This window comes from Simochromis diagramma, unplaced genomic scaffold (assembly GCF_900408965.1).
Source record: "Simochromis diagramma unplaced genomic scaffold, fSimDia1.1 OVJJ01000640.1, whole genome shotgun sequence".
In the NCBI taxonomy this organism is placed as follows: domain Eukaryota; kingdom Metazoa; phylum Chordata; class Actinopteri; order Cichliformes; family Cichlidae; genus Simochromis; species Simochromis diagramma.
The window spans coordinates 167,762-225,523 of NW_024387439.1; the positions used below are offsets into that span (position 1 = coordinate 167,762).

Here is a 57,762-nt window from a genome sequence, read left to right on the forward strand (position 1 = left end):
TGGTTATTTATCCCGAATATTGTCTCAGTATGTGTGATACAAAAGAGAAAGTGGAAACTATCAGGACAGAGCTTTGGTATGATTGTGTAACTGTGTAATCATGCTTATGTACATCTGGATAATCACACAAACTGTGTGGCGCTTCATTTTTTAATAAACTAAAAGACAGAAATCAGATTATAGGATCTATAGTGTTGTTTATTTATATTGTGGTGCTTATCATTTGTGACATGTATTACTGTGTGCATACTTTATTAGGAGATTAAATTAAAAAAAAATCTCTTCCTTGCTGGTTCCATCGAAGAAGAAATGCTCAACTATGTAGCACGTACGTAATCCAATTCCACAACACAGTGTGATGGGAGTCAGCTGTGTTTTGCTGCCCATTTTATTTCGAATCTGACGCGAACCGGCGAGCCAGTTCCTGAATCAGTCACGTGGTACGGACTGCCCGCGAGGCCTCGAGCGTCACTGCACACGTAATCAAAGCGAGCCTCGATACGTGCTTCCCAAAAACTCCCCTGACACGCTTCGACACACAGGACATCACTATCTTACAGGGCTTTGGCGCGTGATGTCACGGGGTGGGCGTGGAAAGTCTTTTGGGCTGATGCGCCATATTTCAGGGCTCAAGCGAAAGAGGAGCGAAAGCACACACACCAGCCATGGTTCGTAACTGCTGCGTGATCGGCTGTAATGTTCGATCACACGACCGGCAAGGGAAGAAGCTTGGGAATGGTTTATCTTTTCATTCTTTCCCCACCTGGAAGCAACATGAGGGAGCTCATATAGCGGACCTTACCAAAAGAAGGCGTCTAGCCTGGATAGCAGCCGTGGGACGACTTGATCTCCAGTTCTCTTCCATCTCTAAATATCTGTTGGTGTGCTCCCGACATTTTCACTCTGGTAAGTGAAAATGTAGTATGTTTACATCACTCTTTATAGCTTAATAATTTTATTGTTGATGCGCTCGGAGGTTATACAATCCGAACAAACATCGTATTGAGTGACTTTGCAGACACGTGCTATGTAAAGATCCGCTAATTCTGTCGCACCACTGTAGGGAAGCCTGCCTATGAAATGGATCAAACAAATCCAGACTGGGTACCAACGCTACACATGAACTCCGAAAAAAGACGACGAACGCAAGGACAACAACAAAGAGCACTAGTCGGAGGTAAACACCGCCCCAAACCCCAATCCCTAATTCAAAAAATTGCTCTTAGTGTCCGGCAATCGCCACATAAAGTTTTGAGGATTCAAACGGCCTTAATGTGAAAACCGCTGAAAGTTTCCCCTGTGTGCATGGAGGACAACAATGGGTTTAAAGTAATATCTTGCCCGATTGTCAATGTAGTCGTTTGCATCTACTTTACAATTATGGACACATAATATGACAACGAGATATTTGCAGTTCATTGATAAATGTATAACATTAATTGTGGTGGAGGGTGGAAAACAACACTAAGTGCTATACTCCTTTCTGGCATCGTTGTATTTTTACTCAGTTGTAAATAGAATTTGTATTCTGTTTTATCCTATTGTATATCTTATTCTATTTATTCTACTGTATATAGTATTTTTATTTTATTCTATTCTGTACAGGGACTGATAAAGGTTATCTTATCTTGGCTATTATACTCCACGCACTCCAGCTGACTTGACGTGGTTTGAATGACGACGTACTCACAGTTTAGCGGCTTGAAAACAGCCAGATTTGCACCCAGCCATCAGTAAACTGGATGCGATTTCTTATTTCGAAACTGGTCGTATTTGTAGTACTGTGCAGGGAACAGCGACCTCTGTTCAGGCTCCGGGAGATGACGTCACACAGGTTCGCCCCCTCCCCCTCCAGGCGTCGCTATTTTGGCAGCATCCGGCTGCCGTGGTGAACGCGGCTAACCATTGTTGATAACTGTTGCGCCCCAGGTTGTACAAATAGACGAGGAAAAAAAGAGAAGTACTTTCTTTTACCGGATTAGCTGAACTAAACTGAGTAGCACCATTGAAGGAGCCAGGAGTAAGCAAAACAAGACTGAAAGATGGGACCTTCCAGCCGGCGTATTCCGCTTGTTCCGATCATTTTGTATCGAGCAACTTTTATATAAGCTTTCTAACATAAGTGTTTTCATTATTTACTAGACTATCGTTGTGGTTTCTGATGATGGAAAACCACATAGCTGCATGCATAGTGGGCTTTATGTCGTGCTGTCTTAGTTAGCAAGCTCTAAAGTAGAAATAATGAAATGTTTATTTTGTAGGCAGAAAGGCAGAGGAGGCATCTGCAGAGAAGATAAGAAGAAAAACGAGACTGGATGTGTTCAACAGAAGACAGACAGCAAAGCTACAACGGATAGCACAAATCAAGCTATCTGCAGAAGGCATCCCTGCAAGGTGAATATATCAAAGTCTTTCTCTGGGTGTGACTTAATACAGAGGAGTGCTCTCAAGTAAGCATATTGAGGCTGGGTGAGGTGAGAATAACGCTACATGATAGTGAAACTGTTACTTTAACCCTGCTTTAGGTGGTGGGAAAACTTTTAAAAAAAAAAAGCTACAATAAACACAGAAATGATTTTAACTTTAAAACTGTTTTAAGTAGGTTCTTCTTGGAGCTGTTTAAACCCTTAGCACATAATGCACTCTTTATTAATCACATTTTCACCCACTGTGCATTTATACACCTGTCTGAATTGAATCATTAGTTATTATTAATCTTGCCACAGCGTGCCTTTTGTTCTGTCTTCCTCGCCTCCCCACCCTCTCGATTCTGATTGTTATAAGGGAGTTTTTCCTTCCCCACTGTCACCAAAAACATGGCCCATTTTCTACAAAAGTCAACAAAAAAGAATGAACATGATTTTGTTTTCTCTCTTATCAGGGACCCAGCAGCCAAGGATGCAGGACCAGCAACCCTTGATGGTCGAAGGTGGCTTATTAAAGGTGCTGTCCCGACACTTTTTCAGTGGAATAATTATAAAGTTGAACCAACGCGGAGTAGTGTTTGGGAGAGAACGGAGCGAGAACCCCCTGAACTAGTTCATCCTGGGGATCAAGGTCAGCACAGTGTTACAAGAGATCATGACTACTGCTCAGTCCCTGAGCCGTCAGCAGAAGACCCGTCCAAAGATGTGGAGAGTCTGAGGAAGGAAATACAGGCGTTACGTGTCCAGCGAGAGTTTGGGTTACAGCGGTTTGCTGGCTCTGACACTGACATCCAATTCTATACCAGGTACATCGAAGTTCAAGTGTTTCCAGTCTTCATGAAAACAACATAGATATTTACTTTTTATCTGCTGACTGTATGTTTCATGTGTGATGTTAATTAATGATTGACACGATGTTTGTCTCTCTTGTCAATAGATTTCCAAGCTATGATCATTTGGTGGCATTCTGGGTTTTGATTGAGCCTTGCATCTATAAAATGATTCAGGCTTCAAGAGCCAAGTCAGCTGCCAACACGGACGAAGAAGTGTTGACACCTGCACGCACACAAACGGTAGGCTATGGCTTTGTTGGTAGTTGGAACTAGAGGTGCGATGGCATTGTGTTTATGTGGCGTAATTTTTGGGCTACAAGCCACTACTTTTTGCACAAGCTTTGAACCCTGTGGCTTTCAGAGGATTTGTTTTGTTCCGCTGTTTGTACGGCACTACGTTGGCTGGCAGAAGGGCATGTGATCAGACACACAGTATCGGGGGACAAGAGTGGTATGTTGGTCACATGTCCGTCCGAAAGGCAACGTAGTCCCGTACGAAGTAGCGCGAAAAACAAACTTGATTAGCAAGAGGAGTATTACAGGAGCAAAGGAAGCTTTCATTCCCAAACCCTCAGTATGGCAAACACAAGAAATGCATATGATGCAGCTTTCAAATGAAAGGCAGTCTTTTTGTCTCTCAGCGAGGGGAAGTAGAGCTGCTGCATGTACCCTTGGCATAAACGAATCAATGGTGAGACGTTGGAGATGCCAGCGTGACGAACTGGCTCAGTCCAAAAAGACGACAAAAGCTTTCAGAGGAAATAAAAACAGATGGCCCAAATGTATTGAAGACTGGGTGAACACACAGAGTAAATGGGCGAGGTGTTTCAACTGTGCAGATCTGACTGAAAGCCAAAATAGTCGCCAACGAAAAAACGAAAAGGACTGTCCATCAGGGCGCGGATGACTGTGTGTCAGCAACTCCGCCCCCCGACTATGCAGAGAAAATAACAAACTTGCGCAAATTCACACAAAGAAAGTTAAACGAATATTCCATCGGACTGGACGAGATCATAAACATGGATGCAGTGCCGTTGACATTTGACCTGCCCCTTAGTAGGACTGTTAACAAGTCCCACTAAGACTTGTCCTACCACTCATATGAGGACGTTTGCAGTTTGTATATAAAGATAATAAAAACAACTTTATTTACTAGAAAAATAAAAGAATTCAACCCTGACAGTACAGTATGGTATGCATAACCATTCCAGCAACCATTTACTTTGACAACATCACATTTCATTCTGATCTATAAAGTATTTTATTCTATTGTACACAGTGTCTTATTCTTATCCTATCTCATTGTTTTTCTGAATTTTTGCCACTTTCTGCTGTAACTCAACAAATTTCCCACGTGTGGGACTAATAAGGGTCTATCTTGTCTTATCTTACAAAACATTTAGCCAAGAAAAGCATGATCTTACTAGTTCATAGATTAAGGATTAACCTTTTCCCTTTTGTTTTAACCTTTCAGAGGCAGCTGCTCCAGCCAATCGACGAGTTCTTTCTTTTCCTGGTTTTCCTGTCTGTTGGTCTGAAGGAGAGGGACCTGGCTCATCGATTCAACATACACCAGTCCACAGTGAGCAGCATCATTGCAACATGGACAAGTTTGCTTGCCACTGCACTGGGGTCTCAGTGCATCTGGCTTACACGTGCAGAAGTGCAAGCTTACCTCCCTAAGGAATTCAAAGATTTCTCAGACACCCAGGTGATCCTTGACTGTACAGAGCTGAGGTGTCAGACACCATCCTCACCACTTCTCCAGAGAGAAACGTACTCTTCATACAAATCCCACTGCACGATGAAAGCCCTGGTTGGCATAGCTCCACATGGTCCAGTCACATTCATCTCTGATCTGTACGCAGGTTCGGTTACTGACAAGGAACTATTCAAACAATCAGGCATTGCTGAGAAGTTGACTGAAGACATGGCAGTGATGGTGGATAAGGGCTTCCTGATCACAGATTGTTGTAAATGCAAAGTGTACCGCCCCCCTTTTGTATCTAAGCAGAAGAAGAAGAAGAACCAGGTTAAGGAGATGCAGGCCACAGTCAGACTCGGGCTGCATGTGGAGCGAGTCATTAGGAGGATCAAACAGAACAAACTTTTTGATGGCATCATCACCATGTCACCTGTTTACAATATCAACCAACTGTTTGCAGTAGCGTGTATGCTGTCAAATTACCAGAACACAGCATTAGTTAAAAAACGGGTTAAGTGAGACGAGATGGAGTTGTCCCAAGACACCAGTGCAAGTAACTTATGCTAGGCATGGAGCTTTAAATACTTACTATGTAAATAAGTTCTGCAAACATTCAATGTGTAAAATGTTTTTGATATTTTTGCTAAAATAAGAGTTTATTGGTTTCACACAACAGTAAAATGTTTTTTAAACATTCATTAAAAGTTTTGCCAATAAAATATCACTTTGTTCAGTCCAGCCTGAAGGATCCGTTTTTCTTTTTGCTGTTGCTTTCACTGTTCATTTTTCAAACACCGGTATTTTGACGCATATATATGTAGAAAAAGAAATAGTCAGCTTATGCACATCTGTATCCATGTATATTCTTTGCACTAGGTAGTCCTTCGATGCCCACACAACTTAGGCTCACAACAGTCATTGTTTGCTACATGGATCATTTTAGTTCAGCTGGGCGTCTTTCCTTTTGTTATATTTCTTTAAGAGTTCAAAATGTGTTCATTACATAAATAAAATTTATTTTTCTCTGTAGCACTTCATGGATTTCATAAGCAACACACCTTAGTATTCACACAAAGCATAAAGGTAAAAAGAAATACACAGTGTTATCTTCATTTCTTTGGCGTGGAAACTGGGTCCAAATGGCTCTTTGGATGTGAAAGGTTGCAGACCCCTGCTCTGGACCAAAACACAAAATTTTCTTAATATCCATGTACGAGGACATTAAACTGCTACTTTATCAAAATGTCAAACAAATCTCCCCGTATGTGGATAGAATAAAATAGAACAGAATAGAATTAAATAGAATTCAACTTTGTCATTGCACACGTCACAGGTACAAGGCAACGAAATGCAGTTTGCATCCATCCAGAAGTGCTTCAGCCATGATATAGATATTACAAATATATATTAGCAATAATATAGATTATACAGTAGTGCAGTTAAGATAAGTGAAACATGGATAATTAAGCGATCTCACTTTTCTCAAAAACAAAAACAAAGGTAGGAAAAAAAAAAAAAAGGAAATCAGGTAATTCTTTGTTTTTACATTCATCAGGTCCCAATCAGCCCAAATAGCAACGAGAAATTAAAAATGCATGCCATGAAAAAGTTCAGGTCTTGGCAGGTTAACTATGTGAGACAGCCTCACCTCAGACCTCAGAAAAATGCTTTTTCCCCCCCAGACTGTAGTGTCAGTGAAGTCAGGGACCTTTGTGGGGTGTTGGTGGCCTCTGTGCGTTTTTAGACGATTTCTGTCTCTGTGATCAGCAGCAGGAGATTCATAATTCAGCTGTAGAAAGATCTCAGACATTCGATTCTGCGGTTCACTGCGAGGACAATGTGAATCTCGACTGTGTTGTTCAAAAAAAAGCAACAACAACAGAACCAGTATTGCACCATTAGTACCCGTTTCCCTGCTCCAAACAGTTTGAAACCCTCCCAATGTCTTTAGACTTTAACAGGATCTCTGAGAAGCAGGAATCACATATTCAGCACCATTCCCTTTTCTTCTTTTACAGATCAAATCATTAGGTACAAGAACAAACACACCAAAACTGACAGACTCACTATCAGTCCCACAAACCCTCCATGTCCTCCTGGAGGACGTGCAGGTGAGAAGAAGGTGGTGAGTAAAGAACAGAATCCAGGATTTCAGTCGGTTTTTCATTCACAGAAATAAATCCCCTTTATAAAAACCCTGAAAACCAAATGTTGGGCTCTTTTCATGACAAACACGTCCTCAGATCTGTTTTTGACTGTGCTGAGGGACAACGATGGGAAATTGGCGCAAAGCAAGGAGACTGAGAGCTCATTTGGAAAAGCTCTGAGACATTTCAAACATGGTGCATTTCAACAGGAAGCTGGTATGAATCCTGATTTTGCTTATGTATTCTGTAGATCAAAAATCCAGAAACAGCAGCAACAAGAAGCACAGCGGGAACTATCAGACCAGCTATTAGTCCAACAGATCCACTCTTCTCTCCTCCATCCTCTGTGTCTCCTCCTGTTGGACCTGCAGGTGAGAAACAGGTGTGAGGTGTCAGCTGTCAGGTAGGTGATGAGTGAAGAACAGAACAGAATCCATTTCCTCTTCAAACTGCTGTCAGACATTATCTACTGCACTCTGATCACATCACTCAGACCAGCTGCTTTCTACAAAGTCTCATCAACAACATCTTTAGAAACAAACATCAACAACCAGGAAGCAGCTTCACCTCTGATCACACACACACTCAACTCTACTCACTCACCTGGAGGATCAACATGAAGGGAGATGATGGTGATCAGCCTCATCAATGAGCTCTCTTCCTGCGGTTTGTTTCTTTCTGGACGACACGACACTCATATGTTCCAGTGTCATTAATCGTCACATTCTCCAGAACCAAAGACACGTCTCCATCCTTCATCTGTCTGTCCTGCAGATCCACCCGGTTCTTAAAAGATGGATGCTGGTTGTCTGGATCAAACTGCTCATCGCGATAACAAAGGACATATTCCGTCTGCAGTTCAGGTCTGCTCCACTCCATAACTATGATGGTTTTGTTGTTGTTTGGAGCTCGACATGGCAGAGTGACGTTCTGTCCAGCTGTGATGTTTATCTGGACTGAATGAGAGGACACAGTTTGGGTTGTAGACATTAAAAAGCTAATTTACTCCTTTGTGCAATCTAATCATCAAGAGCTGCAAACAGACTGACATCTGGGGAAATGGATGAATTACATCACACACTGGATACTGAAATTTAGCACACAGTGATGTGTGTTATCAAAGGAGACTGTTTAAATATGTGGAGAATCCAGCAACATTAAAGTCTGTGGTCACTTCCTTGTGTAGTATGAACGGCCATGAGGTTTTTATCAGTAGGAAAAGGTCTAAAGCCTCTGTAAATACAGTTAAAATCTAAAATTTCTTCTTGTGCTTGTTTGTGATGAACAGCAGCTCAACCTAGTTAAGAATTATAAATGACTTAAAGTGCACATTCGGGCTCTGTGCTACATGCACACATTTCTGCATTTCTGCCATTCAAAGAAACTTTGTAAATAGTTTATTTTATGTAATATTCAATACTGAACTGGGTTTTAAGTCTTTTTCAAGGAAGAAATTTTTATTGAGTATTTTGATAAAAGCCTTATTTTTATGCATTTGCTACTACTATGAAGAACACATGAGAATTAAGGCATGGACACGTTTGAAAGATGCTGCTCATTGTACGTTTTTGCATGTTTCTTCGCATTTGTTGTGCCAAAGTAGTTACCTCCTGCAAAAATTGTTTCCCCATCCACAAGAGCGTACAGAGGAGGAGGAGACACTTGCCTGGCTACGTTTCTTTACTCTACTTGTTACTGATCTGAAGTCATTGAAACAAATCACAAAAGCTGAAAAAACGTATTTTAATGCTAATTTCATGACATTGTAATGTACCATGCGGAAGACTATTTACCTTAAACTGTGCACTACAATAATCTGATGGGAACAGTTTGTTCAGACAAAGACTTTGATACTATAATAGTGTCAAACCAGACGTGAGCATGTCATCACATCGCACCCCAGTGAATTAACCTGGGTTTATCCCTCTATAGATTTTATCAGGCTGTGTGGCTGCATCTGCCAAAATGTGTGCGTCCCCCTCCTATAATGCACATTAGCAAGCTTTCCTTTTGAAACTAAAAACTAAAGATAAATACACAGATCTTTTTCAGTAACAGGGGGTTTCAGAAATTTGCAAGTCAGTTCTGTTACTGTGGTTTTTGGTTATAATCTGATTTATTTAGCAAATAAACCTTTGAGGTAGCACCTCTAATGTGCATTATAAAAGGATAAACCCAGGTTAATTCACTGGGGTGTGATGTGATGACATGATCACGTGTGGTTTTACACTGTTATAGTATTCAAGTCTTTGTACAATGTACGTACAATGAGCAGTCTCTTTCCAAATAAGCATTTAAATGCATTCACAAAAAAAAGAAAAAAAAAGAGTGTGATGTTTTTCAGCTTTTGCGATTTATTGCTGCGACTTCAGATCAGGCTACAGAAACGGAGAAGAGGTAACCCTTCCTGCTTTCACATGATCACGTGCCTGTCTGATAGTCTGATAACCCCCTACGCCGGCCTGCATGCGTTCCCACACAACAGACAGGCCATTAATAACAGATATATTAACTTATGTTGCGGCCCGTACGATTGACACCCCAGCTAGAGGCTGCAAATCATCTACGACAGCAGACCTGCAACTGCAAGAGAACATGCCGGTCGAAGCCTGAGAATGGCTGGTGTGTCGATGCGAGGGGTGGGAGGGGTCAATTTGGAAAAGGGGCTTTTGGAGGAGTTTTTTTGAGAATTTGTACTAAGTGATAACCCCACTCTTTCTTCATGCGTTAAATGTGCAGTTCTTCCCACCCGTAACTGAATCAGAATAGGTGAAGCGATATTTAAGTGTACTTTTACAAATTTTGTATAACCGATCTACAGTGATATAGTAATGTCAGACTGCACCGAGGAGGAACGTCTTAACAAATAACCCCAACTTACCGTTAAACGCAGGGACCAAAAAAACCACAGTCGAGAGGAGTGCAACGTGAACCAATGGCATCGTGGCCATACTTCCTTTGCATTAGATCCGTCGAGGAAGCATAAAATTCCACTTGGGCACCGGTAAGGCAGAACAGCACGTCACAGGGCACAGTGACGTGCTATTCTGGGGTGGAGCCTCCAGTGCGGGGCTCCACCCCTTACGTCTTACGCCTCGAAATGACATTTGACGTCGCCATCTTTGTTCCAAAAAGGACTTGTGAGTGGTCAGGGTGAGCCTGAACCTCTCTCCATAGTCCGCGGTGGGACGCAGATGTTTCACCTGCTCGTCTTGTTCCATTGGAAAGCCTTTCGTATATTCCAAATATATCTAAGAATAATCTCCGAATCTGAAAATATAAAGAAAAGCCGAAGCAGCGCGGACTCGCAGCACTGACGGGGAAGTCCCGACTGCGGGAACAGCTGACTGTGGTGGGTGTTTTCTGCACTGGGAGGAGGAGCTAACGTGGATACTGGGCGATTGGAGAGCCACTTTTTGGTTGGTTTCTGAAGTCACGCGGAACCAATCAGACTGGAATTCAGTTATGGCTCATCTGATAGACATTCATGCTCCAGACTGTCTCCACCCACGGAAAACAAATGTAGAAATACAAACAGAAGCAAATGAGAATATGTAGCAGTCCCCCGGACCAAGGAAGAAATAGAGAGAGCCTCGACGGGTGCAGTAATTTTTACTTTGAGATTCATTCAGAATCTAACAGTGCGCCAGGTGCGCCAATGCACCGTGAAAACTAAACAGAAACACAAAATACATTTTCTTAGACGCTTATTACAAATATGAACTCAAATAAAGCAGAAAATACAACAAAATATCAATTAAGCAAACAAATACAACTTAAAACATGTACCTCGCTCCGCATTCCAAGGGCTGCAAATTGTTCGTTTCGCTAGAGTCCGGTATCACGCTGCTTCACGCTTCATTGAGAGCTGCCTACTGGGACATGTGCGCCACAAAACCGGTCTGAGCTGGAAGTGCAGCTTACCGCTAACTAAACAACAGAGCCCTCTACTGGACACTACGCGTAGCTGTTCAGGCTTAGATCAATAAACAAAACTGGACCTTTACACTCCCACCAAATCATGTATAACAAACAACATTCTTTACATGATTTCCAGCTGTAACATATGGACATTACTACAAGAACGAACACAATTTCAAATACATCATCAATAAACTTTCGCAAATACGCCTGATGTGACAGTATTGATTGAAACATCAATTAGTTATTTTCTAATAGAACTACAAGCTTTTGAATAGGTCGCTCAACTATGTGAGGTTTGTGTGCTGTTCCCTGCTTCTTTATTAAGCCTCGATCGCCAACTTGAAGCTTGACTCTGCGGACCAAACCGTCATCTTCTTCTGGTGCTTCAACCACTCGAGCCAGTTGCCACTGATTTCTGGGAAGCATGTCTTCTTTGATAATGACTATGTCATTGACTTTAAGATTTCGGCGTGGTACGTGCCATTTCTGTCTCGTAGATATGTTCAGAAGGTACTCTCTTTTCCATCTACTCCAAAACTGCTCAGTGAGATACTGGACTCTGCGCCAACGTTTCCTTGCATATAAGTCCTCTTTCACAAACTTTCCTGGTGGAGGCAGTGCAACCTTTGATTTCATCAATATGAGGTGATTTGGAGTTAGAGGTTCAGGAGATATAGGATCATTGATTCCATCGACGTTCAGTGGTCGACCATTAACTATAAACATCGCCTCATAGAATAGAGTTCTTAGAGAGCTGTCATCCAGCCTGCCTTGGCATTGAGCAATGGTGGCATTGAGAACATTGCGGATGGTTCGAATCTGTCGTTCCCACACACCTCCGGCATGGCTAGCAGATGGGGCATTGAAGACGAACTCACACTGTTTATTGGCAAGGAATGCTTCTAAGGCATCTGTGTCACATTGTTTAAGAGACTCTCTTAGCTCATTTTTGGCTCCAATAAAGTTTGTACCCTGGTCACTGTACAACTTACAAACAGCTCCTCTTAAGCTGATGAAACATCTCAGAGCGTTGATGAAAGAGTCAGTAGAAAGATCCTCAAGCATCTCAATGTGGACTGCACGTGAGGAAAGACAAGTGAAGAGGAGTCCGTATCTTTTATGCTCTTTGCGACCTTGTTTTGTGACAAATGGTCCAAAACAGTCCATTCCACAATACATGAAAGGATCTGAGATTTCAACTCGTTCCTTTGGAAGTTCAGACATGCGTTGTTCTTCTGGTGAATGTCTTAGTTTTCGACATTGAACACATTTGCTTATTAGTTTTGCAACTTCCTTGCTCCCACCAATCACCCAAAATCCGTTCGATCTGATTTCCATGAGAGTTTGGCTTCTACCTTGATGACAAATCTGTGCATGAAAATGAGCAATGATCAACTTTGTAATGTGATGGTCTTTTGGGAGGATGATGGGGTGCTTAAGTCCCTGACAGAGTGTTGACTTCTTCAGTCTTCCTCCAACACGGATAAGTCCTTGATCTAGTACTGGATCTACTCTAAAGAAGGGACTTGAACTCGGAAGGTTATCTCCCACCTTCAACACTTCCATCTCTTGAGAAAAGGCCTGCTGCTGAAGGAGCTTTATTATTGTGTCAGCAGCTGTTCTCCGTTCATCTACTGTTACAAAGTTTCCATACTGGGCTTTGCTGGATCTCAATCTTTTTATCCTTGCAACCACTTTAAGGAGCATTGACCAGCTTGAAAACCTTGACAAACGGCTGAGGATATTGTCTTGTTCATTTGTTTGAGTTGTGAGAGCTTTGACTGCTTTGACTTCTGGATCCCCTACTAACAACACAGCTGAGGGGCTGGGTGCATATGAAATGTCATGTTCCCACAGAAACTTTGGACCAGACAACCAACATGTTGACATGATTTCTGATGCACTGAGCCCTCTAGAGGCGTAATCTGCAGGATTCTGAGCTGTGTCAATGTAGTGCCACTGTTTGGGATCTGTAGTTTGCCTAATTAACTGAACACGGTTGGCAACGAAGACGTGGAACCGTCGTGCCTCGTTGTTAATATAGGCTAAGACTACTTGGGAGTCAGTCCAAAAGAACTCTTCATTAATGCACATCTGAAGCTCTGCTCTTAGCATGCTGCTCATTCTGGCTGATGTGACTGCGGCTGAGAGTTCTAATCGTGGGATACTTGTGACCTTGGTAGGTGCGACTCTTGCCTTAGCCATAACAAGACTACAGTGGACCTTCTCGTTGCTGAGGTACCTAATATAGGAGCATGCACCATATCCTAAATCACTAGCATCACAAAAGTGGTGCAGTTCCACCTTTACAATGTCTGTTAGTTCTGGTGGGTGGTAACATCTAGGCACTGCAACCGATTTTAGTCTTTCCAACCCATCTTTCCAGTCCTCCCACCGTGAACGTAAGTTGTCAGGAAGGGGGTCATCCCATTCAATGCCTCTGCGACACAGTTCCTGTAGGATACCTTTGCCTCTTAAGGTGAAGGGAGCTACGAACCCTAGTGGGTCGTACAGGGATGAGATCACTGACAGTATGCTCCGGCGAGTAGGAGGTTGGTCCTTAGTGTTTATTTTGAAACTGAAAGTGTCATTTTTGATTGACCACTGGATGCCGAGCACATGGCCTTCAGCTGTTGTGTCAGGTTTGAGATCAAGCGGTTCTGTGGTGTCTGCTCTGTCTGAGGGTTCCAGCTGGGAAAGCGCATCACTTTGGTTTGAGTTGAACTTGTGCAGATGTAGACCGCCAAGTCTACAAAGTGCTTGTGTTTCGGTGATGAGTTCTTGTGCCTCTTTAACTGATGGGACACTAGTTAGACCATCGTCTACATAAAAGTTCTGTTCAACAAACTCTGAGGCCTTAGGATAGTCTGCTCTGTACTGTTGTGCCAAATATTTCAGGCCGAAATTAGCACATCCAGGGGATGAACTGGCACCGAATAGATGTACAGCCATTCTGTACTCTCTGGGTTCTTTGTCTAATTGTCCATCCTGCCACCACAGAAATCTCAGATAGTTGCGCATGTCTGGACAAACAGAGAACTGGTGGAACATTCTCTCGATATCACAGATTATGGCTACATTTTCCTTTCTGAAACGACAGAGTACCCCCACCAATGAGTTGATCATATCTGGACCTGTGAGAAGAGTGTCGTTTAATGAGACACCGAGAAATTTTGCTGAACAGTCAAAGACGACTCTTAGCTTGGCTGGTTTTTTCGGGTGATATACCCCATGGTGTGGGATGTACCATGCAGTCTTGCCTTCAGACAAAGGAGGGGCTAATTCTGCATCACCACTGCTGATAATGTCTCTCATAAAGGAACAGTAACGTTCATGATACTGTTTATCAGCCTTTAGCCTTTTCTTCAGGTGTTGCAGTCGGACTGTGGCTAGCTTCTTATTGTTGGGAAGCGCTGGTGGATCATTGCCCTTGAAGGGAAGCGGCATCTCATAGTGCCCATCTGGTCTTTGTTTTATTGTATCACTGAGGATTTGTATGAAGCGAACATCATCCTGTGATACATACTTATCCTCATAATACCTCTCATTAAAGTCAGTCTCTAGGACTTTAAGTACATCTGTGGCTGATGGTATGGGCATTTCTTTGACTGTGATCCTGTGCACGTAACTCTGGTTACCTTCTCTGTCTAGGTGAGGATTACCAGAACCAATAATACTCCATCCTAGTAGGGTTCTTTGTGCGAAAGGTTCGTTTATTTTGCCTGTGACGATCTCTAGGGGGGCTAGTGCTGATGGGCAGTCATAACCAATCAATAGACCTACTTCACAGTTCTGCAATGGCTGTAACTTGTTAGCTAAGCCTTCAAGGTGTGGCCACTGAAGTGCAGTTTCCTTGGTAGGGATATGAGACTTGTCAACTGGGATAAAGTCACGAGAGTAGACTTGTTCTATTCGGACACGAGTCTCAGAATCAAACCCACGCACCTGTAAGTTGTTGGCAAGTTTACTTGCAACGACTGTGTCGACGGAAGTCATGGTGCTAAGCTTTAACTGCACTGGTTGGGCGTCTACATTTAGTTCTAAGGCCAAATCCTCTAAAATAAAGGATGAGTCACTCTGGGTGTCAAGCAGGGCATATGTAAGTATTTCTTTCTCAGGCTCAGATGCAACTGACACAAATACTGGTACTATGCTGGATGTGGAAGATGGTTTCCTTGTTAGTACATGAGTCATAACATTATGCACTTCCTTGTTTGCACCTTCATCTGGGGATTTAGAATCCTCAGTTTTCCTTTCTTTAGGTTCATTCACTCTTTCTGTGTGTAGACAGGTGGGGTGACGCCGACCACACTTACTACAGGAGTGACGTCCTCTGCATTCTTTGGTTACATGACCCCTTCTCAAACACCCAAAGCAGAGACGATTTTCTTGAATGAAAACTTTCTTGTCATCACTAGTTTTCGCTGCAAAAGCAGGACACTTAGCTATGCCGTGCGATTCTTCTTTGCAAAACAAACATGGGGGTTTAGGTCTAGAAGTAGATACTGGGATTAGTGGAGACTTTGGTTGGATGGTAGTACTGAGTGCCTTCGCTCTTTTAACGTGCCGCTCTTCTGATGCCCTTTCGTTTATTATGAATGGTGAGGCAACAGGATTGCAAACTACTTTAGCTTCATTTTGTATGAACTTTGTAAAGCGAGCGAAGTTGGGGTAGTCTTGGCTTTTGTCTAGCTCCTCCACCACAATGCGGCTCCATCTCTGCACTATCCACTCAGGCAGTTTTCTTAGAAGCTTGTGATTTTCCTCACAATCATTAAGGATCTCTAGGCCTTTGACTTGAGGGATAGCCTCTGCACAGCTTTGGAGAAAATCTGCAAACTCCCTCAGTGCTTTAGGATCATTTGCAGCTATTTTAGGCCATTTTGTGAGTTTAGCCCTAAAGGCTCTTTGGATAACAAATGGGCTGCCATACCTTTCCTCTAAAATGCTCCAAATGCCTGCGTATGCCTGCTCACCGTTGCGGAAGAAATATCCCTCTACTGCCTTTCGTGCTTCACCTGCAAGATAGCTCTTTAGATACAACATTTTCTCACACACAGGTAAAGGTTTGTCACCAATTAGTGCCATAAAGGATACCTTCCAATCCATAAACTTTAGGGGGTCGCCACTAAAGATGGTGGGCTCAGGTACAGGAAGCCTGTTTAGGGTAAGAGAGCTGGCGAGGGCTTGAACTAAGCTAAGTTCTTCACGTTCTGGAGTAGTATTGTGAGGTCTAAATGTTGGTGCTTGTGGATTTAAAGAGAGCCGTGGTGCGCTGTTGGGGAGATTTGCGGAATTTTCTAAGTTGTAGCAGGACACTTGATCATGGCTTTCAATGTCATTTTGAGCGCTAAGGGCTCTTACTCGTGCAGCTGCTACTTTCACTTCACTGTCTGCCTTTAACTGTTGAAGTTTAGTCTTTTCCTCCTCCAACTTTGCCTTTGTTTCCACTTCCTTTATTTTCCACTCATTTTCCATTTGGCTGATCTTGGTTTCCTGTGCCAATATTTCTTGTGTGGCCTTTGCTTGTTCCACTTTGGCTGCAAGTTCAGCTTCTGCTTCCACCTCACGACTGCCAGTAGAATCTGCCTTTGAGCGTGCAACTGAACCCTCTGGGAACGACGTTTCAGTTTTTGTATCACCAAACACAGAACCATAGTCCATTTTGTTTAACATCACTCGTACTCTTTCCTTTTCAAGGCGATCGTTAAAGAGCTGATCGATATTTTCCTGTCGTTTAGCAACAACTTCACAAATGTCAGTTGTAAGCACTGCACAAGCATCCATTCGCTTAACAATGTCGGGCGTCATGGATTGGCTGCGGCGAATGGGTTCATAATGCTGTTGTACTACAGCGTGCTTGTCTCTTATGTCATGACTGGCATTGTTTAGCTCTTCAGGTGAGCAGAAAGTTTTCAGCTTTGTTCTGATTTCTTTAGCTGCCTTCTTCCAAGTGTCATAAGCTTTGTTAAATGCCTTCTCATTTTTCTTTGCCTCATATTCCTGCATTTCTTTACCCTTTTCAGTTAAATGCCTTTCACGATTGCTGGATCTTACTCCTTGTTGCTCTGAGTCGTCGGCTTCTTCAGCAGCGTTCAACATTTTGTTACTGTAATGTGTATGTTGCTCTATGCGATAACGTCTGGACTTAAACTTACGTGAGTGTTACTTTTGGAAACAATGCTCACATCAGACGTTTACATCACATAAATAAACAGATTAGCACCCACATATTAGACAAAATGTAACTGTAAATACCGCTGATATACGTTACTTTCAAGAAGAATAAACCCATACAATTTAAAGATTGTAATTACTCAGTGCAATGCAGTATACCTTTAAGGCTGTAACAACAAAAATATTTAAGGCAAGTAACTCTGAATTAGTGTGCAGACATTTTAACTTTGTTATCAGCAAAGTCCTTAATGGGCATAATACCTGCACCTTCGTAAAGTGACCATCAGAGTTCAAAGGGGAGGTAGGCGACGAAGCAAAGATGATCTTGACTGGTGTAGAAATCTCTCACAGCTGACACACGGACCCACCTCGTGGCACGGGCTGCACTCATCTGGCATGGGAGCTAGCAAGTAGCCTTCACTCAGCGACCGAGTTTTCACTGTAGCAGTCCCCCGGACCAAGGAAGAAATAGAGAGAGCCTCGACGGGTGCAGTAATTTTTACTTTGAGATTCATTCAGAATCTAACAGTGCGCCAGGTGCGCCAATGCACCGTGAAAACTAAACAGAAACACAAAATACATTTTCTTAGACGCTTATTACAAATATGAACTCAAATAAAGCAGAAAATACAACAAAATATCAATTAAGCAAACAAATACAACTTAAAACATGTACCTCGCTCCGCATTCCAAGGGCTGCAAATTGTTCGTTTCGCTAGAGTCCGGTATCACGCTGCTTCACGCTTCATTGAGAGCTGCCTACTGGGACATGTGCGCCACAAAACCGGTCTGAGCTGGAAGTGCAGCTTACCGCTAACTAAACAACAGAGCCCTCTACTGGACACTACGCGTAGCTGTTCAGGCTTAGATCAATAAACAAAACTGGACCTTTACAGAATGTAAATAAAGAAATTTATGTTATTTTCTAGTTCATCCTAAAGACACACACACACACACACACAGGTTCTGATTGTTATATGTTATTCTCTTTAGTTGTAAAATGATCTGTGCCCTAGTCTCCAATGAGACAGTGCTGGTGAGAGTAGTTATTCCTCCGTTACACCACAAGAGGGAGTATCTCCTGAGATGAGGAGCTTTAGTGCGAGTAAACAAGCCACTCGCCATACTGCAGTGCGCCTAACAAAAGCTGTGTCAGACTGTGTGACGGTACTATGTCCATATATTTGCTGAATACACAGTAAAGGCGGACTCACAAAGCCACACTGGTTTCTATTTCTTTTAATCTAAATGTGCAACATAACCATGATCCCGAATTTGATATGTATTCAAAAAAATGAACGTTTCAAAAAAGGATCTGTCTGCTGCTGTAACCCAGATTGTGCTCTCTCTGCTGTGACCATATGCACATATGCAAATCTAACATAGGAGAATTAAACGCACAAAAATGGTGAATGGCCTTCATTTGTAGAGCGCTTTACTCAGTCCCAAGGACCCCAAAGCGCTTACACTACACCCAGTCATCCACATCCTGGTGATGGTAGCCACAGCTGCCCTGGTGCGCACTGACAGAGGCGAGGCTGCCGGACACTGACCACCACCAGTAGGCAAACGTGGGGTTAGTATCTTGGCCGAGGATATTTGGCATGCAGCCAGAAAGCAGCCTGGGATCAAACCACATCATTTTATTGTTATAGACTAAACAATGTAGAAGATGTATTGAAGCGATTTAAATAATTTCACAGCTTCAGTGATAAACCAAGACGACAGGTGGCAGCACATGTCCTTTCTTTAAACGTTATGATCACAGCCACTCTTATTCTAAACGTAAGCTGTCTGCCCTGCTCACACTTCAAAGCTCAGCGGGATCCATGCTACTCTAAACCAAAAACCTTTTTGCTGGAGTAGAGGGGACCTTATCTGGATATGTGTAGTGGTTATATTAGACAAAGGATGTCAAATATAGAGCTGTCAGGTATGGTAGGAGGAAAAGATGGAGCCCACAGAGAAGATTCATGGATGTAGTGAAGGTGGACATGCAGAGGGTTGGTGTGACAGACATGGATGCTAGAGACGGGTTTTAGTTTGTTATATGTTCAGCAATGGTACTCATTTCAGTGACCGTAGTATAATCTGCTACAGGATAGTCGTCAGTTCAGCTTATACAGGAAAATAATTTATAATCACTAATGTCTACTATTTACTACTAATTATATATAGTAGTGTCTGGATTAAAAAAGTGTATGTGTAAGAGACAGTTAGAAATACTTCATGTTAACATCAACCCATGGGCTATGTTGTATAAGACACTGGCTGACATTGCTAAGGATAGGTGTGAAACCTTCATCCAACTGTGGGAACCTTGCATGAATTTTGTTAGAAAGATGGAAATCTGAGTGCAGGAGGTTTGTGTTAACTGTGTGTGTGGTTGAATATGTTTAATAAAATAAGTGTAATAGAATTTAAAAAATCAAGCACTAGTTTATTTTCAGTGATGTGAACTTAGACAGGAATAATACACAATAATGGCGCATTTTTATTGCCTCAATCTTATAAGAATGTGTTTGTTTGTTCTCTGAAACAATTTAAAAACATTCAGCCTAACGTCATAGTTGTATAGTTGACCAGAGCTGACCTGGAAGATCTATGTCCTTGTTTCTGGAATGAGCGATTTGATCCAGACAACCAGTATTCAGTTAAAGGATTATTCTATTCTATTCTATTCATTTCATCTTTTAGGAATCGGAAGGATCTGCAGGACAGACAAATGAAGGATGGAGGTGTGTCTTTGATTCTGAGCTAGTGGTGCTCAATACAGTTCCAGTGTGGCTCCAACTGCTCAGTATGTCTCATTCTCTCTGAAACACCTCCCATAAACTTAAGACTCTGCATCCACCATCATTTCAGTATTATGCAAACCTCAGGTGAGTTTCCAAAAGTTGATTCTGTTCATCTGGAAACTGGAACTGAAAGGGAAGAAAAAGACAGGAAACAGTAAACATTGCATTTACAAAGCAAATAAATAACACGCCCTAACCCACAGCAGCAGAGTTAAGTATCTGGTTTACACCCATTCAAAAACTTGCCAAATCTTCTCTCGCAGCGCCAAACAGACTATTCTTCTTTTGAATCTAGTTTTAAGATTCTGGTACTCCACGTGCTGACAATCGGGTGTCTGATTGGCTCCTTATCAGCAGCACCTGTGAGCATGGACCCTCTTGCGGCGCTCAGTTAGCGTCTGCTCCTAGTGGGGGTGACAAGAGGAAGACAGTTCATATATAGCTAATGTATCTGTGAATAATAAGGAGATCTCACAGCTTTTTCCATAATGGTCTGGAAATGACTCCGTGTTGAAAGGACTCATCATGGGTGGTTGTTGCTGGTGTTCCACAATATTCCCACAGAGCTCCTGGAGAAATAGTTGATGGAACAAGATTATTTTATTTTATAAGCTTATTTATAGCTTTTAACTCTAAGACCTCAGAGGCAATCTTTAAAAAGACACCCAAACCAAAAATGACAAGCTGAATGAGGAATAACAGAGGTGGAATATAACTGGAATACAGCTAAAATGATAATGTGCAGTTGCACTTTTAAGAAAGCTCATTTTGAAATATATTGCTAGACACACACAAATGGATAGGATTCAGCCTGACACAAGGATAGGCCGAGGATCTGCTGTTAATGACTACCATAGCCCATTACTTCAGAAAACTGTAGTTACATCAGTCATAGAAAACATTGCCTAATTAGTAACAGGTGTCTTTACAGCACGATTTACTACAACAATACAATAATACCATAGTTTTACAATAATATCTAAGATGGTCGAGGTCATTGTGGAATGCGATTCAAATATAAAGCCCTAAACTCACAGCACACCTTTAAAGGCTGGTTTCATTTTTCATTTTAACTAGCGTGACTGTAGCTAGATTATGATAAGATACTGGAATCAGTCAGTCAGGTCTTGCTGCTTTTGTTCTGGTTTTTTAGTTTTTGTTTTTTTTTCTCCCTCTGATGGATAAATCCTTTTGATGCATTGTTAGAGTGAATTGTTAAATGTTGTCATTTCTATGCTTGCCAACTCTGATGAAAGAAATTCCACTGTCCTTCCCCCCAGATTCTCGAGGTTCTAGGTGGGGGGCTGTAGCCTTTTATTGCAGATACAAACTATCTGGAAGATCTGCTTCTTTTCATGTAAGCTTCCTGCGTTTACGACCCTTTGGTCAGCAGGAGGTCTCTCACACACTCACACACACACACACACACACACACACATTCTCACATAACACACACACACACAGTCTTACTTTTTTTTTTTTTTTAACTTTATTTAAAGTAAACAAGTTTACATATGAAATGCACATACACATACAATTACATATACAAAACCATGAGCACATACAAAAGGGATAAACAAGGAGGAAAATCTAGCATCTGAGTCCACACAACGTTCACAAGACTTACAGTTTTAATTCGTTCCAGGGGAAAACTTTCCCAAGTTTCAGGTCCATTGTTCGTCTTCTTCGCAGGTCTGTAATGATATGTTTACTCACCACATCACTACTTATCATCTTTTGTTCAAGTACTCCTTTGGCACGAGTTTTCCAAATATGTGTGTTTATTACACACATTACTAACCAAAAGAGTCTCCTTTTGTCGTCACACATTTCTTCTTTAAACAAACCATATTTAACTGCTTTAATATTAACATCCACATCATAGCCAATCTCTGTCATTTTCTGCCTGATCTCAGTTGTCCTATAACAATCTAATAGGAGATGTTCTAGGGTCTCATCTTCATCACAGCCTGTCATAGGACATTTCATGGTGGTAACAAAACAACTCCATTGTACCACTGCTCTCACAGGGAGGCGCCCGAGCGAGATGAGCCATACCACGTCTCTCATGCTTTCAGATAATAATTTGTCGTGTATATTTTTAACTATTGAAAGGTTTTCATCTTCATTTGCATACTTATATTGAATTACACCTTCATTTTTGGTTTCATTAATTTTTTTATAGATATTTTTCGTATTATCTTGGAGAATGTTTAAACTATATTGTTCCCATTGACTTGATAAGTCACCAAACATAAGTCTGTGGTATGGAACGCCCGCTCTGGCCCTGCCTCTTTTCTTTTGCCACAATTGCTCCTTCCCTCGAACCCACGGGGCACCCCGAGAAATTGCGCTTTGAGTAATTTTTATAAAAGGAATTCGCAAAACAATCTCTAAGTCTGGGGCTCCCAAACCCCCGTGCTTCTTACTCTTGTACATAAATTTTCTCTTAGTCACTTCTCGATTGGATCCCCAGATAAATTTAATGCACATCTTACTTATTTTCATTACAGTTGTTCTCGGAGGAGGAAAAATTGCGGCAAGAAAAAGAAGTTTCGAAATTATGTGTGTTTTTACAATATTAATACGTGTTTTATAATTTGTATCTTTATTTTCCCATTTCATAATTTCCATTTTAATTTCATTTTCTTTCTTATTCCAATTTAGTAAACTAGAGTCAGTATTATCAATCCATATACCCAAAATTTTAATCTCACTACATAGAGAGATCATCATTTTAGGTTGTCTGGTCGGATGTCCAAGCCACACCCCTTCAGTTTTGTCTTGGTTCAGCTTGGCACCTGATGCCTGTTCGTAATGGTGTAATATCTCCATAACTGAAGACAGTTCGTTTTGGTTTCTAATTATCACCGTCACGTCATCTGCATACGCCAAAGCTGCGATTTTAAGGGATTTATCAAGGACGTATCCCTTGATCCGTTTATCATCATTTATCCTTTTCAATAAGGGGTTAATTGCAAGGACATATAACGCAGCACTCAAAGGACATCCTTGTTTAACCCCGCACTCAGCACTAAAAGGGGATGAGAGCTTTCCATTTACCTTAACTTGCACTAGGGACTTTTTATAAATCAATTGAATAATAGAAATAAATTGGTCCGGAAAATTATAAGCTTTCATTACTTTCCATAAATAAGAGTGGGAAACAGAATCAAAAGCCCTCCTTTGGTCTAAGCCTAAAATACAGAGTTCTGAATCCTTGCCATTATAAATAATTTCTCTTAACATACTTAAGTTATCCCACATCAATCGTCCCTTAATTGCGCATGTTTGTTCTTTTTCAATGATAATATCTAATACATCCTCTAGTCTAGACATAATTATTTTAGCAAAAATCTTATAATCTACATTCATTATTGTCAGTTGCCTATAATTGTTAATGTCTTCTCTATCACCTTTCTTATATAATAAACACATAACTCCGTCATAAAACGATTTACCCATTGTTTCTCTTTCTATTCCTTCATTAAAATACTGAGTTAATAATTCAGACAGTTCTTTACTCACAATTTTATAAAATTCAGAGGGGAGTCAGATTCTCGAGGTTCTAGGTGGGGGGCTGTAGTCTTTTATTACAGACACAAACTATCTGGAAGATCTGCTTCTTTTCATGTAAGCTTCCTGCGTTTACGACCCTTTGGTCAGCAGGAGGTCTCACACACACACACACACACACACACACACACACACACACACACACACACACACACACACACACACAGTCTTACTGAAGTTCACACATATACATACAATGCCTTGTCTTAGAACGATGTGGGCGTGGCTTTGTTCTGATGTTTTTTGTGTGAACTGTCTCTCAATAAAAAGGCAGCAAGGGAGGTCGTCGCCAAGGTCATTTTCGTGGTGGACACAGGCCTCCCTTGCGCAAGTGATCGATCGATCGACTGTCTTGTTTTCTTCATGATGAATACGTTTCTAGAATTAGCGAGGCTTGTGGAAACACAGACCCAACATTCATATTTGTTGCAAGTAGAACAACACAGAAATCTTTACACCAGTAGTTTTAAGTTGTCATATCGTTAGCATGTTTATCTTTCTGCATGAAACCAGAAAATGACCTAATGTGTTACAAAACAATCGCATGTTATTGTATTTAGCAATGTAGCTTCCAGACATATAGGTTTATAGATGTTGTTCATATCAGTGCAATTTGATGTTGCCTTTGAAATCTCCAAAAGTTGATTCTGTTCATGTGGACGTAGCGTTTTGTGGGAGAAACGTTTCGTCACTCATCCAAGTGACTTCTTCAGTCTCAGCTGAAGGTTTCCCCGATCTTATAAACAGGTGAGTTTTATTTGCACCTTGCATTAAACATTTGTATGAGTTTTGTTTTGAGTCTTGAGGTACTGTTGTCCTTTCAGTTTCATTTATAAGTGCTTCGGTATAGATGGTCCTCACTTTAGGTCCTCACTAGGTCAAACTAAATACTTTGATCCACTGTGTAACACCATCTGAAAGAGTCTGACTGACAACATCTTTGTTTTATGTGCTGTTAGGAGGCGGTTAAACTTCAGCTACATTGTTATTTGAGACGTTTGATATTTGTCCTGTGAACAGGAGCCATGGTTTGATAAAGTGCTGCTTTTGTTTTGAATAATTTGATGTTAATGTGAGGACCAGTTTGATCTTGTTGCTTCAGGTCTATTTACATTGACAATTTTCTGAAGGGTCGAAGAACCCAGAGCTCGCCCTCTGACCTTTGCTTCTAGAAACTGTGAGGAGGGAAACAGAGACATTGTGTAGTGGAGGATTCAGGAAGGAAAAATCTGACACACATCTATAGGTCTTATACTATCCCACATGATGTTCAGAGATGTTGTAAAGACATTTCAATCGGTCTGTTTTATTTGGTATTTTAACCAGTGTTAGCATCATGATGCAGGTACATCCCAGCCAGCAGATCTGGACACACCAGGCTCTTCAGCTTCTTCCTTTAATAGGTAATTAACATGGAATTATACAGGAACGCGCGGCTTTGCATTTTTCAGCCCTGATTACACAGAAAGTATCACACAAGTTTTCAGATAATAAGCCACAACATTGCAAAATTGTTATATTCATGTTAGATATCAACATAAACAAAAGCATTAACGTGACGCTGGTGGAAGTTATTGTTCGAGTGTTTCTCTTGTAGCCGCTAAAACTGGTGGACCCAAATCTTCACCTCCAAGTCCGTTCACATACAAGAGGAAGGGGAGCGAGTGGGTCAGTGCTCTGGGCACAGACACTAAGCTGACTTTGAACACACACCATTTATTTCCATGGAAAAAACACAGCCAGAATCACAAATACAGGTTACACTAAAAACCCTGCCGGCAAAAATAACTATACACTACTAAAACAAAGCTAAACAAATGTCTCCCGTATGCAAAAATTCCCCCCCACAGTCCCATAATCCCACAGTCCAGCCACAAGCGGGGAAATGTTCCTTATCTAAAACAGGAGAGGATTTTCTCTTCCGGGATGGAAACCACGCAGGCCAGAAGAACAAGGAGGAGGCTCCTGTCGCAGACCTATCTCCTCCTGACAGCGCGTCACCGCACAGTCCCGCCCCACTCCACACCTGAACACGGCCTCCCCCGTAGCACCGCCACATGCAGGCAGAGGGACACCCCTGTGAAAATGCGGCCATCGCCACCCACTGTTGCTGTTCCTGCCGTTGGGACTGGATCGCCGAACGACTCGTGCCCCCCCCCACAGTCAGGCAGCAGGTCCTCCAACACATGTGCGGGCTTACACGCGTTTCTTTTTCTCCTCCTCACCTTTCGTGCGTCGCTCCCCTTGTCTCTGCGCTCACTATCCCCTTTAACAGGTCAGTCTGGCGGCTGATAGGCCACCTCAGGGAACGCCCCCACCTCACAGGGGCCTACAATTGTCTGCTAGTGGATTAGAAGAATATTGTGCAACAACACTAAAATACATAATATAAATATGAGGATAAAACCATGCAATATAAATATCACAATAAAACCATGCAAATAAAATCAAGACTATGTACCAATACACAGATTGATAAAACATAAAAACACAAATTTCCACTGCGTGACAGCCTTTAGTTATGAAGCATCATATTTAACCCTTATTGTGGGTTGACTGTTGGACTGCTAGCAGTACTTAGCATAATTACTGTGCCTACTATTTTAAAGAAGCATATCAACAGTAGGTCTGAAACAACACATGAACCAGAGTTTGGAGCCTGTTAAATTGGTTCCAACTAATGAGCTTAAAGAAGAAGCATTAAAAAAACAAAAACATTCCTATGTGTACCAGTCCTGTCTGAAACAGTTAACTCTTGTGTGCTGTTTAGGTCTGGTGGACCGGTTTTCAGTGTTTACCAGGCACATTATTCATTAGAATAGAATTCAACTTTACTGTCATTGCACATGCACAGGGCAACGAAATGCAGTAAGCATCTGTTCACTGACCGGGAATCGAACCCGGGCCGCGGCGGTGAGAGCGCCGAATCCATCGCCGAATCCATCCACGAAACTAGACCACCAGAGCATTCAGTAATGACAATCTGATCAGTTTACTTGAACTTGGCCAAGAAAGACTTATGAGACTTCCTCTCAGTTATGTGCTGAATTTTGATAAACTCTAACTATAAACCTTCTTCATACAACCAGTGTATGAATGTGAGAGTGAATGAATAGTGGTATTGTAAAGCGCTTTGGGTGCCTTGAAAAGCGCTATATAAATCCAATCCATTATTATTATTATTATTCAACCAGAAGTTAGACTCAAAGATAAAAGCTGTTTGGCTCTCAAAGCTCAGTCTGCTCCTCTAATACAACATGTTAATACAACATTTAACTCACCTTCAAGGTGCAGAATGGATTTACTGAGAAAGTTTTAAAACGAGAAATGTCATTTTAGATCAATGTACGGTGGCCCTGTGGTGCCAAACACACACACACCACAATGAAATATGACGTCGGGCACAGCTGCCAAAATCTGTCTGCTGAATTTTATGAGGTCAAGTCGTGTAACAGTGTGCATAATAAAGCCCCCGAGAGTAGGTGTTAGTATTATTTATTTCTGTCATGCACAAACCATTATTTTGTAGAATGTTTTAAAGCGAATTCATTCATGACAACAGAATAAAATCTCATGTACACATTTCACCACAGCTTCAGTGACAAACTACAGCCAACAGGTGGCAGCATCTCCTTTCATGTCATGAACACCTGATAATAATCGCAGCCACTCAACCTCCATTACTCCTCACTTGAAGGCCTGTTTCTGTTTTGCTCATATTTTAAAGCTCAGCGGGAAGAAACAGATGTTCAGCAGCTTCCAGATGTTCTTCTAGTCAGGAATTAACAACTGTAGGGATGAAGATGCAGAAAATCAGCCAGCTTACAGAAGCACTGCTGAGACACACACACATCTTTAGTCTTATTAAGTCTGACCACATCCTGTTCACAGAATTACACACAGACAAAGTGGTGACCAGCAGAAAAGAAAGAAAGTACAGCAACAATCTGATTGTGAGGGATGTGCAGTTGTTCGTTTTTACGTGGCTGTTTCGGACAAACAGGAATGAACATTTTGACCAGTTGTGTTTGTGTTGAGTCATTTATTTACAGGCTGTGACCAGAGAAGTCATCCTCTGACCCGTTTCATTTTCCTAGAAGTGAAAGTCACAGTGCATCAGTCCCCACACTATCACAAATGTCTATCTACAGGTCACTGTGACACAAGTCACCACTACTGAGCAAGTCAACAGTTTGTATCATCAGACAAACATCATTCCCATCCTCTCTGTGGGTTCAGAAAACATAATCTTGGTAAAAATATGAGGAAACATGCAGAACTCTGACTTTCAGTATGAGATAAGCTTCAACTGAAAACATGACTTATCTTTATTGGCATTCGTGATAAAGTCTTCGTGAGCTGTACTCGTGGCTTCTGCCTGATTAAACCAAAGTGACTGACGATCAGCTGTTTTTTTTATTTTGGAAACAAAGTGCACTCATGAGTAACAGACGCTGCAGATTCCCTAATCCCAGTCTGATTTTATGATGAGAGAGAAAGAAAAGCAGTTCCTGTTAAAAAGAAAACATTAAAACAGACCTAATGGGTCCTGTTTTGGTAGTTATTTTTGAAGTGTTCCCAAGACATAAAAAGTACATGTACAGACTCGGCAGTCAAATCTGATGTCAAGTTTTTTTTAAACCTGCTGACTTTGCCCAAAATAAGGTTTTAAATAGCTTTGTGTGCCCTGGAAGTTAAACTGTCTTTAAGGTCAATGTCAGCTAACCAGACATGTGACCAAACAGTCGAGTCAGTAAAGGTTGATAGCTTGCAGCTGGAGGGATATACTGTGTCGTGTTTGTGAGCACAGTCTGAGCAGGAGTGGAAATAACCCAAATGCATCTGAAATGAGCTGCAGCCATTCCTGCTACATACCAAAAACAGTACCAGGGGGAATTTAGGAACATTTTAGTCACAGTTAAAAGAAACACTTCAAACATTTTCTGTTTCTTGACTGTGCCAATTTATTTGTTTGGCATATAAAGATCTAAATTTCTTTCAATGCTGGACTCAACTAAGAAAGTTCATTTCTACAGAGAAGCATTTACGAAAAAACACCCATAATTATAATTACTTGAGTTTAGAAGAAGGAAGTGCACAAGTGTAAACAGGCTGAAGACATAGTTCCCCTATTTTTGCTTTAATCAGAGAAAAAGTCCCTAGAGGGAAAAAACATCAAACAAACCCTTCATTGTGTTAGTTGTGATGTCAGGCTCTCATTTTATTTCTATGATGAGTTCAGATCAACAGTCCAGCCAACTGCACAACACTTACAGTTAATTTAAATGAACAGAAGACAAAAGAGCATGAATATAATACAAATATGTCACAAAAAACAAAGTTCCAATGTAAAAATGGTACTGAGAAATGAACATGTGTACATGCATACATATGAACACGTATTTTCTATGTATTATTTACTAATTTAAGCCAACAGATCCACTTGGCTTGGACACAAAATATACAAACAACAGCTAAACATGGAGAGAAGCCACATTTCTCTCCATGGGTTTCATACCTCGTTCCTCCTGCCGACTCCTGATATGACCGCTCATCCTGCTCGGTTTTAATTTTGAACGCCCGTCCATCTTCTTCCACTTTCCTTTTACACATTGCACTGTCCCTTTTGAGCTTCAAATATCGATTTATTCTTTTTTTTGACAGTGGATATTTCCAATGAACTTTGCTTATCACTCTGTCAGAGTCAGACTGGATATCAGTAAGAATCCACAACATTTGAACTGACAAACTAAAGAAGATCAGTGGGGACTAACAAAACAGAAAACAAAGAGTGAAATATTAACACACTGAGTACATCAGATAAATAAAGACTTAAATTCTGAAAAGTTCTGAGAAGAGATCGATAAAAACCAGAAACCTATGGACTGTTTTCAGAGCCGCTGCTGCTTTTAGATCTCAGAGGAAGTCCCTCTCTGACCTCTGCCACAGAGCGCTCTGCAGCCTCACCACAGACCTCAAACGACAAACAGCAAACAAATTGTATTTAAAACTAACCTGAACTTCACGACTGAGCAGTTTTCTGATGAGTTTCAATGCCTGAAGGCAGCACAACAGGCGAGGGCGCCGATCAGGAGAAAGGGTGCGATCCTGAGGCATCAGGACAGGAAACGAGCCGAACTGTCAGGGGCTGAAAGCACCAACTGACTCAGATTGTGTTAAAAAGTCTTCAGAATTAAAATCCATCCTATTCACCAGATTAATGCTCGAGTGAACTCCTGAAAATGAAAGTCAATGGAAACATCAACCTTGCAACTTGTGCAGAGGAACAAATTTAAGTGGACATGACGGGAAGTCTAAAGACAGCCACGCCCGAGATGGAGATCTGAACGTGAGATCAGCTGAGTTTAAATAAGGTTTCTGATGTTTACAGATCCAACTCAGAACTTTCCACAACTCACATAATAACACAATAAAACCATTGTGATAATGGTTTGTATGTTTTTTTTAAATAAATATTATGGGTATACTATAATCACATATTACATTACCTGACTTGTGTTTGGTGAATTATTTTGATCTAATGGAACCAATGGCCAGAAAGAAGGAAGTCGCTGATTGGCTGCAGTTGCCACAAATAGCAGCAAGTAAAATAAAGTGTTTAAAGGTGCAAAATAAAAGCTTAAAGAACTTAATAAAGTGCTTAATTAGCTGTGAGAACCTGCCAACCGTGCTACTATGGCCCCGTTTTAATGCACTGTCTGAACTGATTTACTCTACGTCTGTCTCCTCCACCTCTCTACCTGCTAAAAGCTCCACTACGCTCGCCTGCTGTTCTCTACCTGCCGCCTGTTCTCACAGTAAGATCAAGCTCTGCAGAAAACAGCACAGAATAAAGTTAGAGCTTAAAAGAAAAAAAAGGGAAAAGAAATAGAAACAGTCATTATAAGCTTGTTGCAGCCACAGCATTGACCTAATGTTACTTTTAATGATTGATGGGAGAACATGACTCCCGAATGTGACTTGAGATCAGAGGAGCAGTGCATCGAACCCATGTTGCTGTGAGGGGACCCTTGTTTGTGCTGTCTGCTTGCTAACAGGGTCAGAAAATAATATTTTACACATCGTCTGATACATTTCAGATCAGGTCTTTTTCAGGTGGATGTTTATAATGTTCATCTTCCCTGTGTGTTGATGATTTCTTTTTTCTGTGGATACATACAGCAGCACTAAGAATAACAAAAAAACTTAAAACAACAGCAACAATACCTATAGCTAAAAGAAATGTCTTCTTGTCCTGTTCATCCTCGCTTCCTGCAGAGAAAAAACAAAACAGGTGTGAGGACTCAGGTATGCTGACAGTATTTCTGCTTTTATACTTTGAAATCCTGCAAACAGTAATAAACGCTGAGCAGCATCACTGCGTCGTGTTTCAGAGACTGACACTTTTATTTTCTCTCTCTAAAACTGCTGCATGTATACCAAGTAAAGCACCAATCAAATAAAAGCATAAAAACAAGAAACAGAACTAAATATAAACTTAAATATACAATTCAAAATACATTTTCCCCATGGAAAGAAGAAAAGCAGGGGTGCACCCAAAGATGAGAGTGCAGGGTGACACTAGACCCCAGAAATATGAAACTTCAGTTCATTATTTTACCTTGTTAGTTATAATTGTACTGATACTGATATATTGCTCGATTAATATAGATAAAACCACCCAGAAGTATAACCCAATAAAATATCCATCTTATACATTAAAAGGAAGCACATATTAATGCTGCAACAACTATGATCCAATCATATCACGGACATTTTTCTGCATAATAAAAGATTCTGCTATAGGTACTCGAAAGCTAAAGTACTAGAATGAGTACACAACTTTGTAAATCATTTATTCAACACTACACTCAGTTTAAACTCACACAGACTCTTTTCATGTCATCTGTGTCTCGGCTGCACACCAGCCTCAAAATCGGAGTCTTTTCAACCAGCTGCCTGCACCATCTTTGTTTCTTGCTTCACTGAACCACCACATTCAAAACTCTGAACTATGAGACAGTGCAGGTTAGTCCGTGGACTTCAAACATGTACAACACACTCAGGTGGTATAATAATGTCACACAGAGCATGGAAAAAAAGAGCAATAGCAGATGTCTGAATAAAAATAAAACAGCCAATAAACAACTGTGTCAGATCAGATATGTCACCGCCTGTCACTGCAGGATGCATCATTATATCTCAGACCACAGTAGAAACAGAAAAATAAGATCACTGCAGTTTGCAGTGAAGATTTCATAAACATCAAAGTCTGCGCTAAATTCAGAGCCCATCCAAAGACGATATTTTTTTAATCCTTTCCAGTGACGTAGGTTGGGGATTTTTCTCCTCTTTCTTTTATCAGATGGTGGAAAATAACGTGCATGGTCTTCTGTTTTTACCATGAATGAACAGATAATGCTTCCTTCCGAAAAGCCAGCATCACAGTTCACAGACACAAAAAGCTCTTTTGTGCTTAGCCGTGCAGTGAGGGCTGCAATTTGCCTCCACATGTCCCTACAAGTCAGAAGAAGAATAAGTAGTAAAGTGAACCTCTCAACTCACCAGAGTCTATGACTGTGAGGTTGATGGACTGCCTGGACTCATTTTGGACTCTCTGACCGCTGCTGAGATCACTGGTTATAATCCGACACTCATATGTTCCTGTATCGTTGACGTTGACGTTCTTGAGAATCACAGAAACGTCTCCGTTTTTCATAGACGGGTCTGCCAGCTCCACTCGGCCTTTAAAACGCTCGTGCTGGTAGCTTTCATATGAGCGCCGGTTTCGGTAGAAGAAGACGTATCCATCTAACTTAATCTCAGGTATGCTCCACTCTAACAGGGTGATATTTACACCACTGGGATCCTGACAGTGAAGAGTGACATCTTGTCCACACCTCACTGTTATATCTGTGTGCAAAGACAAAAGAAAAAAGCAAACATTGATAACGTGTCATACTGCATCTCTTTAAGATATATTGTGTAGAAGAACTCATGTGAGTCCCTCTAAAGTAAAGTTGTTTTCTTTCCAGTACATGAGCATATTCAGAGACTTCTGACAGGAACAGGACAGGAAGCACTAAAGAAGTCCAAAAAAAAACCATCAGTGGACTCAAGTAATGGATTCCTGCAGCTCGACATGCATCCAAAACAAGCCCAAGGACCTTAGAGAAGATGTGCATCTCTTGAAGATGCACTTTCACCACCATCTCTGCTGTATTTTAAAGTGACATGAAAAGTCACAAATGTCCTTGATAGATGTAGGTTAGAGTCTTCTGCTTGCATTCAGGATTTCATGCAGGATTTGTGGGGATTGGTAGCTTTTCTGTCTCGGTTTATGCTTTATTTACAAGAAACAAAGAACAAAAATGCACTGTTGAGACAAATCACATACAGATGTTAGGAGAGTCAGAATACAAGCTCCTATTCAAGTCTGTAATGAGCCTAGTTTTGTGTTGTTTGTTGGAAAAAGGGTCCTCCATAAATGTGAATGTGTCACCTGCTTGTGTGAATAACTTTTTATTCCAGGAGATCCACAACAAAGGAGAATAAAAAAAAAAAAAAATCAAGCTCAAAGTGACCTCATCCACCTCTGTGATTATAACCTACTCTGTGCGCACAACTTTAGAGGAGAGACACAAACACCTGACTCAGGTTACAACACTCATTGTTTGTGTCTGGCTCGCTTACTTAAAATCTCCTCAAGGGATTAACAGGTTCCCTGCTGAACAGAAACACCTTGAGTAACAAGCTCTTCTCTAAGAACACCAGACTCAAATCATATGGTACAAAGTATTGGTCAGACTTTGTGGCTCTCTGTTTTTTAGAATTTGCACATTTTCTTCCTAGCACCGTTCCCAAGAATCACTATCAATATGTTGACTGTTACTACAACAAAGACCGCACAATGACGCAGCTGTGATGCCCTTGAATTCTCAGGAAATGTTTTCCCAGAAATTCACATTGTACCATTTGTATAACCTTAAAGATTTGTAAATAAAAACCAAATAGAATAGAATAGAAAAGCCCTCTCCAGTCATTGTACATGTACAATGAAATTGTGGGTGTGCCACACAAACTGGGCAAGTATAAACTCTAAAAAGTAAGAGAGCAGGAACAAACATGATGAACATGTACAAAGCAGGAGAAAAAGCAGGTATTAAAGAGCAGGTTGCAAAGTGTTTTGTGTGGCACACTATGTGATGATCAATGGCCATGAGTACAATTCACACAGAGTTGGGGAGTGGCTGCAATCACAGAATAGTAAGATGGTGACAGTTGTACCCTTAGGCCCCCTCCTCCATTCAGAGATGGTCTTTCCCTTTTCATGTAAATGGCCTCCTTGACTCCGCCCTCAAACCAGCGTTCCTCCCTGTCCAGGATGTGTACATCCTCATCATTGAAAGAGTGTCCACTGGCCTGTAGGTGTAAATAGACTGCAGAGTCCTGGCCATCTTACAATGCTGTGATTGAAGCCATTCCCCAACTCTATGTGAATGGTACTCAAGGCCACTGATCAATGGTCATGTGAATTTGCATAATTAAGATTAAGGAACTGACCTCCCAGCCCATTGTTCCTTCATGGTTTCAGTCATTATGCAAATGTACTCTTCCTAAGATCGGGGAAACCTTCAGCTGAGACTGAAGAAGTCACTTGGATGAGTGACGAAACGTTTCTCCCGCAAAACGCTACGTCCACATGAACAGAATCAACTTTTGGAGATTTCAAAGGCAACATCAAATTGCACTGATATGAACAACATCTATAAACCTATATGTCTGGAAGCTACATTGCTAAATACAATAACATGCGATTGTTTTGTAACACATTAGGTCATTTTCTGGTTTCATGCAGAAAGATAAATATGCTAACGATATGACAACTTAAAACTACTGGTGTAAAGATTTCTGTGTTGTTCTACTTGCAACAAATATGAATGTTGGGTCTGTGTTTCCACAAGCCCTGCTAATTCTAGAAACGTATTTATCATGAAGAAAACAAGACAGTTGATCGATCGATCACTTGCGCAAGGGAGGCCTGTGTCCACCACGAAAATGACCTCGGCGACGACCTCCCTTGCTGCCTTTTTATTGAGAGACAAAACATCAGAACAAAACCACGCCCACATGGTTCTAAGACAAGGCATTGTATGTATATGTGTGAACTTCTGTAAGACTGTGTGTGTGTGTGTGTGTGTGTGTGTGTGTGTGTGTGTGTGTGTGTGTGTGTGTGTGTGTGTGAGACCTCCTGCTGACCAAAGGGTCGTAAACGCAGGAAGCTTACATGAAAAGAAGCAGATCTTCCAGATAGTTTGTGTCTGTAATAAAAGACTACAGCCCCCCACCTAGAACCTCGAGAATCTGGGGGGAAGGACAGTGGAATTTCTTTCATCAGAGTTGGCAAGCATAGAAATGACAACATTTAACAATTCACTCTAACAATGCATCAAAAGGATTTATCCATCAGAGGGAGAAAAAAAAACAAAAACTAAAAAACCAGAACAAAAGCAGCAAGACCTGACTGACTGATTCCAGTAACTTATCATAATCTAGCTACAGTCACGCTAGTTAAAATGAAAAATGAAACCAGCCTTTAAAGATGTGCTGTGAGTTTAGGGCTTTATATTTGAATCACATTCCACGATAACCTCGACCATCTTAGATATTATTGTAAAACTATGGAATTATTGTATTTTTGTAGTAAATCGTGCTGTAAAGACACCTTGTTACTAATTAGGCAATGTTTTCTATGACAAACGTAACTACAGTTTTCTGAAGTAATGGGCTATGGTAATCATTAACAGCAGATCCTCGGCCTATCCTTGTGTCAGGCTGAATCCTATCCATTTGTGTGTGTCTAGCAATATATTTCAAAATGAGCTTTCTTAAAAGTGCAACTGCACATTATCATTTTAGCTGTATTCCAGTTACGGAGTCATTTCCAGACCATTATGGAAAAAGCTGTGAGATCTCCTTATTATTCACAGATACATTAGCTATATATGAACTGTCTTCCTCTTGTCACCCCCGCTAGGAGCAGACGCTAACTGAGCGCCGCAAGAGGGTCCATGCTCACAGGTGCTGCTGATAAGGAGCCAATCAGACACCCGATTGTCAGCACATGGAGTACCAGAATCTTAAAACTAGATTCAAAAGAAGAATAGTCTGTTTGGCGCTGCGAGAGAAGATTTGGCAAGTTTTTAAATGGGTGTAAACCAGATACTTAACTCTGCTGCTGTGGGTTAGGGCGTGTTATTTATTAGCTTTGTAAATACAATGTTTACTGTTTCCTGTCTTTTTCTTCCCTTTCAGTTCCAGTTAGATAGAGGTGGGGGAACTCCAGGCCTCAAAGGTGGCCTTGAGGTTTTAGATGTGTCCTTGATCCAGCACAGCTGAATTAGCTCCTCAACATGTCTTGACGTTCTCCAGAGGCCTGGTAATGAACTAATCATTTGATTCAGGTGTATTGATCCAGGGTGAGATCTAAAACCTGCAGGACACCGGCCCTTAAGGCTTGGAGTTCCCCACCGCTGCAGTAAGACATCAATAACCGATGTTTTAGATGTGCAAAAGATCAAATATGGACAATATATAAGTATTGGTGGTGCTGAGGTGGGTGGTAGGCGATGGAAGCATGCAGTCCAAATTAATCTCTGCTTAGAGCCACTCAACACCTCGTGCTGGTGTTCCAGGTAAACTGGTTCTTATGTTAACTGGTTAGATTTGTTTACTTATTCGACTCTCAGTGTTCCAGATGTTGGATCCGCAGATTTATCATTTTCACTGAGTGTTCATCTGTCTGTCAGTGGCTTATGTGGTTTGACAAGATTAAAGACCTCTGCAAAAAAAAAAAAAACAACAATCTCCAGCTCCTAGAAATGTGCATCAATATTATCTCCCGACAACAATGAAATTATTTTAATTAAAAAATAATAATAAACTTTTGACGAGCCAGTGTTTTCCTCACGACACCATCGATCAGCTCAATAGACCTTTGAGTTTACCTGCATATATCCTGTTGACCTGTCAGCTGTTTAACATCTGCTGATTTAGGAAACACGCCCAAGTTAACCAGTGATAACAGTCAAAGTTTAATGTGATCAGCTGCTGCTCGATATAACATGATGTCATCGTAATATTCTGCACAAGATAAGCAAACAAACAGGGTGTAAAAGAGGAGCGATGTACACTGAGATGACTACAGAGCACTTTATAAGCAAATCTGTTGCTTTAATGAGAATCTGGGCTGTTTGCTTTTGAAATGAACAGATTTCCTGGCACGCATCTATCCGATTGGTACCCATGTACCTCAGTAATGTAGTTTTTGCCACCACTTGTTTAAATGCAAAACACATCCTCCTCTCAAAGTGGAACAAACCAGTTAAGCTGGAACACCGGCTCTGATTATAACAAATGGACTGGAAACGCCTTTCATTTACTTACAATATTCATGCCTGCAGGCAATGAATTCAATCTCACTCGCCCATCACTTCGAACTCGTCCCTTTGGTGCAACATTCTGCCTATATCAAGTAAAGAAAACGCAGTTTCGCTTTTGTTTCACTGCAAATCTGCAGATTTAAAGAGCAGCAGTGAATCTCAAAGATATATTTATCATCTCGCTCGCATTTGATTTTATTTACCATCAGATGGGCCACAGTTACGATTTTCAGGTGGCTGCTCGCTGCAAACACGCTGCTATTAATGATTACATTTGAACAGCTGTTTAAAAAAAAAAACTTCCCTAAAATTGTGAGTCACAGCGTTTGGCAGACTGCCAACTCCTCTGCTTGTTTGGCTACTCACTTGCTGATGCCGCTGTCTCGAAAGTCAGAAGAAGAAGAAGAAGAAGAATGTGAGACATTTCTGCAGAACAAATCACAACCGACCACCCTGAAGTTGCTGGAAACTGGATGTGTGTACATTTGTTTTGCCAAAGAGTCAAGGCGGTCTGCTGCGTTTAGGACACGCCCCAGTCTTACGTTTTACACTGCAGTCTTTACAATATCTCTGTCCGACGGTGATCACTCTGTTTTTTTTTGTCTGTTTTTTTTTCTTTGATTGTTTGGGGGGGGGGTTGCCGTTTTTGTACAGTGGAAATTTAAAATCACTCCATACATCAGTTACATCTAACTATAAAAACTGTGCTGGTCTATTGTATGACTAACGTCTCACTGTAGCCCAACAGGACCGGACTGTGTTATTCATCATTTGGTCGAACTCGCAGCGCGCACACTGTAAGGTTCACGGAGACGTGGGCTGGAAAGCTGCATTAGCCGTCTCAGCGGGGTTTAGCTCTGAAGCTGCACACACTGTTTATCTCGCCTTAGATCACACGCTAGTGGCAGAGCGTGGAGCTGTTTGTTTACTGAGGATTCCAACCACAAAAACATATTGCAGTCTCTGCTGTTAACCTCAACCATCTCTGCTCGCCTGCTCATCATCACTACCCCGGTATATCCTCCTACACACCGCAGCACTGCCCTGATCTCTCTCCCCTGTTTGAGTAGCCTAGACGAAGTGAGATCATCCATGAAGTGTTTATTAGTGTTTATTATATATTAATTTTGCTTTTGTTTTGTTTCTATTATTCTACTATAGATGATGGAGAAATGATATTTGGTTTCAACCTGTGCATTTCTGTAAATGTGAAATGACTGACTGCCCTCTAGTGTCCGTCAGCGGTCACTGCAGGTTTAATTCTTACTCATAATGATCGAAATGTTTAACTAACACTGCGCAAGATGAACTAACCTGTAATAAACTGTCTTCAGCAGCAGTTTTACAACCAGGAAACTCAAAAGCTGTCGAAATGCCTCTGAGACTCTGCACGTTGATGCATTCAGGGACATCAAGGGAAAAGCGCTTATTCTAACCCAGGATACACGAAGACGTCAGAGGACGCTTGCTTTCTAAGTGCTCACGTTTAAAAGGCTTCATTTAACAACAAGCTGTTCCACATGTGTGCGGGTAGAGAAAGAAAAGGGACTGAAAAGTTGTCGAATCGAAGAATGACATGAACTCACCTGATCACCGTCTTTGGCTTCCTGAGGTAAAACTGCCCCCCTTTGCATTCATGTGTGCGGACGACCGTCACACGGACGTCCATGAGGGAGAAAAGGAATGAAAAGCAAAACACTGCGTTTAAATCCTCACAGTCTCACAATTCTCGCTGAGTGACAGCAGGGCTGTCACTGGTTTCGATCAGGTGGCACTTTGAATGAAGCATGGCTGCAGCACAGCAGCGCATGTCCGTCACTTTTCTTCCGCATCGCTTTTTTTCAAGTTAACTTTATTAACACACTGACATGTTCAACTAGTTAAATCCCAAAAGGGCATCCTGTAGTTTGCGTGTAACAGTGCACCAGCGAGTAAAAAAAAAAACTCTCCATGTGCGTGAAATACACACTAGCGTTAAGAATTTGCTCAACAACACAGATAAATTTCCATTTACACAAGAAAGATATATAAAGTCTACTCTCACAGCTGTCATTTCTGTGTTGTTTGTGTAGCAAAGCTGCATTTCTGTGCATGAGAAGTTAATCAAATACCTGAAAGTTTAAATTTTGTTATATGTTGCAAAGTCATATACAGGCCAGAATAACAGCTTACATAAATGTCCTACATTTTACATGTTGAGGTTGGTTCATTCAGGTCATGATAATTTCCTCAAAGACTAAGCGACAAACACTAAAACAAATTTTATGAAGGTTTAAAACGAATAATATTCAGGTGCCCACAGCTTTGACATGTTTCATTCTTTCCCGTTCATCGCTTTAATAAACTCTGTGATTCATATTTCAGCTTCAAACCTGAAACTTACAGGACTTTCCTTTTTTCTTTCTGTCTTTTTTTTCGTAGAACTGCTTCAGAGAAACCACAGGGCCTCTAAACTGCGCTGCCGAGAGGAAGGAGGAGGGTTCAAGTGCTTCTGTGAAACAAGAAGATCTCAGATCTGTGTGGCACGATGGGACAAACACGTCTTCTGTGGCCGCTCTGTAAGTACCACATGCTGCCTTTAAATCTTATTGCGTGACTTGAAGCTGTTCTGCTGAGAGTGGCAGCGAGACACTTAATACTCAATAACTGTGATAATGACCTCGAGATAAATGGGCAAGAGACGAGACTACAAAGAGGAAGATGCAACTTTCAGGATGGTGTAAGAAGGTTTAAGTAGAAGTGTGCACATCAGCTCTTTTTATCCAGCTGCTTTACATCTGTAACAGGAGGTTATAACATTTTACTTTTTAAACGTCATTAAAAATGTGATTTTGCACATAAACCACTGCAGTTTTAAACTGTATCCTCACCTCCTCCTACACGGCACATCCTGTTTAAAGAAGTCGTTTTGAGTTCATCGCTTGGAAATTAATTTGTGGTCACCGTTCTGCTGCTCCTATAAACAGATGTTGGTATCTGTTGTGCTTCGTTTTCAGCCCTGATGTCGCTGCTCTGCTGCACAACTAACCAAGGTGAGGGCACAACCTGCTTTATTACCAACTAACACTTTTTATAAAAAATAAAAGAGTGTAAAAACAACTTGGAACTGTGCTGAAAGTGACAAAAGTAGAGACAGAATAGAAACTGGTTAGGCTCAGATGGACCAGCTGAGTCAGAGCAGCTTTAATGCACGGTTGGTGAAGTGAAACTCTGTGTGGTAAAATTCAGTCAAACATTTAATAAAATGTCTTGATTCAGTTTAATATTTGAATAAAAACCCTGCTGATTGTATTTTTAATGATATTATAAAAGCTCAGCCTTCTGGTTTCAAATAGTGTCAGCTAGATACCAAGACGTGAGCAGAAGCAGCTCCTGACACGGAAGTCGATACGTTTCTTGTCAACGATATTACTATAAGAGTCCAGTGAACAAGCTCCGTGCACTTTTGAGGCCTTATTAGTAAAAAAAAAAAGAGGGTGAATGTAAAAAGGTTAGTATCTTCATGTTGTCTTCAGAGTGACCTGTAAATCTTAGTTAAAGTGATCGGATGTGCTTTTAACATAGACTGAGAGAAAATCCAGTCACATACATGTTCAGCTCTCACCAGACAGTCTACCTAAAAATATTAAAAATCTGTTGTTACAGTTCGGTATCTTTTTTCCCATCAAACATGCTCAAAATTTCAAATTGAATTGAGTCTTTTTTCTGCTGTTGGTTGTGTATGATGAGGTTTATCCCTTATATTTAAATGTGTGAGCAAAAAAGCCCCACAGTGCTGCTCACACCTATTTGAGGGGGAAGAAGGTTGGTGTTGAGTGAGAGGAGCTAAAACATTTTGCTTCAAAGAGACGATGAACTAAGAGGCACATAGGACACTTATGTAAAACCCACAGTGTTTGACCACTACATGAACATCTGCACAGCTGGTTAGTTCAACCTGTCAGCCATCAGGATTCTGTCTAAGTAAACAGAACAGCAGCACTCACAGAAAAACGGTTACTGAGTAGAGCTGTTCTGTTTATTGTTGTATTACTGTATTGCACCAGATTTAGGATTTGGAATTTAATAAACTGTTATGTTATATTTTGTTTAACAAGATCTACCTGCCAGTGCCTTTTAACATCTACTAGTATATCAGGATGGAGATGAGATTCATCAGGGTGATTTGTGACAGAAGGATAGCAGCAAGATTGAAAGGGAAGGCTTTTGGCATCTGATCAAAAAGCTGTTTCAGAAGCTGCACTTGTGGATCCTCTTTTATGCTCTCTATGTGAGAAAATATATAAATAATTGTTTGTTTTTCTCTCAGTTCATTTAAGTGTGAGTCCCAACAGCTCTCAGTTCTTTGAATATGAGTTTGTGTCTCTGAGCTGTGAGGAGGACGACAGCTCTGCTGGATGGACTCTGAGGAGAAACACAAGCACAGAAACCAGAGCTGAATGTGAGGAGTGGGGAGCAGCAGCTGATTCTTCCTGTATCTTCAACGCCCTTGCCACCTTGGACAGTGGAGTTTACTGGTGTGAGTCCAGAGAGGGTCCCATCAGTAACATGGTTAACCTGACAGTCACTGGTAAGCTGAGTGTGTGGAGTTAGTGTTGATGAAGCTGTGTGTAAATGGATGAAATGCTGTAGTTTGTCTCTGTGTTGAGGTGGATCAGTGATCCTGCAGAGTCCTGTCCTCCCTGTGATGGAGGGAGATGACGTCACTCTGCTCTGTAAAACAAAGACCACTCCCTCCAACCTCACAGCTGCTTTCTATAAAGATGGCTCCCTCATCAGGAAGCAGCCTACAGGTCACATGACCATCCAGCATGTTTCCAGGTCTGATGAAGGCCTCTACAAGTGTGACATCAGCGGTCATGGAGAGTCTCCATCCAGCTGGATCACTGTCACAGGTGAGGCTTCTGTTTATTTTACAGACCTTAGATCCAAAGCGACACAAAGTGACCACAAAGATCCCTTTTTCTCTTTAATTCCAGGTTCTTCCACCTCTCCTCCTCCATCAGCTTCCACTGCCTCTTTCTCCTCCTCATTTTCCTCTACTCCTCCTTCTCAGCGCTCCTCTCCTCCTCCCTCTGTGCTGGTTTCTGTTCCCTTCATATTTGGGCTGCTAATGCTGGTTGTACTGGTTGTACTGGTTAGGCGATGTGTCCAGAGGAAACCTGAAGGTAAGAGACACATTCTGCTCACACTTAATGTGAACATGTTAAATAGTTTAAAGGAAAAAAATGTAATCAAATATCTCTAAGTTTGGCCAGTCACTAATCTGAGTGGATAAGCAGCACTGGAGACCAAACACATGTAGGTGTGATTATGAGGTGAACTGTTCCTTTAAAAACGGTCACATGGTGCACAGGATGTGTTAATTTCACATTTTTATATTTGTGAGTTGTTGAGCCATAGACCTTCACATTTTTAAGTAAATTCTAAAAGTCCATTTTAAGCTACTTATAGTCAAACTGATTAAGATAATTTATGATAATCATCATATTTGAAATATATTCTTATATTTTAATATTTATGATTAGTTTGTGTTTTCAGACTTTGTGGTCAAAGAGACTCGATGAGAGCAGAAGCTCTGCTGCCATCCAGCTATCTGACTGTAAAAAAAGAGACATTTTTTTCAGCGTTCAGAAAGATTTTTTGAAAGAGTTACTGTTTTATTTCAGCTTCATTAAAAACACAATGCTTTATACATATTAACATGCCGAAGCAGCAGTAACGGTTGTATTATCAGAGGGAAATCTTTGGTATTTGCAGAGAGAGATCCTGCAGCTGCTGCCTCCCACTCATCAGTGAAAAGAACAGCAGCAAACCACCGAAAGGAATCAAACAGTAAACGAGGTACGCAAAGTTTCCTGTTATATAATCTCAGAAGTCTTTGATGTTCCTCTGATGGTTCCACAACAGGGTCTGCCCAGCTCGTGCTTGGGGTTTTTACAACATGTGTGTTGGCCCAAACACCCATGTTTGATTAGGTAGCATGTTAATACTGTCAGTACTTTCAAAGCTTCACTTTACGACCAAATACCCGTGTGTTTGAACTGCACATCAGCATGCTGAAGAAGAAGAAGAAGAAGAAGAAGGAGAAGAAGGAGAAGCTCTGCTGCTGTCCAGTTTCAGTTTCTCACCCCTGGACTGAGAGAAAGAAACACCTCGATTTTTTTATTTCAGTTTTACTTCTCATGTTAAACATCATTAGCTCTTTCCTATATTTCACACACCATCCACCAAACGGTTGCAGTGATTTTCAGATCTCATAACTTTATATTTTTCACAATCAGAATACTTCATTAATCCCTAATAAAATGATGTGTTTTATTCACAATAGAACACAGAAAACATACAAAATGTGTAAACTGAAAAAAATGTACTTTTTAAAGAAAACAAAAGTCTTTTGAAATTTGAATAAAGTTGGACAGGGTCATGTCACACAACAACAACAGTCTGTAAACACGTGGGAACTGGTGCTGCTGGACTTTTAGGAGAGCAATGTGGTCTATGCTGTCGTAATAGATGCAGTATGCAGTTTGGCATTGTCTTGCTGAAATATGCTGAGCCTTTCCTGAAAAATACATCTGGACAGCTTGCTCCAAAACCTGCATACGTTTTTCAACACTGACTTTTGCCTTTCCACATGTGCAAGCTGCCGATTCCGTACAAACATGCCCAAATGATCAGAGATACAGACTTTCAGGCAGAGGTCTGATATGAAGCCCAGTGCTCCCTCTCCTTCTTCACAGACAGTACATTTTTGCAGTGCTCCTGAGCCCGTGCAGTGATTTCCATGAAAGAGTCGAGTTTGTGCTGTCTGAATGCTCAAAACTGGGATCTCAAGTAGCACTGAGGGCCCTGCGCACAGAGATTCCTTCAGATTCTCTGAATTTGTTGGTGATATTCTGCACTGTAGATGATGAGATGTCCAAAGGTTTTGGTAATTTTATGTGGAGAAACTTGTCATGTTGAGAAATTGCTTGACGATTTGTAGACGCAGTTTGTTGCAGATCAGCGGTCTTCATTTCTGAGAAGCTCTTTTTATACCCAGTCATGTTCCTGACCTCCTGCCAGTTAACCTGATTAGATGCAGCATCGTTCTCCAGCTGTTTCTTTTTTACTTTCCCAGCCTTTTGTTGACCCGTCCCAACCTCTTCATAAAACATTAAAATGACTCTTTTTCAACATTTCAAATGTTTTCTGTGTTTCATTGTGAATAAAATAGGTGGTTAAGAGATTTCACACAGTGTCAACATGTTTCTGGATTTCGGCTGTATTAATATTCCAAATGCTGAAGCAGCAGCAGTACCAGTCCTGTTGTTTATGGAAAGTCTGACTTTGTTTTACAGAGCAAGATCCTGCACCAGATGCCACCTACTCCTTAGTGGAAAGAACAACAGCAAACAGCCAGTATGAGTCAAATGTGACCAGAGGTATGAAACGTTTCCTGTTACACAGTCTCTAAACTCGTCGATGATCCTCTGACATTTCCTCAGGATGTTTAAACGTGTGTTGGATGCACTGTGATGAAATCTACTTCAGACAGCGGTGATTCATTAAAGATCATGCACTGCAGAAATGTTGAAATGCTCTCTCTTTGTGATGTGCTGTCATCAAATGTTTAAGTGATTTATTTGCACTCTTTAGTTTTTTCCCCCAGGTTTTAATAGCGTGTGGGGTCATTCGTAGCCAGGTTTTAGTAGTTGAGCTTTTCCTAAGCTGCTTCTTTGCTTGACACAGGCCAATAATTTGACCCGTCTGAAACACAGCAACATCATATCTTCTGACATGTTTAGGAACTGAGAAGCTCCTCCGATGCTTTCCTCAGTTAAATAACCTGCTGCTAAAATAATAATAGTAATAATAACATTATACATTGTAATAACAAGCTTTTATTTCTCAGTCCTCCTTTAATAAGGCAGAAAGTGCTGCTGGAGGAAGTAGCTGTGTGCTCTCTATACTAAAAATTAAAAAACCTCATTAAACAGAACGAAGTGAAGTTAGAGCCGTCCAGCATCCACAGCTGAATCCTTTGTTGGGAACTAAAGCTGGTTCCCTGTAATGATGTTAATAAACCACATTAACACACTAAGCTCATCATGTCACCATCCTTTTTATTAAACACAGCCAAAGTTTGTCCATTGGACTTTCACAGAGAGCCAAACCCATTTTGTTTGTGATGTATCGACAAACCAAGTTAAACGTTATAATGATGCGTTGCTAAATGGTAAACCCGGTCAGATCAACGTAAAAAAACAGATCAAAACCAAAATGTTTAGTGTTTTTCTTTGAAATTGGTTTTGCAAAATATTTTAATGCATCATGTAAAAGTGAAACATGTTTCTGAGAGAGTTGGGGAGCTTTGTGGCCATTGAGCTTCCTGTTTTATTAACTAACACAGTCTGTAAACATGTGGGAACCTTAGCTGAGGTGTAAAAGCAGCTTTCGGTTAAACACCAGACACGCTGCATCCTCCTGCTTGCAGGTCTAATTTATGAAAAGTCCAAATTTTTCTCACCCTCAAACAACAGTTCTGTGTCAGTCACGTGACTTTGTCTTGTCTTGCAGAGAGCGATCCTGCTGCAGTTTATTCTTTACTGTATGGAACAGCTGATGTCAGCTATACACAGATCGCCATCAGGACAAACAGCAGTCACAGAGGTACAGCTGCACCTCTTTCATGCTCGCTCCACGAACTCCTCTGTAGGAAAGTTTAGCAAAAGAGTAGCAGCACACACTGTGAAAATCACTGTGGTCACATGAATGTGGTTATTAGCTCTGGGAGGAGGATAAACTATAATATTAGAAACATATGAAGAGGTTAAACACATGATACACACAGCTGTGGCAGACAAACCCTAGTTTGTGTGATGAAGACAGTACATTCTGTAACTATAGTAAGAAAACATGTTGTATAAATGTGAAGGTGGTGTAAATAACTCTGAGATGTCAGGAGACGAGGAAATAAAAGGTGAATTTGTAAGTTAGCAAAGTTATCACATCATTCATACACAAAAGGCCTGAATACAACTACAAATGCATGTTTATAATTTAAATATTGGTTACTATATTCGTGAGATCCAGGTGTTCATACAGTGTATAAGACAGATTTAGTTTTATTCTTTCACCTGCAGTGTTAAACTCCTCCTGCTCACATCAGCTCCTCTGTGATAAACTGAGCCGGTGCAGGACTGAACCTTCTGTAATCTGTGTGTTTGTCTTCAGACTTTGCAAAAGACTCAGCTGTCATCTACTCCTCACTGAAGCAGACCCACACACCTTCACCACAGCTTAACCAGTCTGACCAGTGACGTCCAGCTCGCTGCCAAACACATTCCTGCACTCCTCTCTATATTATTTATTATTTATTTAATCCTGTGTGTGTTTACAGTTGTACAGCTGCACTGGACCAGTTTGAATGTAGAGCTCAGGATGAAGTGGAAAGTTTATGTTTGTCTTTAATAAAAGATTTTAAAGATAAAGCAGTTTTCTGGTCACTGAACACACCTGTGCAACACCAGAGATTTAAAGAGGAGACTGATTTCTGCCCTGAAGCAGGTGGTGTCAGAGGAGGATGTAGCTAGGCACCGTCACATGTAGTTTATAGGATGACTTCAGACATCAAGAAGAAGAAGTGAGTGAAGGCAGAGGCAAGGATCACATGGTGGAAGTTGAAGAAGGAAGATTGTTTCTAAAATAATAATAACTTAGCATAGATTTATGAAAAATAGCTACTGAGCAGGTAAAGATTGCTTGCTTGTCACACTCCAGTCTGCAACAGAAGTCAGTATTAACTTTTTATAATCTTTTGGAACAAAAAAACTGAAAAAGCATCAAACATGCAGCATTTAAAAACTGTTACTGTTATATAACTATTATATTTTCCATCCTAATTTGAAGAGTATTTGCATATGAATCATATATGAATTTATGTTTGATTATTCAACTAAGGGAGGAAAAATAGTGTGGTAGTCACCACCATCACCTCACAGGAACAAGGTTTGAATCCAGTTTTTCTGTGTGGAGTTGCATTTTCATGCCTCAAACTAGCTGGTAGCTGGACTTTTGGAGGAAGCCGGAGCTTCTTCCAAAAGTCCAGTGACATACAGTTAGTAGGGTTAGATTAACTGGTGGTTCTAAATTGCCCATAAGAGTGAATGTGAGTGTGAAAGGTTGTCTTTTTGTGTTAGTCCTGTGACAGACGGGGCTAAAATGCAGGTAACCTGTCCACCTCTGTGCCCCACCTCTCCCTCTACGACTGCAGGATAAGTGTCAAAATGTGTGCAGCCTGCAGAACACTGACTCTCCGTTCCTGTGTGATCTCTTTTCTGATGATGTAGCTTTTTCTTTCGGACTCTGTATTTACAGTTTTGTGCCATTAAAGCTCAGAGTGGAAGCCACTGTGGACCAAACTGAAGCTCCTGTGCTGCCACCTAGTGGCTATATTTATACCACACTCTGATGCTAAAGTTTGCCTCTGACTCACACTTGCACATCTCAAGGTGAAGAGGAGACCTGAAGAGAGAGGAGTAAGGCAGCAAGTGTTTTAACCGACGGACCCATCCTCACCTCAGAGCCTCATTTCAAAGTGATTTAAATGTGATGTTCGCACAGCTGCAACATCTGTCTGCTGTATTTAATCATGTCAGGTCTAACAGTGTTCATGAAAGTTACATGTTTACAGCCTTCACATAAAATTACATAAAATTCACAAAATGACACACAGTTAAACTGTTGTTCGTTCATTCATTACTCTCAGACACGCATGGCAAAACAGTAAATGACGAAGAATAAGAAAAGGAAACTGAAGAACTGAGACTGATTTCTGGTTCACATGGAGAAGGATGAAGGAGACAAGGAGGGACAAAACATCAAGGCAGGATGTAGAAGATCCATAAGGAAAGTAACCTTCAAAATACAAAGGAAGTAGTAAGGACTAGAGATGTGTCGGTCGCGAATGAAACGGCTCTTAGAGCCGGGTCTTTGAAGTGAATGACGCGAGCCGGCTCCTTATCGCGAGCCATGAGTTTTTTTTTTTTTTTTTCCTCTTTCTCTCACCCTCTCTCTAGCACTTTTTTCCCGCTTCACTCTGCACGCGAGCCTTGTGCTTTACGCTGGGCAGAGGGGGGAGGGGCGGTAATTACACTCAGTAGCACAGAAACAGAGCAGGAGGGAGAGAGAGAGAAAGAGAGCCAGGGGGTCACAATATCATTTACATTGTGTTCCTTACATTTTCCCTAATTGTATGTTATATCAATCCTATATTTCCATCCATCTTCATCCGCTTTATCCGAGGCCGGGTCGCGGGGGCCCAGACCTCCCTCTGCCCAGCCACCTCCTCCAGCTTATCCGGGGGAATACCAAGGCGTTCCCAGGCCAGCCGAGAGATATAATCTCTCCAGCGTGTCCTGGGTCTGCCCCGGGGCCTCCTCCCGGTGGGACATGCCTGGAACACCTCACCCAGGATGCGCCCAGGGGGCATCCTTGTCAGATGCCCGAACCACCTCAGCTGGCTCCTTTCGATGTGGAGCAGCAGCTGCTCTACTCTGAGCCCCTCCCGCATGGCCGACCTTCTCACCCTATCTCTAAGGGAGAGGCCAGCCACCCTTCGGAGGAAGCTCATTTCTGCCGCTTGTATCCGCGATCTCATTCTTTCGGTCACTAACCACAGCTCGTGGCCATAGGTGAGGGTAGGGACGTAGATTGACCGGTAAATTGAGAGCTTCGCTTTTACACTCAGCTCCCTCTTCACCACGACGGACCGGTGCAGCGTCCGCATTACTGCAGCTGCAGCCCCAATCCGTCTGTCGATCTCCGGCTCCCTTCTCCCATCACTCGCGAACAAGACCCCGAGATACTTGAACTCCTCCACTTGGGGCAGGAACTCATCCCCGACTCATCCTATATTTCCGTTTTTATATTTCTAATGTTTGCCTTGTTTTCTTCACTGTCTAGTCTGCCTCTGTCTTGCCTGTATGGATGCATTTACACTGAAATGTCCCCAACAAAGGATGTTTTAATTCACCACTATTCCAGTGAAACACGAGTCTCCCATCTTCCTGCTACCAGTCTGGAGTTTTTGTTCACCAAAGCACACACCAACTTCATACTGACGGACAGATCACTGCCCTTTTGCCGCCTTGTCTGACCGTGTTTTGTGGCTGTGGTTCACTTCACCTCACTCTTCCCCATTCTTGTCATTAAATCAGGCTGTTCTGCAACCATGGCAGCCATTCACTCTATGGCTTTATTCATGGTGTATTTTACCCCTTCACCAAAGGCCGTTCTCGTTTCCAACATTATATTTGTAGTGTTCGTCTATCTATCAATATCTGCGGAGTATTTTTTTTAACGAGTATCCCATTTTCTAAAGCACAGCATGTAAAGGGTAGCTCGGTTAGCAGGATGCTAGCATGTAGCGCTTAGTGCGACACGCCTCAGACGAGTTGAGCAAAGACCCCGTCTGTGTACTTTATACGTGAGCAATGGATTTAAATAAAATTAAGGTTTCAAAAGACAAACTTGAAGATAAAAAAATATATATACCGTATTTTCACGACCATAAGGCGCACTGTGCTAAAAGGCGCAGTCTCAGTTATGTGTGCCCTTACTGTATTTAACACACACATAAGGCGCACTGGATTATAGGGCGCATACAAGTACCGTATGCGTATTTAAAAATAAAGCGGGAGCAAACCTGAATTCGGTACCTTACTCACATTTTTATTACCAATAATCGTCATCATCAACAACACACAAGCATACAAGTGTGCGTATTTAAAAATAAAGCAGGAGCAAAAAGTTTGGTACTCACATTTTTATCATCAATCAAACCCATCGAAGTCCTCATCCTCTGTGTCTGAATTGAACAGCTGCGCTAAATCTCCATCAAACATGCCAGGTTCACTGTCTTCACCGTCAGAGTCACTTTCCGTGCCGTGCGGCTCCTCGGAAACGATGCCGGCTTTTGCGAAAGCTCGAACAACAGTGCCAGCAGACATGTTAGCCCAAGCATCTACAATCCATTGGCAAATTGTGGCGTAACTCGCCCGGCGCTGCCTTCCACTCTTAGTGAAACTGTGGTCTCCACCGGTCATCCATCGCTCCCAGGCCGCTCGCAGCCTTACTTTGAACGGGCGGTTCACACCGATGTCCAGCGGTTGGAGTTCCTTTGTCAGGCCTCCCGGAATGACAGCAAGCTCACAGTTCATTTGCTTCACTAGTTTTTTCACATCGGCTGTGAGATGGGCACGCATAGAGTCACAGATCAACAGCGATGGTGATGCGTGGAGAAAACCACCTGGTCTCCTTACATACACCTCCCTCAGCCAGTCTTTCATCATTTCCTCATCCATCCAGCCCTTTTCATTTGCCTTAATGATGATTTCTGCTGGAAACTTCTCTTTAGGCAAAGTCTTTCGCTTAAAAATCACCATAGGCGGCAGTTTCTGTCCATTAGCATGGCAGCCAAGCACAACAGTAAAAGAAGACTTTTCATACCCCGTTGTGCGTATCGCTATACCGTGCTGGTCCCCTTCTTCTCCACAGTGTGACTCACCGGGATGTCAAAAGTGAGCGGGACCTCGTCCATGTTTGTGATGTGGCTGGGCTGGATGATTTTGTCGCCGATGTGTTTGCTGCAGTAGGAGCGGAAGATGGCCAGCTTTTCCTTATAATCCGCTGGAAGTTGCTGCGCTACCGTAGTCCTGGTACGGATGGAAAAATGGCACCGTTTCATAAAAAGTGAAAGTGAAACTGCTTTTAGCCGAATGGTGACCGTCGAAACGCTTCTCCCGCTCGCTCTTTGCTCGATGATCCACCGCTCGAGTCTTTCCTCCAACTCGAGCCACCTCGCCTTATGTCCGCGGAAACTCAGCTGCGTTTTCTTGACCTGCCGGAGCTTGTTTTCCAGCTTCCTCCATTTGCGAACCATCGATTCGTTAATCTTAAATTCTCTCGCTGCTGCTCGATTTCCATGTTCCTCCGCGTACCTGATGGCCTTCAGTTTAAACTGTGCTTCGTAAGCGTGTCTCTTTGCCATTTTCAGGGTTGTTAAAACAACGATGTCCTGCATAATGCACATACCTGTCCTTTTAGACAGGTATGTGCGATTGTCCCGGTATATACGATCAACGCCCACACTTCACCCTTTAACGTTCTCATGGTGTTCTCTACTACGTCCTCCTTACAACACATAGGGCGCACCGCGCTATAGGGCGCGCCACACTTTTTGAAGAAAATCTAAGACTTTTAAGTGCACCTTATGGTCGTGAAAATACGGTACTCACCGGAGAGCCGCCAGGGTTTGCCGCTGCCATCTTGGCGCTCCTAAATTCAAAACTGCCTCTGCAGTCAGGCATGGGAGGCGTGGAAATTGTCTTTGAGTTAGTCAAACGTTTTCCTTAGTTCGAGTAGATGATAAAAAAATAATAATAAATGGGATTTTAAGTAGGACTAGGCGTTCTGTAATGATCTCTATTTAGGAGAAAAACTTAATCACTCACCTTTAAACGGCTCTCTTTTAGGAGACACACTGCTGGCTAACGGTGTCATGTGATCAAACAGCGTAATTTAATTGGCTGAGAGCCACTCGACTCGATCTGGTGCTGATTGCTCTGGCTTGGGTCATTAAAGTTCATCACTTTTGCAGTTGAATTTTTTTCAGGTGAATTTTTGCAGGTGAATTTTTTGCAGGTGAATTTTTGCAGGTGAATTTTTGCAGGTGAATATTTTTGCAGGGAAATTTGGAGGATAAAAATTCAGTGTCATAAATTCAATGTCTAAAAATACTTGAATTCTGATGATACTATATTTCTTCCATATTTGAGCACCGGCACCGTTTCAAAAGTACCGATTTGGCACCGGTATCGGATAAAACCTAAACGATACCCATCCCTATTAGTAATTCCTTTTGTGCATAATTTTATATTATTGTTAATTAAAGCAACAAAACAGCCGAAAGAGCCGGTTCTCTAAAAAGAGCCGGAAATCCCATCACTAGAGCCCAAATAGCCTCCGTCTCCTCCTCCTGATTTCCTACACAGGAAATAATTGAACGTCTGCAAAGTTACGTAACAAGAATCTTAAATTTAAAAAAGTCACTAAAATAAATGTCTGCTGGGTTCAACAGGGTCATTCTCTCACAGTCTGGCGGAGGCAGACTGAAACATGGAAACGTGGAACAAAGGACAACAGATGACCTGACCCTAAACAAAGGCTCAATCAAGAGGAGATATATTTTAAAAAAAAAAAAAAAAGAGAAAGAAAAAGAACACATATGCTAAACATCAGTTTTCTGTGAGTAATGAAATAAAATCAGGTGACCAACCTTCCTGACATTTTTCATTCTTTCTTCTTCATCACTACAATACATCACATGATTCACAGCTCAGCTTAAAACTAAAAGGTCAGAGAGATTTTTCTCCAGAACTGCTGCAGAGAAACCACAGACCCTCACTGAGCTACTGAGAGGAAGGAGGAGGGTTTAAGTGTTGCATTGAACGAAAAGATTTCACACCTCTGTGTGCCACGATGGGACAAACACGTCTTCTGTGGCTGCTCTGTAAGTACCAGATGCTTTCTTAAAATTTTATGTTTTTATGTTTATTGAAGATAAGATGAGATAAAGCAAGATATATTTTATTTGAATCAATAACTGTTAATGACCATGTAGAAAGAAATGTCCAAAGAAAAAAATGTCGAGGAGATAAAAATGTAAAGAGGAAAACTTGTGGCTTCTCACTAAAACGGGAAATAATAATTACTCCTGACTATCTGAGGTGCTTTAATTCAGCTCAAAGTTTCACTTCATTAAAAAATCAGAGTGTGTGGTCGATGCTGCAGATAAACCACCACAGAGTTAAACTGCATCATCACCTTTGCTAACAGGACACATCCTGTTCAAAGAAAACATTTTGAGTTTATCAGTCTGAGGCTCAGTTTGTGGTCACTGTTCCTGTGAGCTTATATTTGTTATTAACACTGAATTTTTATGATCTTTTGTTTTCTTTTCAGTTCTAATGTTTCTCCTCTGCTGCACAACAAATCAAGGTAAGTGATCCTGTCCTGTGACAAGACCATAAAACAGGCCTTTCCCAGCACAGAACAGAGCCACAAGGAGCAGAAATGGAGCCGGAATAGAGACAGGTTAGAACCAGATCCTATGGTATGGTAATTTGAGCCAATTTGATCAATTTCTTAAAGAAATAAAAGTAAATGCAGTAAAACTGAACAAAAGAAATGTGTGGGTCAGTTCAATATTTGTATAAAAATGTATTAACAACATTAATGGTTTAAAGCAGTTAAAGATGACACCTCAGCTGAAGCAGTTTCTTATTTTATAGTAAGAGTGTGCATACAGAGAACCAACAGCTTCAACCTGACAGCTCCAGGCTGCTGCTTTTCATACCTTCTGCTTCTGAGGGGCAGCCAATCAGAAGAAAGGTGGAGCAAAGGAGGAGGAGAAAATTTGGCATATTTGAGATGGAGGTCAGAACAGTGAGCTGTTGCATGAGCTGATGGACTGAAGAGAAACATCAAGACAGCAAAATCTAAAGATTTTCTTTATTTTATGTTATGTCTGCTGTTTAAACATCTAATGAACAAGCTGCTCTGCTCTTCACCTTCATTCTGCAGCCCAAACACACTGTAGCAGCCATAACTAAATGTATTGAATTTTTGATGATCAATGGGTTTTCATTTGTTTGGTTGCTATGGTGATGTGTAACAGGAGTCACGTGGGTGCTAGTGGTGACATTAAGAGGGCGTTGTCAGTCTGTCATTCACTAGTTTGATTTTGACTGAGAGGGCTGGGTAGCCGTAGTTTTTGTTGACCGCTGCACAACGAGTTTCCCCTTGTTGCATTAGAGCCTGTGATGTTAAGAGTCTTAATCGCGAGCCGATCACATTACTCTGTAAACTCTCAAAGCACTTTGAGCAAACAATTCCACCTTTCGCATTATAGCGTAAAGTTGACAGTGCGTCAGGCAAAGAGGCAGGCTCCATCTCTGGCCTCTAGAGACTGTGGAAGTCGCTACACACACCAAGAAAGATCTTTGTAACATACTTACTTTGTTGAGACTTATTTTATTTAACCCGTTCATGCATAGTGGTCACTACAGTGGGCAGCTATTCAAAGGCTGTTTTCTTGTATGTGTGTCAGTGTTGATGGTAAACTTGCACATAAACCACTACTGATGCATAGAGAGGAGGGAGGCTGTGGAGTCATGAGTAAGTTTCAACTTTTTGCATTGCACTGGACAGCAACAGAAGCAGTGTTACCACATAAGTTTAAAAACAACAAAAGTTTAAAAATATTTTTGATATTTTATAGTTTTTACACTGTATATAATATTTATCTGTCTTTCAAATTCATGAGTCAAAATGTATGTTGTCCACCACATGTAAAAAAAAAAACTCTTTGGAAAGTACATGTTTAACAAATTAAGTTGAGAAATCTTTTTTTCATGTCTAAAGATGAATAAAAATACTTAAGAAAAAAAATCCCGATTGAGGTTGTCAGAAATCATGCATGAAAGGGTTTAATGTTTTTGCTCAAAAATATAAATTCTCTCACAGCTCGTCTGACTGTGAGTCCCAGCAGCTCTCAGTTCTTTGAAGGAGACTTTGTGTCTCTGAGCTGTGAGGAGGACGACAGCTCTGCTGGATGGACTCTGAGGAGAAACACAAGCAAACAACAGAGGTCTCTGTGTGGAGACTGGTTTGGAAGATTAGATGATTCTTCATGCTTCCTCGGGACAGTGGAAGGGGACAGTGGAGTTTACTGGTGTGAGTCCAGAGAGGGTCCCATCAGTAACATGGTTAACCTGACAGTCACTGGTAAGCTGAGTGTGTGGAGTTAGTGTTGATGAAGCTGTGTGTAAATGGATGAAATGCTGTAGTTTGTCTCTGTGTTGAGGTGGATCAGTGATCCTGCAGAGTCCTGTCCTCCCTGTGATGGAGGAAGATGACGTCACTCTGCTCTGTAAAACAAAGACCACTCCCTCCAACCTCCCAGCTGCTTTCTATAAAGATGGCTCCCTCATCAGGAAGCAGCCTACAGGTCACATGACCATCCAGCATGTTTCCAGGTCTGATGAAGGCCTCTACAAGTGTGACATCAGCGGTCATGGAGAGTCTCCATCCAGCTGGATTACTGTCACAGGTGAGGCTTCTGTTTCTTTTGCAGACCTTAAATCCAAAGCGACATAAATTGACCACAAAGATTCATTTTTCTCTTTAATTCCAGGTTCTTCCAACTCTCTTCCTCCTCCTCCTCCTCCTCACCAGTCCTCTCCTCCTTTCTCTGTGATGGTGTCTGTTCCCTCCATATTTGGGCTGCTGCTGCTAGTACTGGTTGTACTGGTGAAAAGACGTTTCCGAAGGAAACCTGAAGGTGAGACACACATTCTGCTCAAACTTAATGTGAACATATTGAAGACTTAAAGGGACAGTTCACCTGAAAAATGAATCAGATATCTTCAACTGTGACCAGTTCACATTAATCTAAGCGGACAAACAGCACTACAGACCAAACACATGTAGGTGTGATTATTAAACTGTTCCTTTAAAAACAGTCACATGACACACACGACTTTGTGGTCAAATAATGTTGATGTGAACAGAAGCTTTCTGTTTTATGACTCACAATCTTTATTTCATTTATGTTGATAGAAAATCATACATGGATATTCTTAGAAAGATTAATAACACAAATCATGAAACAGCAACAGTTCTGTTATATTTAGGAAACATTTACATTTGATTTTGCAGACAGAGATCCTGCAGCAGCTGCCACCTCCTCATCAGTGAGAAGAACATCAGCAGACGGTCGAGACGGATCAATCAGGAGAAGAGGTACGACAAGTTTCCTGTTAGAAAGTCTCTAAATTTCTTAAAGCTCCTCTGCTGTTTCCACTGATAGGTTTTACCATGAAGCTAAGGCAAAGAGTCACTGAAGCAAGGTTACAAAGAGAAGTGACGATCAGTGAGCAGCAGTGTGGCTTCTTGCAGAGAAAGAGCTCTTCAGATGTGATGTTTTCTTTAAGAGTGTTGATGGAGATATGCAACCAAGTGCAGAGAACTTCAGCAGCAGCTTCACTGTGTCTTTGTGTATCTGGAGAAAACAGATGATAGTCCTGAGAGAGGAACTGTGGTGCAGTGCAGTGGTGATGGACAGGTTGACAAATGAGCTCAGGCAGCAGTCTCTGTGGACAAGGCTGGACTGGGACAAAAAATCGGCCCAGGCATTTTGACTAGAGACCGGCCCACCAGGATAAAGATTGAAAATATGACGTCATTCAAGGGTAAAAAGGATTCTGGGAACTTGTGGCAAGAGGTACTAGCGCACGCAGGCTTTCAATTGAACTCAGTTACACAGCGATAAAAAGAAACCCAAAAAATGGCAAGAAGCTGTTGTATTATTAACTGCAATAGCCGGTCGCATGACAGCCACGGAAAGCCGACGGGTAAAGAGATCGTTTTTTTTTTAATCGGATTACGTCGTTGAAGAGAAATTTTTTAAGCCATGTTTCCGAAGTAAGAGTCGACGGATGTTCTGGATATACCAAATATAACGTCTCAGAACACTCCAGCTCACATGTTAGTCTGCTCCAAGCATTCCCACAAAGGTCAGTGTTTTGTAGTAGTTAATACTTCATTTTTCTTAACATAATTGGTGATATCCGGTTGTTCAGTGATGACGCGACGAATCCTACTTCCGGGCCTAAAGTAGTCTGCGTTTAATATGGCTTTTGTGTTGTTAACATGTTTAATGTTATGTATTTTCTTCTATTTGATCTCAAAAAGCTCCTAAAACAGTCAGTGATCCCTGTTGACCTCCCTCGGCTTTTATTCCCTCGGCTTTTATTACCGCTAATCATTTATTTAAGCTCAGTTTTTAAAACCTTAGGATGTAACTACAGCCCAGCCCATGCAGCAGTATATGAATGACTAACCTCGTATTGTGGATGGATTATCTCAGTTGTTCTCCTGGCTGAAGTTTGGTCCTTTTACAGCATCCTGCCATGCGATTACATTTGTTCCTGACCACCGAGAACACTCACGTTAACTTTTATCGAGTGGAAAAAAAGTTAGCTTGTTTATATTATGCTAACATAGCTGTGTCGCTAGCGGTCACGTAGCACATCATTATATACCAGCTAGCCAAACTTCAGTAACCCTACAAACGTCACTGCTGTTTAGTTTTGTGTCTTCATTTATGCTGGAAGTGATAACAGAGCTGTACGTTTTCATTTGTTTCCAAAACCCCGCAGTCAGGACATGCTATATTGTATTTAGATAGAAGCTAGCGAGCTAACTCCCTGCTAACTTCTAACTCCGTTAAATGTCATAAATTCCGTTTTCATGGATGCCTGGATGTTAAACTCAATTGTTACACCTGGTAGAGCAGAACGCTGATCATTTTATTAAAGATGAAAGACTTTAGACAGTTTTTCAACTCTCAGTAATGCCACAGTGATCGTTTGATATATGGACCTGCAGCGGAGTTTAGACCCAGACACGGCTAGTGACGTCAGACTGAACAACCGGATGTCATGGTCCTGGGTCGTGCGACCCAGTGTTTTGTGTTTAGCCTATTTTGATGTTTATTGTTTGTTTAGGTTCATTAAGTTATTCCAGCTCATTTGTAATTATATGACCCTTGTATTAAGCCTCCCTTGCCCTTCATGTGTTTGTCTGTGTGTCTTGTGTTGTCAAGTTCATGCTGTCGCTTCTGTCA

The 57,762-nt window shown here is 41.5% G+C and overlaps 3 protein-coding genes across 3 annotated transcripts; 1 reads left to right on the forward strand and 2 right to left on the reverse strand.

The window, feature by feature from the left end:
* Window positions 1-280: 280 nt before the first annotated feature.
* Window positions 281-5,702, forward strand: LOC120722457. The gene is made up of 6 exons (XM_040013468.1): window positions 281-906; window positions 1,064-1,177; window positions 2,262-2,394; window positions 2,882-3,232; window positions 3,364-3,499; window positions 4,734-5,702. The coding sequence occupies exons 1-6, from the start codon at window positions 666-668 to the stop codon at window positions 5,481-5,483; spliced, it is 1,725 nt and encodes a 574-aa protein (XP_039869402.1). The 5' UTR covers window positions 281-665; the 3' UTR covers window positions 5,484-5,702.
* A 4,951-nt stretch (window positions 5,703-10,653) lies between these two features.
* LOC120722462 lies at window positions 10,654-12,547 on the reverse strand. The gene is made up of 2 exons (XM_040013483.1): window positions 10,901-12,547; window positions 10,654-10,783 (listed from the first exon to the last, which is right to left on the reverse strand). The coding sequence occupies exon 1, from the start codon at window positions 12,371-12,373 to the stop codon at window positions 11,273-11,275; it is 1,101 nt and encodes a 366-aa protein (XP_039869417.1). The 5' UTR covers window positions 12,374-12,547; the 3' UTR covers window positions 10,654-10,783; window positions 10,901-11,272.
* Window positions 12,548-27,996: 15,449 nt separating this feature from the next.
* On the reverse strand, window positions 27,997-38,578 carry LOC120722471 (sodium channel subunit beta-2-like). The gene is made up of 3 exons (XM_040013499.1): window positions 37,395-38,578; window positions 32,152-32,499; window positions 27,997-30,858 (listed from the first exon to the last, which is right to left on the reverse strand). The coding sequence occupies exons 1-3, from the start codon at window positions 37,450-37,452 to the stop codon at window positions 30,683-30,685; spliced, it is 582 nt and encodes a 193-aa protein (XP_039869433.1). The 5' UTR covers window positions 37,453-38,578; the 3' UTR covers window positions 27,997-30,682.
* Window positions 38,579-57,762: the final 19,184 nt, after the last annotated feature.

What these genes read in the sequence shown, in the direction of transcription:
- LOC120722457 (XM_040013468.1), top strand. Translation starts at nt 666, where the DNA reads ATGGTTCGTAACTGCTGCGTGATCGGCTGTAATGTTCGATCACACGAC. An exon ending in ACAAAGAGCACTAGTCGGAG is followed by an intron (nt 1,178 to 2,261) that starts GTAAACACCGCC and finishes TTTATTTTGTAG; the next exon opens with GCAGAAAGGCAGAGGAGGCA. An exon ending in GACATCCAATTCTATACCAG is followed by an intron (nt 3,233 to 3,363) that starts GTACATCGAAGT and finishes TCTTGTCAATAG; the next exon opens with ATTTCCAAGCTATGATCATT.
- LOC120722462 (XM_040013483.1), bottom strand. Translation starts at nt 12,373, where the DNA reads ATGGAAATCAGATCGAACGGATTTTGGGTGATTGGTGGGAGCAAGGAA.
- LOC120722471 (XM_040013499.1), bottom strand. Translation starts at nt 37,452, where the DNA reads ATGTCTCACATTCTTCTTCTTCTTCTTCTTCTGACTTTCGAGACAGCG. An exon ending in CGAGACAGCGGCATCAGCAA is followed by an intron (nt 32,500 to 37,394) that starts GTGAGTAGCCAA and finishes CTTTGCACACAG; the next exon opens with ATATAACAGTGAGGTGTGGA. An exon ending in CCTCACAGTCATAGACTCTG is followed by an intron (nt 30,859 to 32,151) that starts GTGAGTTGAGAG and finishes TTTTCTCTGCAG; the next exon opens with GAAGCGAGGATGAACAGGAC.